The following is a 71,588-nucleotide window of genomic DNA, read 5'->3' on the forward strand; positions in this document are numbered from 1 at the left end:
AACTTGCATGGCAAAACCTAATCAATTCAAGTTTATTCTCAGTCATGCTCTCCTGAAATGACAATTTCTCTGTTCTTACCCTAAGTTGGTGGTTCTCGACCAGAGGTGATTATGCCCTATTTCCCTGGACATTGGCAATGTCTGGAGATATTTTTGGTTGTCATGACTGCGGGTGCTAGTGGATCTAGTGAGTAGAGATCAGGATTGCTACCAAATATCTTATAATGCACAGGATGGTCCCACCAGAAATAATTGTCTGGTCCCAAATTTCAACAGTGCCAAGTCTGAGACTGACATCCAACAACTCTTCTCTGACCTGGAGCAGAGTCTCTGGGAGGTCTCCTGAGTCCATTGTCTTGCTCCTCTGATGGGGATGAGTTCCATGTCATATGAATGCCTAGAGATTAGTCTGTGAAATTGAATTTCCAGAAATTCAAAGGGAATTTTAAAGGGAATATTAATAAGCCTAGTCTCAACTTAAATCACTGGATAATTGCATTATTTCCATGACTCTGTATGGAGAAGGGTTTGTTCTTTAATCATTATCTCTTGGGGCAAACTCATAGCTAATAGTCCCTCTGGACCCTGTCAAAGGATTTTCAAGTGGATATTGTACTTAATTCTTCTCTTTTCACCTATATCTGCCCTCAACCTCCTCACCAAAGGGCAGAAAAGGGAGCTAATTCTTATTGAGCATTTACTGTGTACTGGACACTGTGGTAAGGTCAGAGAAAGGCTGATGGATTTCAGTTAATGGTGTCTCAATGTTTGCACTATTGACATTTTGGGCTGGATAACTTTAAGTATGTTACAGGCATTTTTTCTTTATCTTAAGGTGTTATCATTTGCCTTATATAGGTGAAGGAGCATAGGTTCAAAGAAGTATAGTAAGTCAGCTATATTGGGTTGAATAGCTTTCCCCAAAATCAGGTCCTTCTAGAACCTCAGAATGTGTCCCTATTTGGAAAGAGAGTCTTTGCAGATATAATTATTAAGGATCTTGAGATGAAATCATCCTGGATTTTAGGTGTTCTCTAGATCCAGTGACTAGCGTCTTGTAAGACAAGGAAAGAACTGGACCCTGCTCGTGGCCAATCCCTGGCGCTGCGAAACCAAAAAGTTTGGTGGTCCTGGTGCCCGTGCTCACTACCAGAAATCCTACTGATAAGCCTGTCATGAGGATGAGGATTCATCTTTATAATAAACCATTGTCATGGGACTTAAGGTCTCAAAAAAAAAAAAAAAAGACAAGGAGAGGACACAGAGAGACACAGAGAAGGTGGCTATGTGAAGACAGAGGCAGAGATTGGACTAATCCAGCTATAAGCCAAGGAGCATGAAGGATTGTCAGAGCTGCTAGAATCTAGGAGGGAGCTGTGGGCCAGAGTCTCCCTCAGAACCTCCAGGAGGCTTCAATGCTGACAACACCTTGATTTTGAACATCTTGTCTCCAAAACCGTGAGAGAAGAGATGTCTGTTTTTTAGACCACCCAGTGTGTGGTACTATGTTACAGTAGACCCAGGACACTCATACACCGACCCAAGATTACTCAGCAAACAAGTGGTAGAATTAATTTTTAAGCAACAGCTGGCATGATTTTAGGGTTCCCGTGTTTTTTCCTCACATCTTACTTTCCAACAAGAAATAATGGGCCATTCATATCCTGCTTTCCTGGTAAACCTTAGCATTCCTGCTCCAGTCATGAAATGTTTATCTCTTCTGTTTGACAATTATCCTACTGCTTGGCCTGGGGAAGGAGCCACCTCCCCAGCTATGGCTCCATGGTCTTGAATACCCTTGCCCTGGCACTTCCCCACTCATTCACCTGGCTTTGGCACCATGGTCCTTTCAGTGGCTTAGTCAAAGCCCAGCAGGTTCCACCTTAAGAAGCCATTCAGGTTCACTCTGGTTCACCTCCAAGAAGTGTCACTTGGTCTAGAGTGTGATGTGAACTCAGTACTACTTGCCCTGGGACCTGGGATCCCCTCCCTCTGAAGACTCTATGATATCTTCCCAATGTCTTATGCATGAAAGGCCCCCTTTCTTCCCTCACACTCAACACTGTTTCCTTGACCTCACTTTCCCTTCCACAATTGCCAGATGGTCCTTTGCTAATGATGCATCCACAGAGCAGCACATTACCCCCATTGCTGGCTTTTGGAATCTCCTGTGAGCAGCATCTCCAATAGGGCTGTGATCCACTCTGATGATTTTCCTGGGGCTTTGCACACATCCTTCCTTTAGGACAGGATGTTTCCCCCCCAGTAAACCTATCCTCCCCAATCAGGCAGCAGGAAGCACTGGACAGAGCCTAGCCTTGGCTTTGGGTGTGTTGTCTCCTTGTTTAAGTCAGCTATCTCACACCTTAGGATGAAGGGTCCCTCCAACTCCAACCATTTTTTTTCTAAAGTATGCTCTATCCCCAACATGGGGCTTGAACTCATGACCCTGAGATTAAGAGTCACATTCTCTACCAACTGAGCCAGCCAGGTGCCCCTCCAACCAGTTTTTTAAGACTTTTAAACCCCTTTCTTTCTACATTTCCCTCATTACTGTTTGCTTTTCAGATCTGATGTCCTTACTGAAATGAAAGAGAGAAGAGGCACTGGAATTAGCAGATCTGTTGCCAATAAAATCTTGACAGCATCTCCCACCTATGAGGAAGCATGGCTGAATCCTTCCTCTGTCAGACAGGAGGTCCAGGGTACATTAATATGTTTTTATTTCTTTTAAAATCAGAAGCAAAAAGAAGACTGCATCCAATTAGAACTATAAATGTCTTTATACCCCAAAACAAGCTTTAAAATGTAATTTTTAATGTTGTTATTTATGGAGGAAGGGGTCTACAGAAGTGAAAGTGCCTCTGTCTCATTCAAATTACACTGCATTGCTGCCTTTCCCTCTCTTTGCTAGTTTGGAAATCAAACAACGAGTATTTGAGAGCCTAGTTCATGAAGTGTTTCCTGTTTGACCCTCACTCCTACACACACAGTACAAAGAGCATAGCAACATGAATTCCACATTTGCTGAATGAACAAAATCTGCTAGGAGATACTTAGTGTGATGACATGTCTAAGGTGGCACAGGGATTGACTGGCACAGGGATTGACTGGGAGCTAAACATATTCTGATGAGTTCCAGTCATGTGCTCTTTCTACTCTGCCAGTTGAGCAGAGGTTTGGCTCTTTCTGTCCTGGCTCTCCAAGCTGATCTGATCTGATCTGATCTCTGAAAACTGCTTCGGGATGTCAGTGTTTTATACTTTCTGGAAGGAGAGCTGAAGGTGTCTCTGGGCTATGCCAGGGAGTATGTCCTAACTCTGATCTCTCAGCAATGATCAAGACCTCTAGGTCTTTCCTGCTCAGCAGCTTCTAGGGAAGTTCATGTGTGGACGTTAAAAACAACCCCCACCCCTGCCTGTCACCAGAGGCTCAAGGCAATACTGATGGGCTGAGGTAAAACAAATAGTAAGATGCTCACCTGTGGGGACTCCTAGGTGGCTCAGTGTTGCACTGTCTGCCTTTGGCCCAGAGCGTGATCCTGGAGTCCCCGGATTGAGTCTCACATCAGTCTCCCTGCATGGAGCCTGCTTCTCCCTCTGCCTATGTCTCTACCTTTCTCTCTGTGTCTCTCATGAATAAATAAATAAAATACTTAAAAAATATTTTTTTAAATTTTTATTTATTTATGATAGTCACAGAGAGAGACAGAGGCGCAGAGACACAGGCAGAGGGAGAAGCAGGCTCCATGCACCGGGAGCCCGACGTGGGACTCGATCCCGGGTCTCCAGGATCGCGCCCTGGGCCAAAGGCAGGCGCCAAAACGCTGCGCCACCCAGGGATCCCTAAAAAATATTTTTAAGAAGATGCTCACCTGTGAGTCAGGGAAGATTAAGAGGCATATACAATCTCTTTGTCCCTCCAAATGCCTGCATATACTCAAACTTGGCAGGATCACAAAGATGAATATAAAACTATCAACTTCTGGGGCTCTTTCTTAACATCAATATCTCCTCTCTAACCATCCCTACTCTCTGGAAATCTCCACAAGCAGTGAGGCTTCAGATTCTCACCTCTACTTTCTAGGGTTTGAGACCCCCTCTTGGCTCCCATGCATACTTCAACTCTCCTTATCCTGGATGCCTTCTTGATAAAACCTCCCTGGAATCCAACACCTTTGGTTAATGAGTCTTGCCTTGGTCTATGGGGTGACTGACAAAATTGTCTGAGGATAGAGGCTCTGGGGGACCATGTTGCATCAGAAAGCTTCTTTTTTAATCTCCCTTTTTTAGTCAGTGGGAGAAAATTAATAGCCATGGGAGCTAGAGCCCTTGAGACTGAAATTATGCCAGGAGATACATTCTCCAACCCTCCATTCCATTAAGGTGGGAAGCACTGTGGTGGATTACTCAACTTAAAAAAAAATCTAAATTCAAACAATAGTATCAGATAATTCAGAAGTCTTTATGTGTCCTCTTGCGGAAGAAGGGGATGTGAGGATCTTTTATTTATTTGTTTTTAGCATGAACACAAATGAACATGAACACACACACACACACAAACATTTCTAATTTTAGAGAATCTCTTTTGAGCAAAATAATGAAGCTGTGATGTTGGAAGAATAACCAGGAAATAGCCCCACTCATTTTATCTATTCTAACTTACTTGACCTATTCTAGAGTAATTTCCTTCTCTAACCCATATTCTCGAAGGGTGCTTACAGAACTCGCAGACACAAGAGAACTCAGTGAAGATCAAAGGTATTGGTACCCATAAGCACCTTGAAAAGGTAACTGAAAAAATCAGAAAAGTCTCAGTGTGTATGTAATAATACCCTGATCAAAATCAGGTGATTAACCAGAGTGTGCACAAGAGTAATGAACCAAGATGCAGAACTGGCTGGGTCCAGAGCTCTAAGCCTGTGGCCCATAAAGGCAGGCAAGACTACAGGCAGCAATGGCTACAAACAAATCATGGTCAAGGACACAATTGTTGATCGCAGCTAAAACCATCCAGGCGAGGCGGTCTGCCAAAGTGATTGCTTTGTTCCTTTCTGGATGTCATCCGGTATCTCGGGGACCATGATGGAGATGAAAAGATGTCAAGTAAAGGAAGAGTTGGAGAAGATGAAGCCCAAGAGGGGTGTGGAGGTGGGTGACACTAAGCAAAGACTCAACAATGAAGGTCAAGTTCAGCCCAAAGAGAAGGTACTGATCCTTTGGCTTCTCCAAGAATCCCAGAAGTGATTCCTTAGTGATGATTTGAGTTTTTGTTTCCATGAAACTACCTGTGCCTCAAGAGAAAGACCACCAGGTCAAGGAAAGATACAAAGGGGGTCATATATCCAGCAAAGCTAACTTTCAAAAATGGAAGTGAAAGGCATTCTAAGATAAAAAACTAGGAGAATTACAAGACTAGGGAAGGTGGGTTTAGTGGATGGAAGCATCCTGTCCTAAAGGAAGAATGTGTGCAAAGCCCAAGGCAAATCATGATAGAGGGGATCAAAGTCCTATTGGAGATGTTGCCTACAGGAGATTCCAAAATCTAGCAATGGGGAAATGTGCTGCTCTGTGGATGCATCATTAGCAAAGGGACCACAGTTCTGGAATAAGCAAACATGTCTTCATTTGCTGTATGCTCCCAGGACCATTTCCAGAGATTTTAAATGGATGTCCATGTATGATTTCCCTAGGCTCACCAGCGAAAAGATACATGAGAGGTCTATCACGTGTGCAAGTTCTCCCTCTATGTTTGGTGTTTTTCAAAACCAGTTTTCTTTATTGCTAATTAAAATAAATATGAAATCTAAAAATATGGAAAGTGAAAAGAAGTTAATTAAAATATAAGCTATAAAAAACAAATAACCAGAAAGTATGTAGATCTAAGTTATTTCCTAATGAAACAAAATTTAAGATTTGCAATAGTAATAGGATTCCTGACATCTCTATGCATCTGGTGGATGGGGCAGAGCAGAGGCCTCCAGATTATAAAAGCTGCTGGGGTCATCTCAAAATGGCCATCTGATAGGGATCTTGAGCTCACTATGTCCAAATTAACTCTTAACTTTCACCCCAGACCTGCCTTTCTGCTGGTTCAAAAATGATTTCATCAATCCAATTCTACTTGTGTGCATTTTTAAATTTTGCTATTATTTTTTATCTTTTAATTTTTATTTAATTTTAATTTAATTAACATATACTCTATTGTTAATTTCAGAGGTAGAATTTGGTGATTCATCAGTTGCATATACCACCCAGGGCTCGGGATCCCTGGGTGGCACAGCGGTTTAGCGCCTGCCTTTGGCCCAGGGCGCGATCCTGGAGACCCAGGATGGAATCCCACCTCAGGCTCCCGGTGCATGGAGCCTGCTTCTCCCTCTGCCTATGTCTCTGCCTCTCTCTCTCTCTCTCTCTGTGTGACTATCATAAGTAAATAAAAATTAAAACAACAACAACAACAATAAAAACACCCAGGGCTCATCACATCACTCTCTCTCCTTAATGTCCATTATCAGGTTACCCCATCCTACAACCCACCTCCCCTCCCCCAACTCTCAGTTTGTTTTCTAGAGTTAAGAGGCTCTTACGATTTGCCTTCCTCTCTGTCTTCATCTTATTTTAGTTTGCTGTTACTTTTAAATGTTGCTGCTTTGCCCTCAAAGGATATAGGCGCTGTTACTGAATGATCAATCACAGCCTGGAACTCAGAAAAGGAACCGTGGGCCCTGGCACTGCCCCAGCCAATGGCCAGGTCCTGGAAATCCCCTGGGGGGGTGGACAAATTGAGAGTGCAGCCCCTGGTTGGGCTCATCAACAGTGTTGCCTGAACAAACTCAGATAAACTCTTCGCAAGAGAAGCCAGTAACTCAAGAAAGGAGGATTTGGGAGAGAGAGATTTATTTCAAGTACAGACAGCCTGGCAAGTGGCAGGCTCAAGCCCTAAATACCGACCTCTCCACCCGCTAGAGGAACACCCAGAGTTTTATAAGGAGAGGTTGGGGGTGGGGTGAGGGTGCTGCAAGAGAGTAGGCGGAAAGCACGTGATCAGGGATGGGTCACTAGGTATTCACCTGAGATCTAGCTAGGGCTGGGAATGGGGCGTGTGGGGTGTGGTCCTCTAGGCAGTCCTTTGCTAGCAGGGTTTTTCTGGTCTAGTTGGAATGTTCCCATCATTGCAAAATGCCTTCATCAATGCCTGTAGAAAATGCATAAGAATTAAGCACAATGGGTTTTAGCGTAAGAGTTAAGGGGTCTTGTCTGTTTCTGGTTTTAACTGTTGGGGTCTATGGTTGAGCCAGAGGGCTCGCTAACAGTAGGAAGGTATGGGTGGTTTGGAATCTGTTGAGTGTTCCTTGGGCCACATCTATGATGACTTTTTATAAATATTTGATTAATATTAAATATAAATAAATGAATATGAATTTTAAAATATGCTTATAAATATAAAATGAATATATGAATATTTATAAATATTTATATAAAATTTATATGAATGATATGATTTGTATATAGAGAAAGGAGGTATTTGGGGGTATGGGCTTCAGATGGGTTGATATGCATATGAATGACATTCTCCTGGGTGAGTTGTTTGCTAATTCTAGAACTGGGCTAGTCTCTCCAGGACCAACATATCAGAAAATTAAAAGGCATGACTAATACAAAATACCAATGTGAATTCAGTAACTGCCAACTGTTTACTAAAAGGTGATGTATATCAACTATAGTTTTAATTCCATATATGAAGAGCTGAAAATTTGTCTTTATAGCCAATTACAGGCTACATGCAGGTATTCTAGACCTTTTCTTTCTTTTTTTTTTTTTTTTTTTTAAGATTTTATTTATTTACTCATAGAGGCGCACAAAGAGAGAGAGGCAGAGACACAGGCAGAGGGACAAGCGGGCTCCATGCAGGGATCCCGATGTGGGACTCGATCCCAGGTTTCCAGGATCACACCCTGGGCTGCAGGCGGTGCTAAACCGCTGCACCACTGGGGCTACCCAACCTTTTATTATTATTATTTTTTTTTTAAAGTTTCTTTCTTTTAATTTTTATTTATTTATGATAGTCACAGAGAGAGAGAGAGAGAGGCAGAGACCCAGGCAGAGGAGAAGCAGGCTCCATGCACCGGGAGCCCGATGTGGGATTCGATCCCGGGTCTCCAGGATCGCTCCTGGGCCAAACAAAGGCAGGCGCTAAACCGCTGCGCCACCCAGGGATCCCTACCCAACCTTTTCTTTGTTCAGTAATAAAGTTAACTCATTCTGTATGAACTGGCATGTTCTTTGGGTTTTGATTTTTATTTCTCCAACACTTCTGAGTTGCCCAACAGCGAGTCCAGGTCTATGAAGATTCTGTCCTTACCTTTGACCTCCCTTGAGTAATTTCTTTCCAGGACAGTGGAAACAAAATTTATAGGAATCATCTATAAGGCAGTACCACCCAATATCAGAATAAAAAGGATTCTGAGTTGGTGGTTACATAGGAGCCAACTGTGTTGTGTAAAAGTAAGATGACATTATTGTTATGCTGGCCTCTAAAATAGGTCTGCAGAAAATGCCAACTGAGAGATTGATAGGCCATCCAAATTGGAAAATTCATCTTTTTTTCTACATTTGATCATGAAAAGCAAGAGAACTGTATAAATGTCCTTTATTCCATTAGCAGTTATATAGCAGATTAACTGTGCAAAGGATATTTGTATCCCTTTTCACATTTTTTACCTTTATTGTGAAATACAATGCATATACACAAAATGTATAAACAAATATATACAGTCAATGCTTGGTTATGTAATCTATGTTCACACATTTACAACCCAAGTACAGTAAAAGATCCTTGCCCAACTGCCAGACCCAGAAGCCCCACATACCCATTTTCCATCACATTGGTTAATTCTCCAGACTTATCCAGTATTCCAAATTTCTGATTATCATTTACTGATTTTCTTTATATATCTGTATAAATATTTACAGATCTATATATCTATAGTTATAGATATAGATATAGATAGATATATCCAGCCCCAGCCAACTATATTCTGCTGTCACGATAATTAGCTCTGTATAGATGAGATCCTATAGTTAGCTAGTCCTTTTGGTCTGGCTTCATTCATTTAACATGCCTTTGAGAACCGTTCACGTTGCTGCATGAGTCAGGAATGCATTCCTTTTACATTGCTCAGTCGTATTCCATTGCATAGCTATTAAGATATATTTATCCATTTACCAGTTGATGGACATTTTAGTTATTTCAGCTTGGAGGCTATTAAAAATAAAACTGCTATGAATATTAGTTTTTCACATTTTTAAACTTTTCTCCACAACTTTTTTTTATTTTTGTGGGTTTTTTTAAAAAGATTTTATTTATTTATTCATTAGAGACACACAGAGAGAGAGAGAGGCAGAGACACAGGCAGAGGGAGAAGCCATGGATGAAGCCAGGCACTCCCCAAACCCCAGTGAATTCCCTGTGGGGAGCCTGATGGGAACTCGATCCCAGGACCCCTGTGATTTGTATTTGACCTGAGCTAAAGGTAGATGCTCAACCATTGGGCCACCCAGGTGCCCTCTCCACAACTTATAAATTGAAAAAATTTAGACCTACAGGAAAGTTGCAGGATAGTCCAAGGAACTTGTGTGCCCTTCATCTGGATTCACCATTTATTAACTCTGTGCTGGATTTGCTTTATTGAACTATTATCTATCATCTACCTACCTACCTTACACATACTCTTAATTGTTTATCCATTTGACAGTGTATTGCACAAATTGTTTCTGAATAATTGCTTTTGCTTACGAAGAGTTTTTGTAGTCTGTTGTTTGCATGTGTGTTTTCTCACCAGAATAAAATAAGAAAGACTCATCCAAGCTGTTGTATACAGCTCTGGTTGGCTCATTTTCATTGATGTATGTTTTCTGTTTTTCTATTGTATGGATATACTGCAATTGTGCTCTTCTATTCTACTCAGATGGACAGTTTGATTATTCTCAATTATGGCAATTACAAAAGATTGAGATGATGAACATTCTTGTGCATGCCTCCCTGTGCAAGTAAGCACACAACTTTGTTGTATATACACTTACAAATGCAATTCCAAGGGTATATGTGTCCTCAACTTTGTCATTTGTGTTGAACTTTTTCCCAGAATTATTGCACCAATTTACACTCACATCAACAGCGTATGAACGTTCCAGTCACTCCATATCTTCACCAACACTCGGTAATCTGATATGCATGTAATAATATCTCCTTGTTCATTTAGATTGCATCTTCCGGATTACCAATAAGCGTGAGCACATTAAAAAACTTAAAAAACTATCAGGATTTCCTAGAAGCATGAGGAAACTCTATGATATATGCTACTATGGTCATAATAGTGTAAAATAGGTATGCATGTGGCTAAAGATTGCAATGCAATATGCAAATAGGTGGCATATTAGTTTCCTTGGGCTTTTTTTTTTTTTTAAAGATTTTATTTATTTATTCCTGAGAGACACACAGAGAGAGAGGCAGAGACACAGGCAGAGGGAGAAGCAGGCCCCATGCAGGGAGCCCAACACAGGACTCAATCCTAAGTCTCCAGGATCAGGCCCCGGGGTGAAGATGGCACTAAACCGCTGAGCCACCCGGGCTGCCAATTCCTGGGGCTTTTATAAAAGGAAGGCACAATGAATGGCTTAGAACACAGAAATTTGTTGTCTCACCGTTTGGGAGGATAGAGTCCCAGATCAAGGGGTCAGCAGTTTGGTTCTTTCTGGTGGGTGAGGAAAATATCTGTTGCCTGCCTCTCTCCTGGCTTCTGTGGCATGCCAGCAATCTTTGATGTTCCTTGACTTGTAGAAGCATCACTTCAACCTCTGTCTTTATCTTCACATGATATTCTCCTTGTATGCAAGCTCCTTCTTTTAAAAAAAAATAAGGACACTAGTTATGTTAGATGAGGGGTCTACCCTACTCCAGTATGACCTTATTTAAACTGATTATATCTGCAATGACCCTTTTACCAAATACTGAAGTCACATTCTGAGGTCCTGGGGCTTATAGGGCTTTCACATATAAATTTTGGGTGGAGGAGGGTTACAACTCAACTCGTAACTTTTCTTTCTTCTCTTTCAAATACATAGTATTAATGTTGGCAACACAGCAGAGAATAATGGGGAAGACTGCTGGTGTCAGAAAGGATTGATTTACATCCTAGCTGTGCTTTTTATTAGCCTTGTGTTTTCACCTCACCAAGCTTTTCATCTATTCTGTGTTGAACAGCCGCTATTTTGGACAGTTTTTTGTGAAGATTAAATGAGATAGTGTAAAGGGCATTTCATTATGTTTGACAAAAGAGGGTGGGCAATAAATGCTAGCTCCTTCTTCCTTTGTCACTATTTTAAAACTTTGAAATAATAAATAGGTAATTAGCTAGAGTAATGCATCCATGAATGAACGCATGCATGTACTAATGAATGAGTGAATGAATGAACAGTTCTGGGAAGTGGTACTGGCCACAGTAGCCAAGAAAAGAATCACACATGTGATTTCCTAAGGCCAAATATCCATAACTGGGCAAACTTGAGATAATTGTTCACAGAAAGCTGTTAGAAGCAGAGAGTGGTGATGGTGTGAGTACAAGGATTTAGATTCGGTTCTATATTGTTTTGTGTTTTAACCACCTCCGGCAGAGATGAAGTTTGCAGGGGAAACTCGGTGCCCACTGCCTTTGCCCCAGGTACCCACTTCCTTTCCCCTATCAGATTACTTGATCATAGGCCATCTACAGAGATCTTGGGGGCCCCACGTTGAGCCAGGAAGGAAGATAAGTGTAGGAGGGCTGGGGAGGAGGGTGTTTCCTTCCAAGAGCTGGGTTGATCACCCAGTAAACCCTGCAGGGCAGGGGCATCTCAGAGCTGAGTGAACTGCAGCCATGGATGAAGCCAGGCACTCCCCAAACCCCAGTGAGATTACTGCACTGAGAGCCAAACTCCCCCCACAGCAGGGGAACACTGGTGAGTCAAGGAGCTGGGACCAGGGGCCCTTTCCATGTCAGCAAAAGCTGGGTGTTAGGTTTCCCTAATTCCCTCACAGGTTAGGGGAAGGGAGTATCTGAGGTTTGAGTCTTCCTGAAGCCCTTCCTCATCCCATCGGCCTTCACTGTCATGACTTCTTATCCTAGAAGGATGGGCTTCTTTTTCCAGCCTTTTCTGAGTCCTCCCTATCAGGTGGGTCCAGTAGTGAATCCAGAATATCCTGAGGGATACAGCAATTTCCTGCAGACTGTCCGAGGCATTGCAGGGGGCAAGAGAGTGTATATCCTTGGGGAGAGGGAGGCTGACCTCCTTTCCTCCAGGGCAATGGGGACAGACATCCCAGGACAAGACCTGGAAGTATCTCTGCTTCTTCGTGTCCCTGATCCTGCTTCTTACGGTCATTATCCTCAGTGTGATTCTGTCTGAAGGTAAGGCATCTGGGTCAGGGTGAACCACAGGGAAGCAAGCACACTGGCTCCCATCCTGTAAAGGCAGGTCTGCAGGGCTGGTGCAGGGGAGGCTGGTCTGTGTCTCTAGAGGGATCATAATGATAACAGAACAGAGCTCACCTTCCCATCAGTCCCAGAGGGATTTGGGGGGCCTGCATGGGCTAAAGCCAGTCGAAGTCATTGATGAGTGTCTCCCCAAAGCTCATCCCTGACCTAGACCAGAACTCCAGGCTCCCTGCTAACTACTAGAGAGAAGTGGCTCAACAGACACTCCTGAATAAAAGTCCTGCCTCATGGCTCTCTAGCTGGCTGCCTTAGACAAGGGCCTTTACCTCTCTGGGCCTCAATTTCTTCATCTGAAAAATGGGTGGGGCATTTCAGAGCCCCAGAATGCCTTGCCCTGGGAAGGGAAGAAAGCTTTGTCCACTTGGGTTTTGAGGAACTGGGAGACACTCCAGGGAGGTTCTGGGGTCCAGAACACCTTTTTATACTTCTCCCCAGTCTTAAAGAGGACACAACAGGTACAGGAGAAAGTATTTCAACTGAATGAAAAAGGTGAGTGGGATTTGACATGGTTGGCCTCCTGCCCCTCAACCACATCTCCTGTCTCTGCCAAGACCTTCACCAGCCCTTTCTCTTTGGGTCTCCCAGTGACACAGGGACTGGGGGATGCCGGGCACGACCGGGACTTCATTCGGAGTGAAGTGTTCCGGCAAATGAAGGCTGTACTGGCAGGCAATGGTAAGGAGAGGAGGTGGAGAGGGGAGAGGCTGTATTCCCTTCATTATCTATAACAGTGGGGTTCCCACAGCAGTGGTTCTCAGAGGGGCACCCCAATGCCAATGTCTTCTCAGATCTTTTTAGGAAGTTCAGGTGGTATGATCAGATTATATTTGTAATGGAGGGCTCCCAGAAAAGCAATATCTTTGAGACAGCCAGATCTGGTCTGGGCTTGTGGCTGTCTATGACCTTGGGCAGCCCATTTAAACCATTCTAAGCCTCCGTTGCTTCGGCTGTACAATGGAGATATAATTAACAGTGTTTTCTTTAAGATAGACCATCAGGATCCAAAGCCTCCACTTTTACTAGCCACATCAGTGTGCTACAAAATGTAGTCAGTCCTTAGCGGAATGTTAGAAGTACCTGGAGAATTAGCAACAGTGTAGATTCCTGGGTCCCAAAAAACCCTTTGGATCAGATGCTCCTGGAGGGGGTGCTCTTGGTGCTACATGTTTTTCATATAACTTTAGCGTGAGTGGATGACATTCACTATATATACCACCAATTCTCATTCTTCATGTACCTATGTCTTGTAAAGTCCCTGCAAATGATGAATTGATGAATCCTGAATCATTGCTCCTACGGGAAATAACAGTGTTAGGTTTATTTGAGCCTCCGGTTATAACATTTTGTCAACCGAATCAATACCTAACCCTGTTTTTGTGTGCTTCTGTTTAAATATATTTAATAGATATTGTTTCATTAACATTGAACTCATGGCCACCAGCACTATGATTCATGCCTGAATGTAGCTTATCTAATGCACATGCATTTTCTCTGTAAAGCTCATTGCAGTCTTCCAGCTCATTCAGGAACACTGACAGCACTTCTGCATTGCACTTGAGGGCCTTTTGATTTTTTATTTTATTTTAAAAAATATTTTATATTTTATTTGAGAGAGAGAGAGAAAGAATGAGTGAAAGGGGGAGCAGAAGGACAAGCAGACTCCCCAGTGAGCTTGGAGCTGACGCAGGGCTTCATTCCAGGACCCCGAGATCATGACCTGAGCTGAAGACAGACTTTTAAATGACTGAGCCACCCAAGAATCCTGAGGGCCTTTTTAAACAGCAAAATTTTCAACAGAAAGCACAAAAATGTGAAAGGCATGGCACAAAATGTCCCATGGGGAGGACACTTGTTTATGGTAGATGAGAGGTGAAACAAGAAGACAGAGCCTTGCCTTTTTCTATCTCAGATTCAAGTTTTTTTGCTACTTCTCTGCATGTCTGTTAGTGACAAGGAAAACTTCACAAGTATTGATCTGGGAGTTATTAATAGATTTTTATCAAGTAGGTGAATTTGCAAATATGGAATCTGCAAATAGCAAGGAGTAATTGTATGTGTGTGTGTGTGTGTGCGTGTGCATGCATGTGTGCGTGTATTCACTAAGTGGATATAGATGAATGCAGCAAGAATTCTCTCTCTCACTCCTGAGCCCTCACTGCCAAGTTCTCAGCTAACCCTCAGGAACCACTGTAATTATATTATATAGTTATATATGTTTTCCTTTAGAGCACAGTTTCTTAAACTGAGCACTGTTGACATTTGGAGCTGTATCATTCTTTGCAGTGGGGGACTGTCCTGTGTATTGTAGGGTGTTTGGCATCATCCCTGACCTTGACCCACCAGACATGAAAACCCTCCCTGAGTTGGGACAACAAAAAAGTTCTGCAGATGTTGCCCATTGTCCCCTCCAGAATTGCCCCTGGTTGAGAACTACTGCTTTAGAGTTTCTTCAAGCAAATAAGGATGTCAAATATAAGCCCCTCTATGGTACAAAAGTAGGATATATTTATACAAACATAGGATATTATTCACATTGTTCTTTGGGTCTCCTTTCCCCACTTCATAGGATATCTATAGCATTTTATTATTTCCTTCTGATATGTTTCAATAATGGGAAACACCAACTTAACCAGGTAGTGAGTTACTGTTGGCTATATTCAAATAGAGGCCATTGGGAATGTGACCAAGGGGTGATGGGTGACACACCTCTTCACTGGATGGAGAACTGGACATGAATATTTTGCTAATGGCTCCATTCTCACAGAATCCTCTTGCGAGCCTTGCCCCCTGGGCTGGAAGTTCTTTCAGGGCTCCTGCTACTTCTTTTCCCTGGACAACCTCACCTGGACCCAGGCTAATGATTCTTGTGTCCAGAAGCAAGCTCACTTGGTTATCATCAACAGCCGAACAGAACAGGTGGGACACGTAGAATCTTAGCAGGGTGGGGAAGGGATTATAAAATAATTTGGGGGTTCATTTTTCTGTCCCCTCTGGGATCTAGCACAATATTTCTAGTATGGTCTTCAAGACCTGCCTCATCTTGCCTCAAGCCAACGTCCACTGCTATGATATACAGGGAATGGACTCTCTGCACTATGCTCCTGCCTCCAAGCTCTGATTCATGTAGGTCCCTCTGCCAGGAGTGCCCTTATTCTTACTCCACACAGATATGTGTGGAGAATTCTTACTCACCTGTCAAAACCCCAATACAAACATCCTTTCTCCATATTCTCTCATGACATCATCAGAGGCTTTCATCATGGAATTTCACACTGCATCAGGGTTCCCTGCTTATAAGTATGGGGCTGGATCTAAGTAATCTCAGGGACAAGACTTGGCTCAAAGTAGGGCTTCAAGAATGTCCTTTGAGTTGGGTTTCCAGCCAGAGACATTCTTTTTTTTTTTTTTTTTAAAGATTCTATTTATTTATTCATGAGGGAGAGAGAGCGAGAGAGAGAGAGAAATACAGGCAGAGGGAGAAGCAGGCTCCATGCAGAGAGCCCGACGTGGACTTGATCCTGAGACTCCAGGATCATGCCCTGGGCGGAAAGCAGCACTAAACCATTGAGTCACCCGGGCTGTTCCAGCCAGAGACATTCTTACAGCCTACAGATCGAACCCCTAGCTCCAACATCCATTGACCTTAAAAAACATTCACAGCCAGTATTTGTCCAGTACTTCTTTCTAGGCGCACAGACCTCACACATCTGATTCTTCCAATCTTGAGAATATGCTAGGAGGGGGAGACTCTATTTTTTCCTTTGTACAGTTGGGGAGACCAAGGGGTGGGTAACTTGTCTGAGGCCATATGATACGCACATAGTGGGTCTGGAGTTTGTATCAGGATACAAAGTGCTCTACAGGACTGCCTCTGTCTGTCTGCCCACATGAGAGCTCATCTGTACCTTAGACCTCTTCTGACCCCCAGACACTTCAACCTCTGTCCTTTCATCTTTGATGGAATTTTACCCAGCAGTATGCCTTCTCCCATCTAGGACTTCCTGACATCCACTGGGCAGGTGACATCCTGGATAGGCCTCTTCAAAGAGGGCCAGAAAGGCAACCACAGGTGGATGGATGGCTCAACCCCCACCTACATGTGAGTCTCCCTGTCTGCAATGCAGATGCCCCTAACCACCCATGACAGTCCCCCCACCCCACCCTAAGAGATCAGCAACACTTTGGAAGAGTAAGTTTATGACCACTTTGGATGTTTCCCTGTCATTCACTCACTATTTACCCCAAAACAACATGACACATTTCTACCATACTAGCTATTGTTATTTTGTTACTTGGGAAGAGTGTTCCCATTTAAATGCTTGAGAAACAATGGGTTCAATGCCAGGTTGGTTCTTTGTTGCAGGACTTCTTAGAGCCTTGAATGTGCTTGTATGCAGATTGGGCCTATTCAGGAGTATAATAATGTAGCACTTGCCAATTGTATGAGATTTTTTTTTGTGTGTGTGTGTGTGTGGCCTCTGTTTTTAAGAGCCACAAACTGTGTATCTTAAAACAACAGAATCTTATTCTTTCACAGTTCTGGCAGCCAGAAGTCCCAAACCAACATGTTAGTGGGGCTACACTCCCTCCAAAGGCTGTAGGGGAGGATTTTTTCTTGCCTCTTCCAGCTTCTGGTGGCTCCAGGTGTTCCCTGGACTCATCACTCCAATCTCTGGCACACACCCTACCCTTCTCCCCTGTGTCTTCTCTCTTCTATCCCTTATAAGGATACTTGTCATTGGATTTAGGGCTCACTCAGTCAATCCAGGATGATCTCATCTGAATATCTTTCACTTAATTTCATTTGCAAAGACCCTTTTCCCAAATAAGGTCACATTCACAGGTACCTGGGGTTAGGACATGGGCATATATTTTTGGTGGAGACAACACTGAATCCACTATACCTTCCTGGCAGTTACCTGCCTCCTCATACTCTTTGTCTTTGTTCGGGTGTTTCCATCTGCCAGTATCACCTTTCTCTGTTTGGTAAACTGCTCTGGATGGTCTTGGGTTAGGGAAGAATTCATCTCCTTGGTAAACTCATCTACTGTCTGATCATCTACTGTATACCTTACATGCACTGACCAACACATCCTCAGAATGTGCTCCCATTTTACAAAAGAGGAAAACAGAGGCTGAAACATTTAGACTGTTGCCCAGGTCACATAGATAGCAGGTGGCAGAGCTAGAATTTGGACAAAAAGAGAGGCTCAGGGTGAATGGATCTCAGGGAAGGGGAGAGGGTCAGTGGGATGAGGCAGATAGAGATAGTGGCCCCCAGAGCTTGGAGACTGTCCACTTCTCTGAAGACTGTTGCCTGTTGCCATTCCCATTTGAGCTCTTTTCTCCACTCAGAAAAAAAAAAATCAGAAGGGGTTGACCAGATAACTACTCTAAGATGGGTTCAATAAATGACTCCCACTGGAGGCCTCAGGAATTTCAGGGCCAGACCCTCAGGAATTTTGTGGGCATCTCTTTACAGCAACTGGGACTCCAAGGAACTACCTGATAATGTAACTGCCCCGGCCTGCATGATGATGTACAACTATGGACACTGGAGGGACTTCTCTTGTGAATCAGGGCAATTTGCTTTCATTTGTGAAAGGAGGCAGAACTGCTGACCCAACCCTTTATACTTCACTCCCTGGGATGAAACAGAACCCTTGCTATACAGCCTCAGACCCCATCCTTACCTTCTCTTGGTTCTGAGTTCATGAGAGGCAACAATAAAAGACCATTCTCCAAACTCTAGGATCCTTTTCTTGACATTGGGCTTGCCCACCCTTTATTTCCTTTCCTGATTTCTGCTGAGTGAAAGAAATGCCCCAGAAACAGTCCTGGGCCCATTCCTGCAGGAGGATTATAATTTGTAACTCCCGGGACACCTGGGTGTCTCAGTGGTTGAGTGTCTGCCTTTGGCTTAGTGTGTGATCCCGGAGTCCCAGAATCGAGTCCCACATTGGGCTCCCTGCAGGTAGACTGTTTCTCCCTCTACCTGTGTCTCTGCCTCTCTCTCTGTGTCTCTCATAAATAAATAAATAAACTTTTTAAAAATAATAATAATAATAATAATTCTTAACTCCCATTAAAGCCAGGCTCAGCCATGATCTTGAGTGGGCCAATGAAATGTGATGGGAGCTGACATATGCCCTTGTGAAGCAGGAATCTTAAGAGTCTTGTGTGGTTCTGCTATCTTTATTTTGCTCTTGCTACAAGACCAGTTCTTTCCAGAGAGGGAAGCTCCTTCAAACTTGGTTCTGCAACAAAGAAGACCTCCTCAAACAGAGCTTCTGCTAACCCACAATCACCATAACCATGACCAGGAAATAAAGCTCTATGGTTGTCGGCCATTAAGATTTTGATGTCACCAGTTACCACTGCAGCATACTCAACCTAAGCTGAATAATACAGGGGACCAAGGTCCATTTCACAAAATCCACATATCTAGGGCTTTCTTCTGACCTAAAAAGCATAAAGCTTGCGGATACAGGGTGATTGGGCCTCTCACATTCATTCAGCATCACCATTAACTCAGCCAGCCTCTCCAATTTCCTCTATAGCATCTCCTGCTGGTCCAGTTTCTTCTCTGGTTCTGAGACATCTCTAAAGCCCCTTCACAGTCTGCCACTTCCCTTTATCCATGCCCCTTACACCTCCATGCATTTGCTTTTGCAGTTTTCTTTGCCTGGGATGATCCCTTCCCCTGGCTTCCCTTGGGACATCTCTCCCTCCAATGGACTCAAATCAACTGGTACCATCTGCATGGTCTACTCAGATTCTGACTCTTGCTTTCCTCTTAGAGACCTTTATTAACTTTTAAGATCTATATTGTACAGATGCAGTGGAACTCTATCCCATTTTTAAAAATCCTTCAATTCCTTACTTGTGTATGACCTCCTTCTGTTAATCCCAAAACCTATGTGAGTTTCTTCCACATCCTTGGATTCTTGAGACCAAGACCTATGATAAGGTGCAGGCATCAGACATCAGGATTAGGCATGGCCATTCCCTGGACCTGGCCTAGGCTCACTTACTTATACATGTGTCACTCATGGTTAGATAGCCATGGCACAACAACGTTAAGGTCTGGATAGAAAAATTGTTCTCCAACAAATGCCATTTTGAATTAGATAAAATAGCAATTTGGTTGGGTCCCTGCTATCTCTCTTTAGAATCTGAAACTGTATGGGGATGAGATGCATGCCTATATCCCTGCTGCAAGGAAGAGAAATATAAAATGCGATTCTCTTCCACGGCCATGGAGATGAGTTGTCAGAATTAAGAGTGGGCTCTTGTTCTTTGTTCAGAAAGTTTAGCTGAAGTTCAGCTATTGGAAAAATGCAGGTTTACCAGATGTCTCATGATGATTTAGCGAAGTGGATCAAACCATGTGCTTTCTCAGGATGTGTTTTGCAATGCATTTATTCAGTAAAAACTTATGAGTACTTATAACATGGCAGACACAGTGATTAAGAACCAGGATAGACAAGCTTGTCACAAGGGTAGCTTCCTGGGACTTTGTAGCTTATGGCAGAGGGGTAGCTGATAGAACAGGTGTAGAAAGCAAGATGGAGTCACTCATGCCAAGCAGTAACTTATGTCAAGCACTGACATAAGCAGCCAAGGGCGTTGTTGCTTACATAGTATACTGCCAAAAGAAGCACAAGATAATGGTTTCAAAAACTGGTAACTGGGGTGACTGGGTGGCTCAGTTGGTTAAGCATCTGCCTTCAGCTCATGTCATGATCCCAGAGTCCTGTGATCAAAGCCTCGCATCAGGCTCCCTGCTTGGTGGAGAGCCCACTTATTCCTCTCCCTCTGCGTGCTACTCCCCCGCTTGTGCTTGCTCTCTCTCTCGCTCTCTCTCTCTCCCTCTGTATGTCAAATAAATAAGTAAAATTTTAAAAAAAGAAAAAAAGAACTAGTAACCAGCAGAACCAAAGGAAGTCTACAAAGGCCCAAGACTGATTAAACTCCTTTAAAAAGGAAGATTTTTACAGCAAACTGTCAGACTTTCCAGAAACTTCCCCTTTCACATCTGACCACATCAAAAAGGCAATTTGCTCACAAAATATCTGCCCAAATGATCTCTGAACACAACAGAGATCCTCCACTGCTTGAACATAATAAGCAGCACGTGCAGAGAGCTGACTCAGACCAGGCCAAGGCCTCTTCCCAACTGCATGTTCATGAACTGACTTTGCATTTGGTCTGTTAACTTCTTACCCCTTGTATTTTCTTGTGTAACTTTGTTTTGTGTGACTTGTATAAAGTCAAGTTAAACATGTAGTAAAATGTCACTGAGTTTGGAATCCTTAAACTGCTTTTCAATTATGTTAACCTTGCTTTATGATTGAATAAAGCTGATGTTATAGAAAGACACATGTGTTTGCACCTTCATAGCATGCTCATAACAGTAGGTTTGAACTAACAACAATGGGACCTGATTCTCACTGGGGAAGAGTCCAAATCCAGGAAAATAATTTTGTCACAGCCCATCTTGACTCTGATATAATATCCATTTATTTGTGGACTTGGATGCTACTACTGGCCCAAGAACTGCAACCACAAATCCATTTACTTGAAATTAGCACTTCTTTTGTGTGACTCATTAGCTCATATTTTCATAAACTAGTTTCTCCCCAGGAGAAAGTAAAAACCAGAAGGAATCATCTTGGTTGCTCTGTGTTTGAGTTTCCAGAGCCTGGAACACAGAGATTACTCAATAATGTTTGATGGATGAATGGATGGATGAGTTCCAAAGGCATGGGGTAAGATAGGTGAATAGTGAGCTGGCTCCATTCACTATACCCAGACTCCTACAGGGCTCTCCTAAGTGATGAACTAACAGTATCAAGCACTTACTGAACATTTGCTAAGTACCAGACAGTTTATACATTAGGCAGGTACTATTACCGATTTCCACCTGAGTCTGTCTGATGTGAGTCAGTGGCCTGAGGCAGAGAGCCACCCAAGCTACTACAAACAACTCTCCCCTTGCCTATTAATCTGTGTTTAAAAGCCTGAAGAGAGCTGAACAGTTCACAATGGTGGCTACAGAGTCTTTGTTTAAAGAAGTAAACAACAAGCCCCAGAGAATTCAGTGGAAGTGATGTCTTGGGGTAGCAGGATTAGTAGGATTTTCTGAATGTACCACCTCCAGTCCTGCCCTCATGTGCTCAGAGCCCATCAGCTAAAGCCCGTGGGCACACTTCCTGGAAGACACAGAGAGGTGAACAGAGTTCTGCTCATTAGGAGTCAGTCAATGGCATTAAAGAGCGCGCAATGGGACTCTTTCCCTGTAGAACCTGCCAAGCCCGGCTGGCATAGCAAGCTCTAGAAACCAAGACTGGTTCATTACTGAACAAATCATGGGATTTTAAGTGATAGCTGGGGGCTCATTAAAAGTTGACACACAATTTCCCATCTCCACTTTATTTGTGGAAATTAAGGAGTCCCCAAGGATCGGCCACAGAGCAGTAGGCAAATGAGTTTCAATGCAAAGCTCAGAACTAAGGTAGAGACAGAGCCACAGATTCAGCTCACTCCAGAGGAATAGTCCCTGGATAGTTTTCAAGCTTAGTCTCAAGCTCAAACTTGGTGTTTGATTAGTACCAAGAGACATAGGTGGGAAATGGAGGTGACCATTTCTTGGTCCATGCACCAATTTCCTGGAGTTCAAAGTGGCCAAGTTCTACAACATGTGCCATGAGAGAACCATAGCCCACAAACCACCTGGGGCCAAGTGGCTATTGTGAGTGCTCCATGCTTCATGCTGCTGGGCACAGACAGAGGTGAAAGTCTCCAGAGCTCTGAGGGTGGCTGAAGCTTCTACTTCCACAGTATGCTCTGTGCTGTTTTGTATAAATTACTTGATCAATACCTCCCTTCCTTCCCCACTAGACTGGCAGCCCTGAGAGGTTAGAACTAATCTGAACTTGCTTACTATGGTGTTCCCACAGTTGGGCACCTAATAGATGTTCAATAAAACTGCCTGAGAAAATAAACTCATCCTTCATTACAACACTACAGAAAGTATGTGAGCTGCAAAATCCTTCTGAAATATGAATGGCTCATCCCTAAATTCACTTTTCAGGTGTGACTATGTGACTGACGTCACAGGAATCCACCTACCCTTGTGTGTGTATCATAGCCAGTATGTCATGTAGATGAGTACTATCCTTTGGCAGTTAGGGTAATGGGATAGGGTCCTTTTGTTTGGATCCCTGATCACCTTTAAGCCATCTTGAACTATTCACTGCCTCCTTTCCTATCCAAGCCCCCTGTCACATTGGCTTTCTTCTGTTCCTTAAATGGATAATCATCTTCCCACCTCAGGTCTCTGGCACATGCCATTCCCTCTGCCTCACACTCTACCACTAGAGGGGAAAGTCTCAGCTAAAATGTCCCCTTCTCCACAAAACCCCCTCAATCTGCCCTACTTCCTTAGCCTACCACCTTCTCTTCTTCACACATCTCATATTCTTGCCTAAATTCAGTTATTTGTCATTCACCTTCTCCCCTCTAACTGTCATGTCCACAGGAGCAGGCATGTCAGTCCTGGTCACTGGGGGCTCCCCAGAGAAGGGCTCAGACGTTGCATATACAGCTGTTGGATACATGCTAGCTGGGGCTGGACTTCCTTTCATCTGGAGATAAGAGTTATCTGGCACACAGTACCGAGGCTGGTCATGCTTATCAAACTAACCAACTCATGTGGCCTGTTCCGACTTTACCCAGTTATCAAAGAGACCAGATCAAGCATGAGGCTTCCTCCCTCCATGCACCATCACACAGCTGCCTAGCAAAATGAGGGGGCACTTCTTAAACAAGACAATGACCAGCGGGTTGAAGAGTTTTTCAACTTGACTTAACTGTCCAATCCATAGTGGGAATTTTGTCCTACAAATATTCATGGTGTTCCTAGTTGGTGCGAGAGATGGAAAGTGACTGGACCTGAGTGCCACCTCTAAGAGCAACCAGGCAAGGAGTGGGGAGATGGGCGAGTGCTGAAGTCACTCAGATCCTGGGAGCTAAATGCCATGGAGGTGCAGCAGATTTCTGGGACGCTACAGTCCTGTTGACTTCCCTGAAACCCATCAAGGTAAAAAGATCCAAAAAGGAAATCCACTGACAATTAATTTGCCACTAACACTGGAGAGTACTGCCACGTTCCTGTGTCTGGGATCAGATGGGAGACTCGGGGGAACCTGGGCCAGGGGTGCGGTGCCAGTGAGGAAAGCAGGTGCAGAACATTACTCTTGGGGACGGCCTGGGTCTGACCCATCTCTCCGCCCACAGCTGTGAACACAGATTCTGGCTCCCAGTGGGGGCTGATGGATGTCGGGAAGGAAACGACTTGGAAAATATCTCTTGGTCACTCCTGGGTCAGACCCAGTGCAGAGACCCAGAAATGCATGGGTCCTGCTTGGTAGAACAGCTGAGCAAAGCTACAAGGCTGTGGTTCGAGGGACCTTGGTTATTGGTCATTTTGTCTCTGGGGGCCACACACAATTTGGCACATAGTAGGTCTACAAGAAATACCTGCGAGACAAAGGAAAGCATGGTGCCCATAGTTCAAGAAAAACTGAGGCTCAGGGAGGCCAAGCCACTTGTCCAGAGTTACAGCAGCCCCTCCAGGCAGGGCTGCAAGATGCAGCTGAGCTGAGACCTTGGGCTCCTCTCCATCTCCTGGCTTAGTATTGACCCCCTTCTGTGACCTTAGCCTAAAACCCTGACCTCTCTAGGCACCCAGAAGCAGCAACAAATGATCCTTCTCCTTGTCCTGAATTCATTCCTTGGTTGGACGTCCATTTCTCTGATGTCGTTTCCTGATTTGAGTGGTGCCAGGAAACCCCCAGATTGCCCCCACATTCTGGGTCTTCTGCTGGCCCTGTCTGACTTTCCAGCCTCCTCGGACCCCATTCTGGGCACTTCTCCATGCGTTTGCTCATGCCGGTTCCACTGCCTGCCAGTCCCTCCCTGATGCCTGATGCCGTGTGCAGATCCTGTTCATCCTTCAGAGTTCAGCTCAGATGCCACTTCCCTCCTTTCCTGCCTGCACTGTAGGGTCTCGCAGCACAATGCATGTCCTTCCTCCACTTTTTTCTTTAATGTATTGTTATTGAATATTTACTTTTCCATTTAATATTTACCATTCCAGGTGCTGGGAACATGGCATGCAACCAGTGAGATGCCATCTCTGCCCTCAGGAGGTCTGTAGAAGTCCAGTGGGAAACACAAACCCACAACCTGGTGATGGCAGCACCATGTGATGGGGGACTTCAGGGCAAGCTAGGAGTTAGAGAGGCACCTGGCCAAGTCAAGGGTGGAGGATGCAGAATAGGTTCCTGGAGGTGATGGCATATGACCTGAGACTGGTTGGTTGGAGCAGATGGGAGTGGGGCATGAGGGATGCAGTGGAACCTGGGGATGAGAGGTCTGGTACACTCACAAAATTGAAAATGTTCACATCTCATTTTACCCTAGAGAAACAAAGTGAGGGTACTGTGTTGGAATAGGGAGAGGGAGCCAAGAAAGAAAACTGGAGAAGCTAATAAGGACCAGACTTTTGGCTGCAGCGAGGCATCTGGGACTAGGGAACTGGTTCTAAGCATGTGGGGAGGAAGTAATTTGGTTTGTTTAGCAGGATCCCTCTGATGTTGTGTAGGAAGCAGGTGGAGAGCTCAGAACAGAAGCAGAGAACGAAATCAGAAGAGATGTTGTAGTGGATTAAAATAGTGTCACTCAGAAATGCATGTCCACTTGGAACCTCAGAACATAACCTTGTTTGGAAATAGGGTCTTTATAGGTGTAATCAGATAAGGATGTCAAGATGAAATCACCCTGGGTGTTGCGCTCCTAAATGCTCGTGTCTAATGACTGGTGTCCTTATAAGGAGAGGAGAACACATACAGACACAAGGAGAAGTTAGTGTGAAGACACAAGAAGAGATTTGAATGATGCAGTCAAGGGGATTGGCAGCCACTAGAAGCTGGGACAGTGGGCACTGAGCTGCATTGTGGCCCTAGAACAAGACAAGCCTGGCTGCCGATGGCTGTGATGGGTCGGCACTGCCTCCTCCATCCCTCCTCAGTCCTCAGCCTGGTGCAGCCTGGGCCCAGAGCAGGGCCATGTTTTTGACATCCCATCTCTGGCCGGGCATCTCTGTTTCTGCAGAGGCGGGACATCAGCCCCTCTTCTGGACCCACTCCCAGGGGCTGGGACCCAGGGTTTCCCCCACCAAAACTCTGGGAACCTTTGCTGTCCTCTCTGGGATGGCCCAGGGGAGTTGTTTGTGGGGTGTGGATGGAGCTTGAGCTTTGGGAACGGAGTGTCCATAATCCACCCTGGGTAAGAGCAAAGAAGTATGCTCAGAGAGTAGGGGGAGGGGCACCAGCCTCCTTTTGTATCCCTTCCCCTGCCCAGTTAGAGGCAGTCCTGTCACCTCTGTCTTCTGACTTAACCATCCTCTACAGCCCAGCTGGGAGGCCTCAGGGAAGATTTGGAGGCTGCATGTATTGCTGTGGGCTAATCTCAGAGAAGTTTCTGGAAGTCTCCCTAAGGCCGCTGCCTGACTCGGCCCCTGAGGATGGCCCCGCCTGCAACCTCCGCCCGCCCGCCTCCTCTGGGAAGCCTTTGGAATGCCACTGGAGTAGAGCTAGATAAAGTGCAGGTGCACCTCCCGCCCTGCCCACCCCACTTCTGAGCTCCCGGTGTTGAGTGTGAGTGAGGGGACCCAGGGCTTCCTCTGCGACGCCCCAAGAGCGCTCCTCGCAGCCGCCAACAGAGGCGAGTGTGAGCCCCTGGCTGCCTTCCTGGAGGAGGTGATGCGCGCGCGCGCGCGGGATGTGGGGAAGGACTGTAGGTAATAGTATTGGGGTGGATCTTGGGACCCAGAACCCGGCCCGAAGGAAGTGTGAAGCAAACAATGCCTGAGCAGAGGCCTCTAATTCCGGAATCGGGAATCGTGCCCTCGGGCTCCTGGTCCACGCGCCTCCCGTGCGCTTCCTGGCTGTCGCCGCAGATCTTAGGGTGAAGGTTGTCTGTCTGGGACACAGGCGTTATTCGTGGTCTTCCCGCTTCTGCTGCGTCCTGCTGTGAGAGCTACGTCTGCGTGCGCCTGCAGATGTGGCTGTGGTCGAGTGAGTCCGTCCCCGCGGCGGGGTCTCTGCATCTGTGTGAGCGCGCGGGCCCTAAGGCGGCCGCAGGTGCACGCCGGCCTCTGTGTGCATCGCTGGTGTGGGAGCTCTAGGCCGCTGCGCGCGTGGGGGCGGGGGGGGGAGCGGAATGCAGGGATGTAGAAGTGTGGAAACACATCCATATGCAGGTGTTTGTGAGACAAAGGGGCCCCCAGGTCCCAGTCTGCAAGAACTGGAGGCCGCCCACCCCAGAATGGAGCAGTGCTGAGGTGCCTCCTCTTCTGCTCTCACACACGCCTGGGCGGAGGCTCGGCGGCTGCCCTGGAAGCAGCGGGAAGGGTTAAGAGCAGGTGTCGGGGTTGCTCTTCCTCCCGGACCTCCCCTCTGGCACTGGGCACTCACTCTCTCCCTTTCTGGGGACAGGCTGGGCTGCATGCGAACCAGGGGAAGAGACATCGCAGAGGGAGAGAGGCCCGAGGACAGGCTCATTTCGCTTTCTAAAAAAAGGGAGGAGGCAATATTCACATAGCATAGAATTAACCATTTTGAAGTGTACAAATCAATGGCGTTTAGTGCTTTCACAATACTGTGCAACCATCACCCTTTCTAGTTGGAAAATATGTTCATCACCCTAAAAGGAAACACTGCCTTCATTAGTAGTCACTTCCCCATCACCACCAACACCCCCATCCATACCCAACCCCTCCCCCACCCCTACTCTGCTTGTAGTGCCTATGAATTTGCATATTTTAGGTATTTCATGTTGATGGAGTCAGACCCTTTGGTTCAGATGACCTTTCGACCTTCCGTGCCTGGCTTCCCCCCCCTGCCCCCACATAGCATAATATTTTCAAGGTTCACTCATGTTGTAGCACATCTTCATACTTTGTTGTGCAAAAAACACATGACATAAAATTTATTATCTTCACCATTTTTAAGTATGCAGTTCAGTGGTTTCAAGTATACTCACAGTGTTGTGTAATAGATTTCAAGAACTCTTTCAGTCTTGCAAAACAGAAACTCTATACCCATTAAACGAAACTCCCCATTTCTCACTCCCTGTAGTCCTTGGCAGCCTTCATTCTACTTTCTGTTTCTATGAACTTGACTACTTTAGATACCTCACATAAGTGGGATCATACAAGATTCCTCCTCTTTGGGGACTGGCTGGTTCCACATAGCATAATGTTCTCAAGGTTCATGTGTTGTAGCATGTGACAGGATTGCCTTCCTTTTAAGGCTGAATGATATTCCATTGTATGGATATATCACATCTTGTTTATCCATTCATCCATCAGTGGCTATTTGGGTTGTTTCTATCTCTTGGGCTATTGTGACTCTTGATGTTGTGACCAGTGTGCAAATATGTCTTTGAGGCCCTGCTTTCGCCACTTTTGCATATAGATCCAGAAGTAGGATGGCTGAGTCATAGGTTGTTCTATTTTTAATTTTGGGGGGACCATTCATACTATTTTCCGTAACTGTTGCACCACTGTACAATCACTAGAGTTGTAATTGCACTAGAGTTCCAATTTCTCTACATCCTTGCCATTTTAAATGGCACAATGCAGTGTCATTTAAACATTCATAATGTTGTGCCACCAACACCTCTGTTTAGTTCCAAGATATTTCACCACCCTAGAAGGAAATCTGCTAACCCATTAATAGTTACTCTCCATTCTACCCTACTCCTATTCCCTGGCAACTGCTGATCTGCTTCCTGTTTTTTTAAAAAGACTTATTAAAATGAAGATTTTATTTATTTATTCATGAGAGACACATAGAGAGAGGCAGAGAGCCTCTGCATCAAGCCTGATGCAGGACTTGACCCCAGGACCCTGGGAACACACCCTGAGCTAAAGGCAGATGCTCAAACACTGAGCCACCGCAGTGTCCCCTGCTTTCTGCTTTGATCCATTTATCTATTCTGGATATTTCAAATAAATGAAATCATACATTATGTGGTCTTTGTGGCTAGCTTCTTTCACTCAGCTTAATCTCTTTAAGGTTTATCTGTGTCGTAGCGTGTGTCAGTACTTCATGATCTTGTATACCTAAATGATATTCTATTATATGATTATACCACTTTTTGTTTATCCATTCATCTGTTGACCCATTCCGCATTTTAAAAGAAGATGTTGCATTTTAAAAAATATTTTATTTATTTATTTGAGAGAGAGAGAGAGAACATGAGTAGAGAGAGGAAGAGGGAGACGGGGAAGCCAACTCCTTGCTGAGCAAGAAACCTGGACACAGGGCTCAATCCCCAGGATCCTGAGATCATGACAGATGCAGGGCTTAATCCCAGGATCCTGGGCCTGAAGGCAGATGCTTAACGACGAAGCCACCCAGGTGCCCCAAGATGTTGCTTTTTTGCAAGTCTGTTGGTGGCAGAGAGAGGAAGACAGAGAGACAGAGAAGCAGCACCTGATGAAGCAGATGCTTAGGAGAGCTGTCCTCACAGGGAGCCAGGGCAGATGTGAATCTGTTGCCCCTTAGGGAAGAACATGAGAGAACCCACAGCTGCGAGCCTTGGTTGCTCCATGAAGGAGGAGTTTGGGGATAGGAGAGTAGGTAGGGCTCAGGGAGAGGGAAGGAGATTCAGAGAATGGCACTGGTAAATACCAGAGATAGAGTGCCCAGCTGGGGTCAGACTCTGGTGATGCCCGTCACTGCCACATCCTTGTGAGCGACTCACTCATGTTAGACCACACAACAGCAAGAGTAGCTAAGAGCTGAATGTGCGTCACCTCACCTAGTGCCACGACAGCCCTGTGGAATAAGCATTATTATCCCATGTTCCCAGTGAGCTAGTAAGGGGTAATGCTGAAAATTAACCAGAGCCTGTATCCTCTCTACGTCACGCAAGAGAGGTGACCAACAGCTGAAGATAGCAATTAGGGAGTAGCTCGGACTTAAAATTCAGGAAGGATTTGGAATCACAGAGATGGAGAGAAACATAGAGTGATTAACATGCTCAAAGGCAGGAAAGTCAGGTGGTTGTATATGGAATCAATAATAGTAATAACAGTAGTTGTAATTCTTATCACCAGTATTATTTTTTACCGCATTCTTGCTAATCGCCAGGGCTACACTGTGCCCTTGAAGCGCATAATCTTCCCTGAACCTCAAGCAGCTCTGAGGAGCGCTGACAGTCATCATGAGCAGCGAGTGGCAGAGGAACTGGCCCAGAGTGGGGACCCCCCACCCCAGGAAGTCCTCCAGGGCTGGGCTCAGCGCAGACCCGGAGCTCCTGCCCACCGGGCCACCTTCACTCTCTCCCCACTCAGGGATGGCTGCCACCTTGGGCCTAAACCACAGCTCTGTGTCTGAATTCATCCTCGTGGGCTTCTCCACCTTCCCGCCCCATCTCCTGCCTGCCTTCTTCCTGCTGTTCCTGCTCATGTACCTGTTCACGCTGCTGGGGAACCTGCTCATCATGGCCACTGTCTGGAGCGAGCGCGGCCTGCACACGCCCATGTACCTCTTCCTGTGCGCCCTGTCCATCTCCGAGATCCTCTACACCTTGGCCATCACCCCGCGCCTGCTGGCTGACCTGCTTTCCACCCGCCGCACCATCGCCTTTGCAGCCTGTACCAGCCAGATGTTCTTCTCTTTCACGTTCGGCTTCACCCACTCCTTCCTGCTCACGGTCATGGGCTACGACCGCTATGTGGCCATCTGCCACCCTCTGCGCTACAATGTGCTCATGAGCCCCCGTGGCTGCACCTACCTGGTGGCCTGGTCCTGGGCTGGTGGCTCGATCATAGGGCTGGTGGTGGCCACAGCTGTTTTCCACCTCACTTTCTGTGGACCCAATGAGATCCACCATTTTTTATGTCATGTGCCCCCTCTCTTGAAGCTGGCCTGTGGAACTGATGTACCAATAGTGGCCCTGGGCGTGGGGCTGGTGTGCATCACCGCCCTGCTGGGCTGCTTTCTCCTCATCCTCCTCTCCTATGCCTTTATCGTGGCTGCCATCTTGAGGATCCCCTCTGCTGAGGGAAGGCACAAAGCCTTCTCCACCTGTGCGTCCCACCTTATAGTGGTCATTGTGCACTATGGCTTTGCCTCTGTTATCTACCTCAAGCCCAAGGGTCTGCACTCCCAGGAAGGCAACACCTTGATGGCCATCACCTATACGGTCCTCACGCCCTTCCTCAGCCCCATCATCTTCAGTCTCAGGAATAAGGAGCTGAAGATCGCCATGAAGAAGACCTTCCTCAGTAAACTCTATCCCTCCAGCATCTAAGTGGCCAGTGTGGGGGTGGTCTTAGAATAAGGTAGAAGGATGACCATACCCTCATCTGTACAATGGGGTGAACAATGACTACCTAGTAAGATTGGTAAAAAGTGAACGAACAAGGGATGGTGGAAAGGGAGGTGTGCGGGGAGTGGGGGTGACTGGGTGACAAGCACTGAGGGGGCACTTGATGGGATGAGCACTGGGTGTTATGCTATATGTTGGCAAATTGAACACCAATAAAAAAAAAAGTTTTTGAAACAACACCCATGACATAGCAGGTGCTCAATAAATGTGAACTTTACTTCTTTTTTCTCCCTTGGTTTGTGTCTTGGATATTAGTTTTATTTATAATCAAACAGTTTTATCAAGATATAATCCACATGCCATATAATTTCATATAATTTGCCTGTTTAAAGTACACAATTCAGGTGGTCTTTAGTATATTCAGAGTTATGTGATCATCATCACAATCAATTTGAAACATTTTTGTCACCCAAAAAAGTAACCTCTACCCATTCAGTCCCCATTTCTTCCCCAACTCCCATAACCCCCAGCCCTAGGAAACCACTTTTTTTCTCAGAAAATATTGTTTAAAAATTTTTTAATTGAAGTATTGTTGCCACACGATGTTAGATTAGTTTCAATTATACAATATAGTGATTTGACCCCACACAATACTATTACAAATACCATTGACTACATTCCCTATGCTGTACGTTTCATCATTCCTGTGACTTACTCATTTCACTTTGCTTGTTCTGGATATTTCACATAAATGTAATTATACATCAGGTTGTCTTTTAGACTGAGTTCTTTCACTTAGAACAATGTGTTCAAGGTTCCATCATGTTGTAGATGTGTGAGGCCCATTCATTTTTATTGTCAAATACTATTCCATTGTATGGACATATTGTATTTCTTTTTTTTAAATTTAAATTCTAGTTAGTTAAGATTCAGTGTAATATTGGTTTCTGGAATAGAATTCAGAGGTTCATTGCTTAAATACGACACCCAGTGCCCATCACAAGTACGCTCCTTAATATTCATCACCTATCTAGCCCACTTCTCACTCACTTCCCTCCATCAACCTTCAGTTTGTTCTCCATCATTAAGAGTCTCTTATGGCAGTTTCCCTCTCTCCTTTATCCCCCCCTTCCATATGTTCATCTGTTTTGTTTCTTAAATTCCATATATGAGTGAAATCATATGGCATCAGTCTTTCTCTGAGTGATTTATTTTGCTTAGCACAATACCCTCTGGCTCCATCTACACAGTTACAAATAACAAGATTTCATTTTTTTTAAAGATTTATTTATTTATTCATTCATTCATGGTAGACATAGAGAGAGAGAGAGAGAGAGAGAGAGAGAGAGAGGCAGAGACACAGGCAGAGAGAGAAGCAGGCTCCACGAAGGGAGCCTGATGCGGGACCCGATCCTGGGATCATGCCCCGGGCCAAAGGCAGGCGCCGAACTGCTGAGCCACCCAGGGATTCCCCAAGATTTCATTTTTTTGATGGCTGAGTAATGATGTGATATATATATATATATATCCATTCATCACTCGATGGACATTGGGGCTCTCTCCATAGTTTGGCTATTGATAATGGGACATACTGTATTTCATCTGTCTATTACTGAACTTCTCAGTGTTTCTACTTTTTGCTATGTTGAATAATGCCACTAGAAACATTTTGAGTACACATTTGAGTACACATTTTTCTTGAATATATGGTTCCATACTGTTGCATGTATACTAAGGAGTGGATTTTTTGGATTCAAGGGTAACTTTATGTTTAATTTTTTTTTTTTTTTTTTTTTTTTGCAAACACACAAGGGTTTATTACAAGCTCGAGCTTGGGTCCAAGTATACCCAACACAGCGGAGCAGGGACTTGGACCCCGAGACTAAGAGGCGTAGCAGCTTTATAGGGACCAGTGGCCAATGGGATACGCAGAAAGTTGCACAGTCATGATGGTCCACACGCAGGTGGCCGATTGAATTACTTTTTACCCTAAAGTATCCATTTGAACTGGCCTATCATTTAAAGAAAGTTCCATACTCTTTTCCAAAGTGGCTGCACCCTTATATATCCCCACTAGCAGTGTAGTAGGGTTCAAATTTCTCCACATCTTTGCCAACATTTGTTATTACCTGTCCTGTATCTTAGTGGTAAGAAGTGGCATCTCATGGTAGTTTTGATTTGAATTTCTCTAATAAGTAATGATATTGTGCATCTCATCACATGCTTGTTGGCCATTTCTATGTGTTCTTGGAGAAGTGCTGTTGAAACATTTCACCAATTTTTTTAATAAATTTATTTTTTATTGGGGTTCAATTTACCAACATACAGAATAACACCCAGTGCTCATCCCGTCAAGTGCCCCCTCAGTGCCCTTCACCCATTCACCCCCACCACCCACCCTCCTCCCCTTCCACCACCCCTAGTTCGTTTCCCAGAGTTAGGAGTCTTCCATGTTCTGTCTCCCTTTCTGATATTTTCCACACATTTCTTCTGCCTTCCCTTATATTCCCTTTCACTATTATTTATATTCCCCAAATGAATGAGAACATACACTGTTTGTCCTTCTCCGATTGACTTACTTCACTCAGCATAATACCCTCCAGTTCCATCCATGTTGAAGCAAATGGTGGGTATTTGTCGTTTCTAATGGCTGAGTAATATTCCATTGTATACATAAACCACATCTTCTTTATCCATTCATCTTTCGATGGACACCGAGGCTCCTTCCATAGTTTGGCTATTGTGGACATTGCTGCTAGAAACATCGGGGTGCAGGTGTCCCGGCGTTTCATTGCATCTGTATCTTTGGGGTAAAACCCCAACAGTGCAATTGCTGGGTCATAGGGCAGGTCTATTTTTAACTCTTTGAGGAACCTCCACACAGTTTTCCAGAGTGGCTGCACCAGTTCACATTCCCACGAACAGTGTAAGAGGGTTCCCTTTTCTCCGCATCCTCTCCAACATTTGTGGTTTCCTGCCTTGTTAATTTTCCCCATTCTCACTGGTGTGAGGTGGTATCTCATTGTGGTTTTGATTTGTATTTCCCTGATGGCAAATTCCATGCTCATGGATTGGTAGAATTAATATTGTGAAAATGTCAATGTTACCCAGGGAAATTTACACGTTTAGTGCAATCCCTATCAAAATACCATGGACTTTCTTCAGAGAGTTAGAACAAATTATTTTAAGATTTGTGTGGAATCAGAAAAGACCCTGAATAGCCAGGGGAATTTTGAAAAAGAAAACCATAGCTGGGGGCATCACAATGCCAGATTTCAGGTTGTACTACAAAGCTGTGGTCATCAAGACAGTGTGGTACTGGCACAAAAACAGACACATAGATCAATGGAACAGAATAGAGAACCCAGAAGTGGACCCTCAACTTTATGGTCAACTAATATTCGATAAAGGAGGAAAGACTATCCACTGGAGGAAAGACAGTCTCTTCAATAAATGGTGCTGGGAAAATTGGACATCCACCTGCAGAAGAATGAAACTAGACCACTCTCTTGCACCATACACAAAGATAAACTCAAAATGGATGAAAGATCTAAATGTGAGACAAGATTCCATCAAAATCCTAGAGGAGAATAGAGGCAACACCCTTTTTGAACTCGGCCACAGTAACTTCTTGCAAGATACATCCACGAAGGCAAAAGAAACAAAAACAAAAGCAAAAATGAACTACTGGGACTTCATCAAGATAAGAAGATTTTGTGCAGCAAAGGATACAGTCAACAAAAGTAAAAGACAACCTACAGAATGAGAGAAGATATTTGCAAATGACGTATCAGATAAAGGGCTAGTTTCCAAGATCTATAAAGAACTTATTAAACTCAACACCAAAGAAACAAACAATCCAATAATGAAATGGGCAAAAGACATGAAGAGAAATCTCAGAGGAAGACATAGACATGGCCAACATGCACATGAGAAAATGCTCTGCATTTCACCAATTTTTTGTTTGTCTTTTTGCTAAGTTGAAATAATTCTTTATAGTTTCTAGTTACAAGGCCCTTATCAGATATGTGAGTCTCAAATATTATCTCACGTTCTATGAGTTGTCTTTTCACTCTCTTGCTGTTATTCTTTGCAGTACAGAAGATTTTAGTTCTGATGACATCCAATTTATGTATTGGATTCTTTTGTTGCTAATGGTTTGGGTGTAATGTGTAAGAAATGATTACTTAATCCAAGGTGATGGAGATTCCTAGCAATGTTTTCCTCTAAGAACATGATAGTTTTAGCTCTTACATTTAGGTCTTTGATGGATTTTGAATTAATTTTGGTACATAGCATGAACTAGGGATCACGCCTTGAGCTGAAGGCAGACACTCCGTCACTGAGCCACACAGGTGTCCCTGGATGATTTCTTTATGACATTTTTGAGCTCCTTATACTGAAGGCTGAAAATGATTGGGCTGAGAAAGGGGGTGAAGACTGTAGGTGGTGGCCATCAGAGTGTTACTGTCCATAGAAATGGGTCCACGGGCTGAAACTAGATAGTGGAGGCAAAAACATATTGCACAATGACCACAGTGAGGTGGGAGACACAAGAGGAGATGGTCTTATGCCTGCCCTCAGCAGACGAGATCCTCAATACCATGGAGGCAATGAGGCATAAACAGCCCATCAGAGCTGTGACACACACCAGGACCCCTCTCAAGGTGACAGATGATGTCTCCTTCCCACAGGCCAAGCATGAGGCTGGAAAAATGGTGGATCACATTAGACCCACAGAAGGTGAGGTGAAAACCTGTCACGGTCACCATCTTCCCCATGATTGAGCCACCAGCCCAACATCAGAACACACAATGGCACAGCCATAGGGACTCATGAGCATGTTGTGGTGCTCTGGGTGGCAGATGGCCACATGCTGATCATTGCCCATGGTTATGAACAGAAAGGAGTGTTATACGTCCTCACAGCACTTTGCCTTCATTTACTCATTCATATAGTCAAGAAATGTTTTTGAAGACTTATTTTATATGGAAATATTCTAGGTGCTGGGATCCAGCAATACCAAAGGCTAGATCTCTGTCCTCTCCTATCTATGCTATGGTCCACTGAGGGAAGCTGTCATATAACCAAGATGATAGCAGAGTGGTCACAGGTGTTTGGGGACAGCCTAGGGATCTGGAAAAGCTAAGTGTGGGTCACAGACACAACCTGGGATTAGGAGACTTTGAAACTGGTGGTGTCTGCAGGAAAATCTGGAGGGTGAGTAGGTATGCTTCAGGTGAGACAGGCAGGTGGAAGAGACATTTGCAGACAGGCGGGAGAGTAGAACAAAGGCTCAGGGTGACAGAGATATGGTGCATTTGGCACAATGGTATGTTCAGTGTGCCCCAGAGAGTGTAGGTGGTTGGGGGAGGTCTGTAATGTGAAGGCAGACAAGTAGGAAGGGCAAGAGCATGCAAGACCATTGTGTCCACTTGAGGAGTTTGTTCTAAGGGCCATGGGGACCCCCAAATTTTTTTTAAGATTTTATTTATTTATTCATGATAGAGAGAGAGAGAAGGAGAGGCAGAGACACAGGCAGAGGGAGAAGCAGGCTCCATGCAGGGAGCCCGACGCAGGACTCGATCCCAGGACTCCAGGATCACGCCCTGGGCCAAAGGCAGGCGCTAAACTGCTGAGCCACCAAGGGATCCCCCCTAAATGTTTTTTAAATGCATAGAAGAAAGATCTGTATTCCATTATATGAACATAGTCAAGAATGTTTCCTGGTGGGGCTTCCTGTGAATAGTGTTCTAATGACATATAGTACATGTCTTTTAGTAGATTAATACTTATGTGTTATGTTGGGACTGTAGTTAGCTGTGTAAATACCAACTCATAGGGCATACCTATGTTCAGCTTGAATAAATACCTCCACACGGTTTTCCAAAGTGTTTGTACCAAGAGGTACATTTTAGTCATAATCAGCATGGTCAGACTCCTGTTTGTAGAGACACCCCCTCCCCCGGTCTGGTGAGGGATGCAGGCTGCTGAGAGCAGATAAGGTGGGCAGATGCAGGAAGAGATGGGGAGAGGTGTTGGGGCACCCTGGATGGCATCCTGAGGTTGACTTCAGAGGTAGAATGAACAGTGTTGTTGACTGGACAGAGGGAGACAGGAAGTGAGCTGTGTCTACTTCTAACTCTCAAAACACCAAATGGGTGAGTTCTTTCCAAAGCAATGACCAAATCTCCAGCTACCCAGACACCACCTTGGTGTCCTATAATTCTGTTCAATACTGACACTTACTACCTCGAGATGCCAGTCGCAAGTATTGGGTGCCCAGGGTACTTGCACTTCTGTCTGAAATGGATACAAATGTGAGGATTTCCAAATTCCCCCTTTAAGTTTGGATACTTGACTAGAATGAGTTATAGAAATCAGGAAAATGCCACACTCACTCTCTCAGGTTTATTATGAAAGACACAACTCAGGAGCAGCCAAAAAGAGATGTATCCTGCAAGGTATAGAGGAAGGAGTGAGGACTCTCCATGCCCTCTCTGGACTTGCCACCCTCCTAGTACCTTCATGGGTTCATCAACTGCTAAGATCTCTGAATTCCATCATTCCGGAAGTTTTTATGGAGGTTAATACATGGACATGATTGATTAAATAATTGATTATCACTACTAGAGTATCAGTCTGTAACCCCTCTCTCGCCCCTGATGGTTCCAAGTCTCTAAACACTGCTTGGTAGCTCTGGTGAGCAGCCTCCTTCCTAAAATTATCCTGTGCTACCAGCCACCACCCAATTCACTAGCAATCAAAAGCCACTCTATAAAACATACTGAAAGGGATTTTAGGGGAAAGGAGAGAAAATGGGTGGGAAAAATTAGAGTAAAAAATTAGAGACAAAACATGAGAGACTCCTAATTCTGGGAAATGAACAAGGGGTGGTGGAAGGGGAGGTGGGCGGAGAGATGGGGTGACAGCGTGACAGGCACTGAGGGGGGCACTTACGAGATGAGCACTGGGTGTTAAACTATATGTTGGCAAATCAAATATATATATATATAACTGACCACAAGGAGGGGTGGGGCTGGCTAATTGGCCAGAAGACACTGAACACTTCCATTGACCAAAAGACACCACTCTCTGAGACCCAGCTCTAAACTGCCCTTATTGAATATAAACAATAGTGAAAGGGAATATAAGGGAAGGGAGAAGAAATGTGTGGGAAATATCAGAAAGGGAGACAGAACATAAAGACTCCTAACTCTGGAAAACGAACTAGGCGTGGTGGAAGGGGAGGAGGGCGGGGGGTGGGGGTGAATGGGTGACGGGCACTGAGGGGGGCACTTGACGGGATGAACACTGGGTGTTATTCTGTATGTTGGTAAATTGAACACCAATAAAAAATAAATTTATTAAAAAAATAAAATAAAAATAAACTGCCCTTATTGTGAGAAGCCTCCACCTGCTTTGACCCCAAGACAAGGCCCTGGATTCTCACTCTGGGATGCTCAGCTCCTGTGTTCCCTCTGACCCTGTCTTGACCCAAGGGGGACTAATCCAGCATCTAATCAATTCAGTCCTGTCTCCACAAGACTGGGAGTCCCTAGTCCCTAGTCCTCTGGGCAGAGAAAGATAGCAGGGAGCCTTGGTTGTGTTGGAGTGTTGGAGGAAGGTGTACAGGCAGCAGGCCCTGGAGGGCTTGTGATGATCCTTCTTGCCTCTCCAGACCCTGAGGGCAGCCCTTGCAGGTTGGTGTCCCAGGGAGCCCCTGGGGAGCAGCCTGCTGGGAAGCTACAGCCAGGTTAAAGCACACAGCATCAGTTCTAGGAGCCCTGAGGTCTGGCCCCACACCTGCCCCTGTGTGCTGCTGACAGCATCAGGCAGGAGAGCTTTTCTATTCTTCCCTGCTGGCTACTTCCTGGAGGAGGCAGCCCAGGCTGAGGGGGACCAGGAGGAACAGGGTAGGTTGTAATATTTGACAGTTGTGGGGAGCAAGGCCAAGAAAGGATGGGGACAGGACTGGGAGAAGACTCATAGGACAGGCTCTCAGCCTCGGACAATTTTTGGGAGTCTTTTAGGTTGTTCTTGGATTCTTCACCCAGCCTAGTGTCCTTACTGCTTCTAAATCAGCATTGGGTATTATGCTGAGTGAAGTCAATCGGAGAAGGACAAACATTATACGTTCTCATTCATTTGGAGAATATAAATAATAGTGAAAGGGAATATAAGGGAAGGGAGAAGAAGTGTGTAGGAAATATCAGAAAAGGAGACAGAACATAAAGACTCCTAACTCTGGGAAACGAACTAGGGGTGGTGGAAGGGGAGGAGGGCGGGGGGTGGGGGTGAATGGTTGACGGGCACTGAGGGGGGCACTTGACGGGATGAGCACTGGGTGTTATTCTGTATGTTGGTAAATTGAACACCAATAAAAAATAAATTTATTAAAAAATAAAATAAAATAAAATAAAATAAAATAAAATAAAATAAAATAAATAAAATAAAATAATAAATGACCAAAAAATAAATCAGCATTCTTGTTTGGGGCTGAATTGCCCTCTCCCTCCTGAAATGTTTCTATATGCCTGGAGGAACTTTTGGTTGTGACAGCTTATGGAGAGGGAAGAAATGCTCCTGGCATCTAGTGGGTTGAGCCCTGGGTGGCTGCTAAAAGTTGTCCAATCTGGTATTCTTGTGGTGCATTTGTCCTAATTGGTGAACAAATATTGATTCGTTATTATTAACTTGGCTCACAGGTTACATTAGGGTTCACTCTCTTTGTTGCACATTCTATGAGTTTTGTCAGATGTAGAATGACATGTATGCACGATTACAATATCATCCAGAATAGTTTCAGGTGCTGTATTTTTCATGTGCCTAAGTAGAATTATGCTACAGTGTTCATGTGCTTTTGCTTCATTCACTCAAGACCGTTTTACAGGTTTATTTATGCTGCTGTGGGTGCATTGAACTGCTGCCAGGGCTCCAGGGTTTGCTCCAGCCCATGTGACCTGCCATCTTCCCAGTTATGGTGCCCAAGCAGGCTTGTCCATTTCTCCACTACAGGCAAATTTACAGAACCATCCTCTGATAGGTCCCTTGTGACAGATGTGAGCAATGGAGATAGATGCTGGAGCCCTGGGCTGGTGCACTTAGCAGATGAACTGTTAATTTTCCCCACCTGGCTCTCACAGGCAGTGCACAAATATTGCTTTCTCCCCAGATCCTGATCAGCACTGGGCACTTTCTAATTTGGGGCACTGAATAGGTTACACTGAATTCCCACTGCATTTCCCTTTCTTTCTCTCATTCCTTTCCTCCCGCTCTTTTTTTTCTATTTCTTTTTCTTTTTAATAAATTTATTTTTTATTGCTGTTCAATTTGTCAACATACAGAATAACACCCGGTGCTCATCCTGTCAAGTGCCCCCCTCAGTGCCCGCCACCCAGTCACCCCTACCACCCACCCACTTCCCCTTCCACCCCTCCCCCCAGTTCGTTTCCCAGAGTTAGGAGTCTTTCATGTTCTGTCTCCCTTTCTGATATTTACCACTTATTTTTTCTCCTTTCCCCTTTATTCCCTTTCACTATTTTTTTTATTGGTGTTCAATCTGCCAACATACAGAATAACACCCAGTGCTCATCCCGTCAAATGCCCCCCTCAGTGCCCGCCACCCAGTCACCCCCACCCCCCGCCCTTCTCCCCTTCCACCACCCCAAGTTCATTTCCCAGAGTTAGGAGTCTTCCGTGTTCTGTCTCCCTTTCTGATATTTCCTATCCATTTCTTCTCCCTTCCCCTCTATTTCCTTTCACTATTATTTATATTCCCCAAATGAATGAGACCATATAATGTTTGTCCTTCTCCGATTGACTTATTTCACTCAGCATAATACCTTCCAGTTCCATCCACGTCAAAGCAAATGGTGGGTATTTGTCATTTCTAATGGCTGAGTAATGTTCCATTGCATACATAAACCACATGTTCTTTATCCATTCATCTTTCGATGGACACCAAGGCTCTTTGTCAATGTTACCCAGGGCAATTTATACGTTTAATGCAATCCCTATCAAAATACCATGGACTTTCTTCAGAGAGTTGGAACAAATTATTTTAAGATTTGTGTGGAATCAGAAAAGACCCTGAATAGCCAGGGGAATTTTAACAAAGAAAACCATAGCTGAGGGCATCACAATGCCAGATTTCAGGTTGTACTACAAAGCTGTGGTCATCAAGACAGTGTGGTACTGGCACAAAAACAGACACATAGATCAATGGAACAGAATAGAGAACCCAGAAATGGGCTGTCAACTCTATGGTCAACTAATATTCGACAAAGGAGGAAAGACTATCCACTGGAAAAAAGACAGTCTCTTCAATAAATGGTGTGGGGACAATTGGACAGCCACATGCAGAAGAATGAAACTAGACCACTCTCTTGCACCATACACAAAGATAAACTCAAAATGGATGAAAGATCTCAATGTGAGACAAGATTCCATCAAAATCCTAGAGGAGAACACAGGCAACACTCTTTTTGAACTCGGCCACAGCAACTTCTTGCAAGATACATCCATGAAGGCAAAAGAAACAAAAGCAAAAATGAGCTGTTGGGACTTCATCAAGATAAGAAGCTTTTGCATAGCAAAGGATACAGTCAACAAAACTAAAAGACAACCTACAGAATGAGAGAAGATATTTGCAAATGACGTATCAGATAAAGGGCTAGTTTCCAAGATCTATAAGGAACTTATTAAACTCAACAGCAAAGAAACAAATAATCCAATCATGAAATGGGCAAAAGAAATGAGCAGAAATCTCACAGAGGAAGACATAGACATGGCCAACATGCACATGAGAAAATGCTCTGCATCACTTGCCATCAGGGAAATACAAATCAAAATCACCATGAGACACTCCCTCATACCAGTGAGAATGGGGAAAATTAACAAGGCAGGAAACCACAAATGTTGGAGAGGATGCGGAGAAAAGGGAACCCTCTTACACTGTTGGTGGGAATGTGAACTGGTGCAGCCACTCTGGAAAACTGTGTGGAGGTTCCTCAAAGAGTTAAAAATAGATCTGCCCTACGACCCAGCAATTGCACTTTTTTTTTCTTTTTAGTGTGTTTTCTTTTGCCTGTGCTACACCCTCTGTGAGTTCTCTGCTCACACCTTTGCTCATTTCTGTATTGAGCTTCCTACTTGTAGAGGTAACTGGCTTCTTCTACATCACATTCCCTGGTCAATTGTGGACCATTAAAATGATCTTTCCCCACCTTTCCATCTCCTGTTAACTGGATCCAGGATATCTTTTGTTGAACAAAACTCTTTGTGTTGGTGTTTTTGTTCCTTCACAATCAACCAGTGTTTGTGCTTCTTAAATTTAAGATGTCGTCTCCACTCCTAGGTCATCAAAATGATTCTCCTACACCTTCTTCTCCTATTAACTTTTCAATCCTATTTCAAATTCATTCTTGAATCCTGGAATCCCTGTTTGTGTGTGGTCTTAGACAGAAGTTCAGATTGACTTTGCTTCATGAAAGGACCAGTTTTCCCACCACAAACTCCTAGACAGTCCACCTTTTCCCTTTGATCTGTGCTCCCACCTTTATCACATGTTAAGCTGTGAATCATGCAGGGATATTTTCTGAGGTATCCAATCAATTTGATCAGTGTCTTTGTTCCAGGGTCACACTTAAAGATGACTATGATGTGTATTATACACATTATGTGTATAATAGGTCTGCATGCATACCATATCATTTCTTTCCTATTGATTCCATTTTTAGAAGAGTAGTATAGTTTTGCACTGACCTTATTTTTCTGAAGGACAAGCATAAGGAGGGCACGCGATGACACTCGGTGTTATACTATATGCGGCATATTGAAATTTAATTTAAAAATAAATAAACAAGAAAAAAGGAATTTAAGGAAACTTTTATGAAATGTACAGTTGATTCCCTGAAACTATAAATGTAGTTGACTGATGATATAATTTGAGGAAGAAGTGTCATCATTACCATATTTACTGATGCCAGCTGAGAGTATAGATTTTTCTCCATGTATTCAAATCTACTTATATTTTTAATAATGGTAAAAATTTCTGAATTTGTAGGTATTGCATGTGATTGAATCCTATATATTTTACAACAGAGGCTTCCTAAGTGTGATGGACAACTCTAGGGCCACAGAGACCCTTTCTGGGGACCATCAACTCCTCAGTTTTCCAATGAAGGTGAGGATATATTCCTCAAATGCTTAGAGTAAAACCACAAATTGCCACAGGGTGAATGAAGGAATAGATAAACTCTGTCTCGTGTCCCATCCAGTCAGCTTGACTGTATCCAAAACTGAATATTTTTACAGAATCTCAGTGTTAATTTCAAAGATGATAAACATGGGGAGTGAATAATGCACCCATACAAAAGTCCATTAGAGGCTCAAATTTTCTTGAGTACAAAGAAATCGCCGGACCAAGCGCTTGAGAATTGTTTCTTTCTACTTGGTGTCACTGTTGGGAATGGTATCTTACTTTATACTTAAAATTCATATTCTGAATGATTACTACTGTTGTAATTCTATGAGAAATAACTGGTTTTTGGAAGTGGATCTAATATTTGCAGCTCTGTGCTCTCTCTTGCTGTGATGTCTTATGTCTTTATTCTTTTCCTTTTCTGGATGGATGAGAGGGTCTCTTCCCTTCCAATGGTTACATACCTTCTTTCTTTTTTCTTTCCATATAGCACTGCTCACAGCTTTCAGTTCCATGCTAAAGAACAGTAGAAACAGTGAGTACCCTTGTCATTCACCCAGCCCAGTCCTAACACAATGCATCTAATATTTACCCATTTCACATATTTCCTATTGTTCAAACACAATATTGTTATATAGATTCATGATCTTTCTGCCGGTCCCCTCATTCCCTCTGTGATCTCAGCAGATGCAGCATCCGTGGCTGGCCAGAACTATAGCATCGTGTCTGAATTCATCCTCGTGGGCTTCTCCACCTTCCCACAGCATCTCCTGCCTGCCTTCTTTCTGTTCTACTTGCTGATGTACCTGTTCACGCTGTTGGGGAACCTGCTCATCATGGCTACTATCTGGAGTGAGCACAGCCTGCACACACCCATGTACCTCTTCCTGTGTGCCCTGTCCACCTCTGAGATTCTGTTCACTGTTGCCGTCACCCCCCGCATGCTGGTTGACATGCTTTCCAGCCACCGTTCCATCACCTTTGTGGCCTGTGCCACCCAGATGTTCTTTTCCTTCACATTTGGCTTCACCCATTCCTTCTTGCTTATGATCATGGGTTATGACCGCTATGTGGCCATCTGCCACCCCCTGCGATACTACATGCTCATGAGCATCCGCACCTGTGCCCGTTTGGTGTCCTGGACCTGGGCTGGTGGCTCAGTCATGGGGATGATGGTGACTCTGATAGTTTTTCACCTCACCTTCTGTGGATCTAATGTGATCCACCATTTTGTCTGCCATGTGTTTTCCCTCTTAAAGTTGGCTTGCGGGAATGAGAATTCGTCTGTCACCTTGGGTGTGATCCTCATGTGTGTCTCAGCTCTGATGGGCTGTTTATTCCTCATCATCCTCTCCTACATCTTCATTGTGGCCGCCATATTGAGGATCCCCTCTGTTGAGGGAAGGCACAAGACCTTTTCAACCTGTGTGTCTCACCTCACTATTGTTATTGTGCACTACAGTTTTGCCTCCATTATCTACCTCAAGCCCAAGGGCTCTCATTCTATGGACAGTAACACTCTGATGGCCACCACCTATACAGTCTTCACCCCGTTTCTCAGCCCAATCATTTTTAGCCTCAGGAATAAGGAGCTCAAAAATGCCATAAAGAAAAGCTTCCAGAGAAAATTCAGTCCCCTAAACTCCTGATAGCCAGTTTGGTGGTGAGGAATATGATAGAATGGCTGGTGATAATAAAGTCTACTCCCATGGACTTTGAAAATATAGGTATTGTTGGATGCATGCAGGTGTTGGGGATATGCTAGGTATTTGTTTTTCTCCAATTTGTTTTCCTCTTTCTTGCGTAAGATCTAGTGATCATAATCTCTTAAGATCCCATGTGATGATCTGCATCCCATACCTGTGTCTAAGACTGTGCTATCTACCTATGGGCCAGAAAGGAGCATCACATGAATGTGTATGGCCACTGATCCCAATCATTCTACCTGATTGGAGAAGCAAGAGAAGACTTTGCCTCCTTCACCATAAGATAAACAGAAATAAGCATAATAAATGCCACCTGCATTGGGGCTTTTCTTTCAGGCATTTCCAGTGTTTCATAATTACCCTTTAATATGAAAATGTACAACAAGTAAATAAATTATTTGTCTCCAGGAAGGTAGTTGACTCTGTCTAGTTCCTTCTGTCTTTGGATGTGATAGACCCTAAGAGAATGTTTCTGTTGATCTGAGTTGAGTGAAGGATGTCAGAATATGAAGCGAAGAGAAAGAGAGAGAAAGGGATTGGAGGGGGCAAGTATAGGGCAGGAGAGGGTTCAATGTTAGGATACGAAAACAGAGAATGTTAAAAGTGTGTTGCTATCTGACATCTTCTGGAAATGCTTTTCCTTTTTTCCTCTTTCTTCCCATTACTTTCAGTAAACATTAATTTCTCATTCCTGTGTTTTACTTGAATCTATATGGGGGATGTGTTGGAGGGCACAGTGCTATCTCAAGATAGCATAAAAAGTAGTCAGGGTATGCGTACCCTGTTTAATAGATGAGAAATGTTGGTGGATGTTACACATGAATGAAGGAGTCACATGCAACTTTAGATCTGTCTGAGTCCCATGCTGGAGTTCAGCAACCCACATGTCTGAACATCCAAGAAGAGGGCCTTCCATTGGTGTAGGGTCATACTCTAAGGTGTGGCCAGATATTTGGGCTGCAGGCAGAAAATATTTTATTGTAATAAATGTAAGAATGGCTATCACATATGAGTGCTTGCTGTTTACCAAATGCTGTGGGAAAGATATCCTGTGTATTCATTCACTCTTCTAAGATTCAAAATAAACTATTATTTTTGCACATTTAGATATGACCCACATCTATTACTATCCACATTTTTGAAATGCAGAAAATGCAAACCTGAGAGATTATTTGTCCGCAGCCACACAGCCCTGAAGTGCTGAAGCAGGAATCTATTACAATCTGCATTTGTGTGCAGTTGGTGATCAGGAATGCACCTCTCTCAAGCGCCTGCAGAGAGAAATATGGTTGTTACTGAGAGGAGAGGGTTGTCATTAGAAGGAATAGACAACTTTCGGGGAAGAGGGCAGGTACAGCCTGTGCACACAGCGGTTTCACACAGCCAGGGAGAAACATTGACTCCAGAGGAGTTACAGAGACACTTTGTCACATCAACACTGACATTGAGACCCTGGGGTTCCATTTCATTATTTTACAATTATTTGTGTTAATGACTCATGCCAATCCGTCCTACCTGAGATGCCCTTATCCAGAACCTGTGACCATGTTCCCTTCCCTGGCCAAAGGGACTGCAAGCAGATGAGATGCAGTTCAGGATCTGAGACGGGAGGTTACCCTGGATCACCCAGATGGGCTTGCTATGATTGCAAGTGTCCTTATAAAAGGAGGCAGGAAGGATCAGACACAGAGAAATAGAGGTTGTGAACACTGAAAGGAGGGATTGCAGTAGCTGAGGTGGGAACCTTGAGCCAAGGAATGCCTGCTGACTCTCCCAGCTGGGAAAGCAGGAGACAAATTCTCCCCTGGATCCTCCAAAGGATGCAGCCCTGCTCACACATTGACTCACACCTGGTGACCCTGACTTTGGCTTCTGGCCAAAGTGGTTTATGTGCTTTGTTACAGCAGCCCTAGAAAACTGACTCCTGAAATGGCATCCTGTCATTATATGTATGTGGTTTCATGATGAAATTCATTTCAAGCCAGATTCTTAGGCCATTCTTCTTTATGGAGAAGACTTAGGGCATTGAGATTGCTCAAGAGAAGGGCTGAGTATCTTTGGAAATCTGTTAGCAGAGGTGAAGGAGTCCCAACAGCCCAGCTGCAGGATTTGCTCATTGGTAGCAAGGTCCTCCAGTGTATAGCTGCAGGGTACCCAGCCCAGGGCCTGGAGAGCCCATCCTTTTCATGTACTTATGACTCATATATGCTGAGACCTTCACTTCTATGGAATATGTGGCAAGTTGCTAAGTTTGACAGGAGGGAAAAAATGTAAAATCACAGCTCTTGACACTCTTAAAGCATTTTGCAGCCTTCACATGGTACTCTAGTCCCCCGTAAATCTCCCCATTAGATTGTAAGCTCCTCAGGGGCAAGGACTCTGTCTTGCTTACCATTGTAGCCTACTATGCTACTATGCTTGTTCTAATGCTATTACAATATATTACATATTATACTATGCTATAATTGTATTGTTCCACTATATAAAATGTGATATATATTAAGTTATATATAGTATGTATTATATACTATAATACTATATATAGTATATGTAACATATAATATACCATATTAATATGGTACATATGTTAAAAAGGCATATAATATATAATATACTGCATATATTTTATATATGCTATGATATAAATTATATATCAATATACAAATATAATTAATATCATTCTATAGCACAATTATATTATAATAGTGATAAATATATAATAATATATTGTTATATATGAAAATATTATGTGTATAACCCCCAGTGCCCGTCACCCATTCACTAACAGGCCAACATCTATACAAATTTTAAAGGCATATAACCTTCAGAAGATCAGTTCTAGCAACTTATCTTGTATACAGTTACATTGTACATGAAGAAGTATGTAGAATATGTTAAAAAATGCAGGTCACTGGCTCACTAGCGGGTCTATGAAATAAATTTAGTGGATTCGGACCATAAGTTTTTAGAAAAATGAAACAGAACAGAATAGAATAGGAAGTATTAGAGTGCATTACATATAGCGAGGGTAAGAAGGGCTTTATTATTACATACATGTATATTATTACATATTATATTTGATAATCATTTATTATATTGAATTTTTATAAAACATAGAGTTTTATTTATTTATTTATTATTAATATTATTTTGAATCCTTGCAGGGAGCCTGTTTCTTCCTCTGCCTGTGTCTCTGCCTCTCTCTGTGTGTCTCTCATGAATAAATAAATAAAATCTTAAAAAGAAAAAGAAATCATCCGGAGAAAATTCAATCCCCTAATCTCCTGACAGCTGGAGGTAATACAATGGTGAGGAAATATGACAAAACTGCTGTGTCCCTAGAACTGTTCTATGGGTTTCAAGTATATGAAAACAGACACATCCACAGGAGATGGATGCATGCCTGATATTTGTTTTTCTCCAATTAGTTTGCCCTCCTTGCATGGGATCTAGTGGTTCTGATCTCTTGTTCTTGACCCCGTGTGATGAAGTCCATCCTATTAGCTGCATCACAGAACATATTATCTACCTGGGGACTGGAGGGCACCATCATGTGGGTGTGTCTTGTTAATGATGCACAGGGTTCCTCTTGAATGGGCAAACAATGGAAGACTTTCCTCTCTTCCACCATAAGGATAAACAAAAATAGCATAATATTAAATGCCACATTGGCCCTTTTCTTATCAACCACTGTATCCAGGATTTCATAGTATTGTGTTTTAAATTATAATAAAGTATTTGTCTCATAGACCATGGTTTATTCTTTATAATTCCTCCCTGCTTTGAGAGATAGACCCTAAGGGAGGTTTTCTATGTTAAGAGTTTAGAAGGTGAAGGAGAGAGAGAGAAAGAGAACTAGTGGGATGGAGTCCTTTTAATTGATACGACAGAAACTGCATACATTTGGATATGGGGCAAAACCTGGGAAAGGAATGAAGAAGGACAAGGAGGTTGGTAACAGGGCAATTTTCACAAAGGAAAGGGAAGAGTCAATGAGAGAGGAAGGGATGAGAGATAGAAGGATAGAGACAGAAATGACAGCTGGAAGGGAGAAGGGGTTCACACCCTGGGTGGCGCAGCGGTTTGGCGCCTGCCTTTGGCCCAGGGCGCGATCCTGGAGACCCGGGATCGAATCCCATGTCGGGCTCCCGGTGCATGGAGCCTGCTTCTCCCTCTGCCTATGTCTCTGCCTCTCTCTCTCTCTGTGACTATCATAAATAAATAAAAATAAAAAAAAAAGATTTAAAAAAAAAGAAAGAACTTAAAGGATGGTAAAGAGGTGTTGCTGTCTGACATCTTATGGATATCCTTTACTCTTCCCCCCATATTACTTTCAGGAAAGTTTTAATTCTCATTCCTGTGTTTTACTTGAACTTATCTGGGGCATGTATTGTGGGCACAATGATATCTCAAGATGGCACAAGAGAGGTCAAGGTTGTAGGTACCCCTATCATGCAGATGAGATCTGTTGGTGGAGTTTACACAACACATGAGGGTAGGGGTCCCATGGAAATTTAGTTCTGGGTGACTCCGAGGCTGGGGTTTGCAAAAGCATCTGTCTGAGGATCAGGAAGGGGGCCTTGTGTGGATCCAAACTATTACTCAAAGGTGAGACCAGATATTGGAGTTGGAGGCAGATGTGTTGTTTCGTTAAGGCCACAGGCACTAGTCATCTCAGGAGCATACAAAGACTCTCTGATCAGATGGTCATTAAACAGAGACAACACATAGACCAAAATGTGTTTAATTACATCCCAGAGAGGCATATGTTAATGTGGACTCTCCGGCTTGGACCACCAGGCCAACAGGGATAGGGAAGAACTGACCACAAGGAGAGGTGGGGCTGGACTGTTTGGCTACTTCCATTGAGCAAGAGACACCACTCTCTGAGACCCAGCTCTAAACTGCCCTTATTGTGGGAAGCCTTCTAGGGACCTTGACCTCAGGGCAGAGCCCTGGTTTCTCACTCTGGGATGCTCAGCTCCTGCCTTCCCTTGACCCTACCTTGACCCAAGGGGTACTAATCCAGCATCTAATCCACCCCTATCTCCCCCAAGACAGGGAGTCCCTAGTCTCTAGTCCTCTGGGCAGAGAGAGAGACAGCAGGGAACCTTGGTTGTGTTGGAGTGTTGGAGGAAGGTGTACAGGCAGTAGGTCCCTGGAGACCCTCTGATGATCTTTCTGGCCTCTCCAGACCCTGAGGGCAGCCCTTGCAGGTTGGTGTCCCAGGGAGCCCCTTGGGAGCAGCCAGCTGGGAAGCCACAGCCAGGTTAAAGCACACAGCATCAGTTCTAGGAGCCCTGAGGTCTGACCCCACACCTGCCCCTGTGTGCTGCTGACAGCATCAGGCAGGAGAGCTTTTTCTATTCTTCCCTGCTGGCTGCTTCCTGGAAGAGGCAGCCCAGGCTGAGGGGGGACCAGGAGGAACAGGGTAGGTTATAATATTTGACAGTTGTGGGTAGCAAGGCCAAGACAGGATGGGGACAAGTCCTGGGAGAATGATCATAGGACAAGCTCTCAGATTGGGAGTCTCTTCAGGTAGTGCATTCTGGGTCTTGGGTTCTTCACTCAACCTAGTGTTTTGCACCTTCTAAGTCTTCTTATTGGAGGCTGATTCTGTCCCCTATATAATGTTTGTACATGTGTGGAAGCCCTTTTGGTTTTCACAGCTCTTAGGGAGAGATCGGATGCTACTGGCATCTAGGGGGTGGAGGCTTGAGTTGCTGCTAAAGACTGTCCAATCTGGTATTCATGTGGTTCATTTGTCCCAGTTGGTGAACTAATATAAATTCATTATTATTAACTCAGCTCACAGGTTACATTAGGATTCACTTTCTGTATTGCACTTTCTATGAGTTTTGACAGATATAGAGTGACTTATATACACCGTTACACCATCATCTACAATAGTTTCCAGTGCTCTGTGTTTCATGTACCCAAATGAGTTATGCTAGAGTGTTCATCTGCTTTTGCTTCATTCACTCAAGATCCTTTTACAGGTTTATTTATGCTACTGTGTGTGCATGGAACTGGTGTCTGGCACTCCAGTGTTTGCATCCAGCCCCTGTGACCTGCTCTCTTCCCTGTTATAGTCCCCAACTAAGCTTGTTCATAACCCCACTACAATGCTACTGAAACATCCTGTGACAGCTCCCTCAGACAGCTGTGAGCATTCAAAATAGATGGTCAGGAGCTCTGTGCTGGTACATATAGCTTGTAAAGTCTATCCTTCTCCATTCTCTCTTCTTTCCAACAGGCCCAAGGCTTAAGTGCTTTCTTCTATATTTTGACCTGCATTGGGCACTCTCTAGTCTAGGGAAATGAATGGGTGTACAGTGAAAGTGCAGGGTCATTTCCTCCACCCTCTCCTTGCCTTAAAACCATCCTTTCATGTGTCTGTGCACCTCCTCCTGTGACTTCTCTGCTCATATCCTTGTCTCATTTCTGTATTGAAGTCTCTCCTCCTTAATATAACTGGTTTCTTATTTATTCTAGATAATATTTCTTGGTCAATTTTCTGCAGTGCAAAGCTCAATAACTAAATATTTCAAAGAATCTCAGTTTTATTTTTTATAATAAATTTATTTTTTATTCGTGTTCAATTTACCAACATACAGAATAACACCCAGTGCTCATCCTGTCAAGTGCCCCCTCAGTGCCCATCACCCATTCACCCCCACCCCCGCCCTCCTCCCCTTCCACCACCCCTAGTTCGTTTCCCAGAGTTAGGAGTCTTTATGTTCTGTCTCCCTTTCTAATATTTCCCACACATTTCTTCTCCCTTCCCTTATATTCCCTTTCACTATTATTTATATTCCCCAAATGAATGAGAACATATAATGTTTGTCCTTCTCTGATTGACTTATTTCACTCAGCATAATACCCTCCAGTTCCATCCACATTGAAGCAAACGGTGGGTATTTGTCATTTCTAATGGCTGAGTAATATTCCATTGTATACATAAACCACATCAAGAATCTCAGTTTTAATAACTGACTGGAGAGTTACAACTTACTCAAACAAAAGCACTGTAAGGGGCTCAATAGTTTTTTAGCATAAAGAAATCCCGGGTCAAAATGTGTAAGAGCTGTCTTGTTATAGTTGGTATCACTAATGGTCATGTTATCTTACTTTTTCCTTAAATTGTATGTTTTGCATGATTACTATGGGTGTAATTCTACAGGACATATTATGAGTTTGGGATGTTGATCTAATCTTCTGCAGCTTGAGTTCTATGTTTGCTCAAATATATTCCACCTTTATCCTTTTACCTTTCTAGGTAGATGATCACATCTCTTCCCTTCTGATCCTGATCATCCTTCTTTTCTTACCATCCTCAAGTAGCACTCCAGGCTATCAGTTCCCAGCTAATGACCAGCAGAGACAGTGAGTAAGCTTGGCTTGTTCCTGATTCTAATATAATGCATTGTTAGTTTCCCACTTCATGTACTATTTGCCAGTTTTGTGGTATATATTCTTAGCTAGCCAAAAAAGCTTCAGTTAGTTTCGGGTTGAGAAGAAGCTTTTTAAAAATCTTCAAGGAGGGGATCCCTGGGTGGCTCAGTGGTTTAGTGCCTGCCTTTGGCCCAGGGTCCGATCCTGGAGTCCCCAGATCGAGTACCCAGATTGAGTCCCGTGTCGAGGTCCCGGCACTCCTGTGTCTCTGCCTCTCTCTCTCTCTCTCTCTCTCTCACTCTCTGTCTATCATGAATAAATAAATTTTTTAAAAAATCTTCAAAGGATTCCTGGATGGCTCAGTGGGTTAGCATCTGTCTTTGGCCCAGGTCATGATCCCAGGGTCCTGGGATCAAGCCCCACATCAGGCTCTCTGTTCAGGGGGGAACTTGTTTCTCCCTCTCCCTCTGCCTGCCTGCCTCTCCCTGTGTTTGTGTGATCTCTTTCTCCTCTCTTTGTCAAACAAACAAATAAATAAATAAATATTTAAGAAAATCTTCAAGACATGTACATATGTCAATTAGTATGTTACATATATAAAGCAATACGATGTTTTGTGTTAATTATATATAAATTTGTAAAATCATAAATAGACGTTGACTTTAGCAATCCGGATTGCTGCCTGAATGATATAATTACATAGAATTTCCTTTTTGGTTTATTCATGTGACTAATCACATGTAGGTTTTCTGATACTGTCTCATCCTTGTCCTTCATGGAATTAACCATGTATCTTCATATTCTTTCTGGCCTCAGCAGATGCAGCATCCGTGGCTGGTCAGAACTATAGCATGGTGTCTGAATTCATCCTCGTGGGCTTCTCCACCTTCCCACAGCATCTCTTGCCTGCCTTTTTTCTGTTCTACTTGCTGATGTACCTGTTCACGCTGCTGGGGAACCTGCTCATCATGGCTACTGTCTGGAGTGAGCGCAGCCTGCACACACCCATGTACCTCTTCCTGTGTGCCCTGTCCACCTCTGAGATTCTCTTCACTGTTGCCATCACCCCCCGCATGCTGGTTGACATGCTCTCCAGCCACCGTTCCATCACTTTTATGGACTGTGCCACCCAGATGTTCTTCTCCTTCACGTTTGGCTTCACCCATTCCTTCTTGCTCATGATCATGGGCTATGACCGCTATGTAGCCATCTGCCACCCCCTGCGCTACAACATGCTCATGAGCACCCGCACCTGTGCCCGTTTGGTGTCCTGGACCTGGGCTGGTGGCTCAGTCATGGGGATGATGGTGACCCTGATAGTTTTTCATCTCACCTTCTGTAAGTCTAATGTGATTCATCATTTTTTCTGCCATGTGCTTTCCCTCCTAAAGTTGTCTTGTGGGAATGAGAATTCCTCTGTCACCTTGAGTGTGATTCTGGTGTGTGTCTCAGCTCTGATGGGCTGCTTATTCCTCATCGTCCTCTCCTACATCTTCATTGTGGCCGCCATATTGAGGATCCCCTCTGCTGAGGGCAGACACAAGACATTCTCTACCTGTGTGTCCCACCTCACTATTGTTATTGTGCACTATGGTTTTGCCTCCATTATCTACCTCAAGCCCAAGGGCCCCCATTCTATGGACAGTAACACCCTGATGGCCACCACATATACAGTCTTCACCCCGTTTCTCAGCCCAATCATTTTCAGCCTCAGGAATAAGGAGCTCAAGAATGCCATAAAGAAAAGCTTCCAGAGAAAATTCAGTCCCCTAAGTTCCTGATGGCCAGTTTGGTGATGAAGAATATGATACATGACTGGGGGTATGATCATCTCCAGGGGACTGTTGTAGGTATTCAATATATGAAATACTAAATAGGTATTGTTGGATGCATCCATAGGTGTTGGAGCAGGCTACATATTAGTTTTTCCATATGTTTGTCCCCTCTCTCTTGCATAGGCTCTAGCAATCATCATCTCTTATTTTTGACCCTTTGTGATTAACACCATCCCATTACCTCTTTCCAACAATGTGTTATTTCTCTATGGGCTGGTAGAAAGAGTCACATGCATGTGCAGGCATTGATGAAGAGAGTTCTTCCTCAATAGACAAGCAAGGGAGGACTCTCACCTGCCTTTACCATAACATACATAAAGGTAACATAATAATAAATGCCACCAGCACTGGGGCTTTTCTCACCAGGCACTGTGTCCAGTGTTTTTATAAATGTTCTCTGAATTACAACAAATGCAGAAAGAAAATTAACTATTTTTCTCCAAGGAGATGGTTGAATGTAATAGCTCCTTCTGCCCTTGGGACAGATAGACCTGAAGGATGTTTCTATGTTGAACTTAGTTGAGTGATGGATGTCAGAATGTGACATGGAGAAAAGGAGAGAGATAGGGTGGCAAGGAGGGTTTAGTGCTGAGGTAAGAACATACAGAATGTTAAATGTGTGTTGCTTTCTGACATCTTATGGAAATCCTTTTCCCTTTTTCCCTACGTTGCTTTCAATAAAGTATCAATTCTCATTCCTGTGTTTTATGTAATCTATTTGGAGCACGTCTTGGAGGACACAATGCTATCTCAAGATGGCAAAAAGAGAGGTCAAGGGTGTGGGTACCCCCTTTAATAGATGAGAAATGTTGGTGGAGGTCATACAACATGTAAATGAAGGGGTCACATACAACTTTAGGTCTGTTTGACTACCATGCTGGGGTTCAGAAAACCATATGTCTCAGGATCCAGGAAGGGGGACTTTTGTTGGGTAAGTTAATATTCAAAGTTGTGGCCAGATAATTGAGTTGCCAGAAAAAGACGTTTTTATAACAAAAATGTAAGAATTACTATCATATGTGAGTGCCTGCTGCTTGCCAAATGTAGGAAAGGTTTCCTATGCATTCATTCTTCTAAGACCCAAAATAAAGTATTACTTTTCCACATTTATTACCCACATCTATTACTTCTCACATTTTTTTGAGAGAGTGAGAGAGAGAGAAAGAGAGTGAGCAGGATGGGGAGAGGAAGAAGGAGAGAGAGAATCTCAAGCAGACCCTATGTGGTGCTCGATTCCAGGACCCTAAGATCGTGACCTGAGCCTAAATGAAGAGTGGGATGCTTAACCAAAAGAGCCACCCAAGCACCCAAATTGTTCACATTTTTGAAATGCATCTGCCTGCAGATGAGATGCAGTTCAGGATCTGAGACAGGAGGTTACCCAGGATCACCCAGATGGGCCTGCTATGATTGCAAGTGTCCTTATAAAAGGGAGCAAGAGAGTTAAGACTCAGAGAGAAGTCTAGGGGTTGTGACACAGGAAGGAGGGATTGGAGTAACTGAGGCGGGAACTTGAGCCAAGGAATGCCTGCTGACTCTCACTGCTGGGAAAGCAGGAGACAGATTCTCCCCTGATTCCCCCAAAGGACACAGCCCTGCTCACACATTGACTCACACCTGGTGACCCTGACTTTGGCTTCTGGCCTCCAACATGGAGGAGGAGAGATGTGTATGGTTTTAAATCACTGGTTTATGTGCTTACAGCAGCCCTAGAAAACTGACTCCTGAAATGGCATCCTGTCATTATATGTTATGTGATTTCATGACAAAATTCATTTCAAGCCAGATTCTTAGGCCATTCTTCTTTATGGAGAAGACTTAGGGCATTGAGATTCCTTAAGGGAAGGGCTGAGTATCTTTGGAAATCCATTAGCAGAGGTGAAGGAGTCCCAACAGCCCGGCTGCAGGATTTGCTCATTGGCTGCAAAGCCCTCAGGTGTGATGTGAGGACACACATGACTGTATAGCTGTAGGGCACCCAGCCCAGGGCCTATGGTCTCCACCCAACAAACTCGGTAGACTAGAAACTGGAGGGCAACAGGAACATTCTCCGTGCTCCGTGTGGACTGCATGAGTCAGAGGAGATGCTAAAACTCCTGAGTGATGAGGCCTCTGCATTACAAGGATACATGGACACGCACATCGTCAGAGAGAACGCTGAATTGCAGGGGCCTGACCTGGTGGAGAAACTTACATGAAGCAAAACCCACCAGGGATCCGGAGATCTGGAACTCATCTCTTTAGCTGGAAAGGGGACATTTCTACAAGGCGTTTTACCTTTTGAGTTTTTTTGTATTTGAGTTCCTCAGAGAGAAAGAAAAACCTACGTTTAATTGGGGTTCCCGAGGGCGCCGAAAGGGACAGAGGGCCAGAATATGTATTTGAACAAATTCTAGCTGAAAACTTTCCTAATCTGGGAAGGGAAACAGGCATTCAGATCCAGGAAATAGAGAGATCCCCCCCTAAAATCAATAAAAACCTTTCAACACCTCGACATTTAATTGTGAAGCTTGCAAATTCCAAAGATAAAGAGAAGATCCTTAAAGCAGCAAGAGACAAGAAATCCCTGATTTTATGGGGAGGAGTATTAGGGTAACAGCAGACCTCTCCACAGAGACCTGGCAGGCCAGAAAGGGCTGGCAGGATATATTCAGGGTCCTAAATGAGAAGAACATGCAACCTAGAATACTTTATCCAGCAAGGCTCTCATTCAAAATGGAAGGAGAGATAAAGAGCTTCCAAGACAGGCAGCAACTAAAAGAATATGTGACCTCCAAACCAGCTCTGCAAGAAATTTTAAGGGGGACTCTTAAAATTCCCCTTTAAGAAGAAGTTCAGTGGAACAGTCCACAAAAACAAGGACTGAATAGATATCATGATGACACTAAACTCATATCTCTCAATAGTAACTCTGAATGTGAACGGGCTTAATGACCCCATCAAAAGGCGCAGGGTTTCAGACTGGATAAAAAAGCAGGACCCATCTATTTGCTGTCTACAAGAGACTTATTTTAGACAGAAGGACACCTACAGCCTGAAAATAAAAGGTTGGAGAACCATTTACCATTCGAATGGTCCTCAAAAGAAAGCAGGGGTAGCCATCCTTATATCCGATAAACTAAAATTTACCCCAAAGACTGTAATGAGAGATGAAGAGGGACACTATATCATACTTAAAGGATCTATTCAACAAGAGGACTTAGCAATCCTCAATATATATGCCCCGAATGTGGGAGCTGCCAAATATATAAATCAATTATTAACCAAAGTGAAGAAATACTTAGATAATAATACACTTATACTTGGTGACTTCAATCTAGCTCTTTCTATACTCGATAGGTCTTCTAAGCACAACATCTCCAAAGAAACGAGAGCTTTAAATGATACACTGGACCAGATGGATTTCACAGATATCTACAGAACTTTACATCCAAACTCAACTGAATACACATTCTTCTCAAGCTCACATGGAACTTTCTCCAGAATAGACCACATATTGGGTCACAAATCGGGTCTGAACTGATACCAAAAGATTGGGATTGTCCCCTGCATATTCTCAGACCATAATGCCTTGAAATTAGAACTCAATCACAACAAGAAGTTTGGAAGGACCTCAAACACGTGGAGGTTAAGGACCATCCTGCTCAAAGATAAAAGGGTCAACCAGGAAATTAAGGAAGAATTAAAAAGATTCATGGAAACTAATGAGAATGAAGATACAACCGTTCAAAATCTTTGGGATGCAGCAAAAGCAGTCCTAAGGGGGAAATGAGTTCCTCAGAGAAAGAGAACTATCAGGATGGATGTGTAAACATATACTTGTGTATATATATATATACACGGGTGTGTATATGTCATATAACATATTTAATGTTAAAAAAAACATATTTAATGTTACAATATGTTTTGAATTCATCTGTTTATTGCTTGTGGCTGTCTCAGACCCTTAAGTACATCTCATCTGCATGCAGTCCCTTTGACCAGGAAAGGGAACATAGTCACAGGCTCTGGATAAGGGCATCTCAGGTAGAACAGATTGGCATGAGTCATTAACACCAATAATTGTAAACTAATAAAATGGAACCCCAGGGTCTCATTGTCAGTGTTGATGTGTACAAAGTGTCTCTGTAACTCCTCTGGAGTCAGTGTTTCTCTCTGGCTGTGTGAAAGAGCTGTGTGCCCAGGCTGTACCTGCCCTCTTCCCTGAAAGGTGTCTATTCCTTGTAATGACAGCCCTCTCCTCCTGGTCACAACCACACTTCTCTCTGCAGGCACGGGAGAGAGAGGTGCATTCCTGATCACCAACTGCACACACATGCAGATTGTAATAGATTCCTGCTTCAGCACTTCAGGACACTGTGGCTGGGGACAAATAATCTCTTGCATTTTCTACTTTTCAAAAATGTGAATAGTAATAGATGTGGGTCATATCTAAATGTGCAGAAATAATAATTTGAGGGTAGAAAAGTGAGTGCACAGGAAACCCTTCCCACAACATTTGGCAAACAGCAGGCCCTCATATGTGATAGCCATTCTTAGGTTTATTATTATAGAACATACGCTGCTTGCAACTCAAATATCTGGCCACAACTTTTAGTAAGAATTTATACTTACATATACATATATATATACATATATATATATATATACACACATATACAGATGTATACAATGTAGATGAGAAATGTTGGAATGAAGGAGTCGCATGGAGATCTGTCTGACTCAAATCCTAAGGTTCTGGAAACCATATATTTATTTATACACACACACACACATACGTATATATACACATAAACATATATACACATATGTATACATATATATGTGTATATTTGTATGTGTGTATGTATGCACATGTGTATATGCATACATTTGTATATGTGTGTGTGTGTGTGTGTGTGTATAGTTTCCAGAACCTCAGGATTGGAGTCAGACAGATCTCCATGCGACTCCTTCATACCAACATTTCTCATCTGCATTAAGGGTGTGATCTTCACATAGCCATCTCTCTCTGTGCCATCTTCACATAGCACTGTACCCTCCAACACATCCCCCATATAGAGTCAAGTAAAACACAGGAACGAGAAATTGATGTTTTACTGAAAGTAATGTGAGGCAATAGGAAAAAGAATTTCCATAAGTTATCAGAATGCGATACCCTTTTAACATTCTGTATGTTCTTAGGTAAACACTGAACCTTCTCCCCTACCCCATCTCTGTCTCTGTTCCTCTGTCTCTCTCTTTCTCCACTTTGCATTTTAGACATCTGTCACTCAACTCATATCAACATTGAAAACTGCCTAGGGTCTATCTCCTTCAAAGACAGTGCGAAACTATAAACAGTCAACCATCTCCTTGGAGACAAATAGTTTATGTTCTTTTGTGCATTTGTTATAATTAAAAGATAATACTTATAAAACACTGGACACATGATGGGATTAGCACTGGGTGTTATGCTATACGTTGGCAAATTGAACTCCAATAAAAAAATGAAATAAAATAAAAATAAAACATTGGACACAGTGCCTGATAAGAAAAGCCTCAATGCGGGTGGTATTTATTATTTTTTAAAAAGATTTTTATTTATTTAATCATGAAAGACACAGAGAGAGAGGCAGAGACACAGGCAGAGGGAGAAGTAGGTCCCCTGTGGGGAGCCTGATGAGCAATGCAATCCCAGGACCCCTGGGACTTGTATTGACCTGAGCCAAACACAGAGGCTCAACCACTGAGTCACCCAGGTGCCCTATGGTGCTATTTATTATTATGCTTATTTTTGTTTATTCTTTTCATGGCAGAGAGGAAGGTCCTTCTTTGCTTCTCCACTCAAGAAGAACCATTGACATTAGTGCCCAGACACATCCATGTGATGCCCCTACCAGTCCATAGGTAGATAACACATTCTTAGAAAGAAGTAATATGAGGGGGTTCATCACATGGGGTCAAGAATAAGAGATAATGATTGCTAGAACCTATGCAAGAGTGAGGAAAACCGTGGTAGAAAAACAAATACCTAGCCTGCTCCAACACCTATGGATGCATCCATCAATACCTATGCAGTATTTTCATATACTGATCCCTACAAAACTCCTATGGAATGAGTCCTTATTATTCGCAGCACTTCTGTCATATTTCCTCACCACAATATTTCCTCTAGCTGTCAGGAGCTAAGGGGACTGAATTTTCTCTGGAAGCTTTTCTTTATGGCATTCTTGAGCTCCTTATTCCTGAGGCTGAAAATGATTGGGCTGAGAAACGGGGTGAAGACTATATAGGTGGTGGCCATTAGAGTGTTACTGTCCGTAGAATGGGGGCCCTTGGGCTTGAGGTAGATAATGGAGGCAAAACCATAGTGCACAATGACCACAGTGAGGTGGGAAACACACGTGGAGAAGGTCTTGTGTCTGCCCTCAGCAGACGGGATCCTCAAGATGGCAGCCACGATGAAGACATAAGAGAGGACAATGAGGGATAAGCAGCCCATCAGAGCTGAGACACACACCAGAATCACTCCCAAGGTGACAGAGAATGTCTCCTTCCCACAGGCCAACTGTAGGAGGGAAAGCACATGGCAGGCAAAATGGTGGATCACGTTAGACCCACAGAAGGTGAGATGAAAAACTATCAGGGTCACCATCATCCCCATGACTGAGCCACCAGCCCAGGTCCAGGACACGAGGCGGGCACATCCACGGGGGCTCATGAGCACGTTGTAGCGCAGGGGGTGGCAGATGGCCACGTAGCGGTCATAGCCCATGATCATGAGCAAGAAGGAATGGGTGAAGCCAAACGTGAAGGAGAAGAACATCTGGGTGGCACAGGCCACAAAGGTGATGGAGCGGTGGCTGGAGAGCATGTCAACCAGCATGCGGGGGGTGAGGGTAACAGTGAACAGAATCTCAGAGATGGACAGGGCACACAGGAAGAGGTACATGGGCGTGTGCAGGCTGCGCTCACTCCAGACAGTAGCCATGATGAGCAGGTTCCCCAACAGCGTGAACAGGTACATCAGCAAGTAGAACAGAAAGAAGGCAGGCAGGAGATGCTGTGGGAAGGTGGAGAAGCCCACGAGGATGAATTCAGACACCATGCTATAGTTCTGACCAGCCACGGAAGCTGCATCTGCTGAGGCCAGAAAGGATATGAAGATACATGGTTTATTCCATGAAGGACAAGGATGAGACAGTGTCAGAAAACCTACGTGTGATTAGTCACATGAATAAACCAAAAAGGAAATGCCATGAATTATATCAATCCAGGCAGCAATCCTGGATTACCAAATTTCAGTTCCTATTTATGATTTGAAAGTTGATAGATAATTGACATGTAACATTGTATTATTTTAGATAAATAGCATGATGATTAATATATGTATATATCTTAAAGATTTTTTTAAAGGATTTTATTTATTTATTCATGAGAGACACAGAGAGGCAGAGACACAGGCAGAGGGAGAAGCAGGCTCCATGCAGGGAGCCCAATGTGGGACTCGATCCCGGGACTCCGGGATCACACCCTGAGCCAAAGGCAGACGCTCAACCGCTGAGCCACCCAGGGAACCCTTAAAGATTTTTAAAAAGCTTTTTCTAAACCTGAAACCGACTGAGACTTTCTTAACTAAGAATATATACTACAAAACTATCAAATAGTATATGATGTGGGAATTTATCAATGCATTATTTCAGAATCAGGAATAAGCAAGGCCACTCACTGTCTCTGCTGCTCATTAGGTGGGCACTGATAGCCTGGAACAGTACTTGAGGAAAGATATAAAAAGAAGGAGTATCTGGATTGGAAGGGAAGAGGCGTGATCACCTATCTAGAAAAGTAAAAGAATGAAGGCACAATATATTAAAACAAAGAAAGAACACAAGCTGAAGAAGACTAGATCATCTTCCCAAACTCATAGTATTTCTCATAGAATTATACCAACAATAATCATGCAAAACATAGAATTTAAGGAAAAAGTAAGATAACATTACCATTAGTGACACAAACTATAAGGAGACAGCTCTCAAATATTTTGGCCTGAGGATTTTTCTTTTCTTTTCCTTTTTAACAAAGACTTTTGTTTATTTATTTATTTGAGTGAGAGAATGAGAGACAGCCTGATTTGGGGAAGGGCAGAGGGAGAGGGAGAAACAGACTCCCCACTGAACTGGGAGTCCAACGTGGGGTTCAATCCCAGGGATCATGATCTGAGCCAAAGGCAGACACTTAACCAACTGAGCTATCCAGGAGCCCCTGGCTTCAGGATTTCTTTATGCTAGAAAATTATTGAGTCCACTAGAAAGCTTTTGTTTGAATAAGTTATAACACTCCATTCTTACCATATTAGAATTAAAACAGATTTTTTGAAAATATTTAGTTATTAACACATTTTACAGAACAATAACCAACATTTGATTCAACCTAAAGGAACAGTGTAATGTCAATATAATTAACATTTTAGGAAAGTAATTCCATCTTTTAAAAGATTTTATTTGTTTGTTTGACACAGAGAGAGAGAGTACAAGCAGAGGGAGTGACAGGTGGAGGGAGAAGGAGAAGCAAGCTCTGCACTGAGCAGGGGGCTCAATCCTAGGACACCCAGAACTAGACCTGAGCTGAAGGTAGACACTTAACCGACTGAGCCACCCAGGCACCCCAGAAAGTAACTGCATTTAAAAAACTCATTTAGTGAGAGTGTGGCTTTGTTTTATATTTTAACAAGTTTGTCCAATGCTGGCTGGGTGGGACACAAGACAATGTCTGTATCTATTCCTTCATTCAGCCTGTGGCTATATGCAGTTTTTAGTTGAACATATGACAAAAACACAGCCTCACCTTCATTGGAAAAGTGAGGACCTAATGGCCCCTAGAAAGAGTCTCTGGGACCCCAGGGTCCTCATATCACACTTTGAAAACCTCTGTTATAAAATATCTAGGAATTAGCCAAACACATGCAATATCTCCAAGGATAGAAGTTTTACCACTGATAGATATGTAGAAGACGGTCTGGATACATGAAAAACATGAAAGCCAATGTGCTCTCTTGGATGGGATGAGTTAATGTAACAATTATGTCAGTTCTTCCTCCAAATTATACCCAGTGCAACTGCATTTACAATTTAAGAAGTTAGGGACGTCTGGGTGGCTCAGCAGTTGAGCCACTGCCTTGGGCTCAGGGCGTGTCCTGGGGTCCTGGGATCGAGTCCCACATCGGGCTCCTTGCAGGGAGCCTGCTTCTCCCTCTGTTATGTCTTCACCTCTCTCTGTCTTTCATGAATAAATAAATAAAATCTTAAAAAAAAACAATTTGGGGATCCCTGGGTGGCGCAGCGGTTTGGCGCCTGCCTTTGGCCCAGGGCGTGATCCTGGAGTCCCGGGATCGAATCCCACGTCGGGCTCCCGGTGCATGGGGCCTGCTTCTCCCTCTGCCTTTGTCTCTGCCTCTCTCTCTCTGTGTGTGACTATCATAAATAAATAAATAAATAAATAAATAAATAAATAAATAAATAAACAATTTAAGAAGTTAAATTTAAGGGGTATCTGGGTTGTGCTTGTCTCCTTCCCTCTGCACCTCGCCCACTCGTTCACACACACACTCTCTCTCTCTCTCAAATAAATAAATTTGATAAATAAATAAATAAATAAATAAATAAATAATAAATAAAAATGGAATACACAAGAGAGATACAAAGATATCTATCCTCATATTGAGACTCACTTATAGACTCAGAATAATTTTAAAAATTGTGAGCCTAGGGATGTCTGGGTGGCGCAGTTGGTTAAGTGTGTCTGCCTTACGCTGGGGTCATGATACCACGGTGCTGGGGTCCAGCTCGCTGCTCAGTGACTCCTGCTTCTCCCCTGCTTGTGCTCTCTTACTCTCTCTCTGTCAAATAAATAAAATCTTCAAAAAAAAAAACAATTATGAGCCTAGAACAAACATGTATCATATGTATGATACTGGATAACGCTGGTTGGATACCTCAGAGATATCCCTGCCTAATTCAAAACCCAATAAGTGGTAAAGGTGGCAGCACAATCAAACAGAAAAAATGGATTGTTTACTGGTTTGTGGTGGGAAAATGGTGATTTTGTGAAACGGTGTAAACCTGAGTTTGTGATTGTACACAAAGGTAGAATCCAGATGGATTTCACCCATAGAAGGGAATATGAGGTATGTAGGAGAAGGTGCAGGAGAACAACTTTGTGAACTAAGAGTGATGAAGTACTTTTAAGCAAACCTCAAAAACACAGATGGGAAGGTGATTTTAAAAAGACAAGAAAAAAAATTTTAAATAAATAAATAAATAAAAAGACAAGAAATGGGTATATGAAGGTTTTATATATATGTCATTCATATATATATGAAGGTTTGTATATAAAGAAAGCATTTGAATTTTATAAGCATATCTTCTGTAAGAGCTGATGCCATTCTCACTAGTAAATGTTACTGATTGGAAAATGAAACAGAAATGAACTTCCCCAAAGAATTTGATCAAAAAAGGATGTCCCAGATCCATGAACAGGTATGTGGAAATTAGGAAAAGAGCATTTGTGTTGCTGAAAAGTGTCCTGGGAATACTATCTAAAATAAATACGAAACCAGTAACACTAAGGAGACCTCAATACAGAAATGAGCCAAGGACATGAGCAGAAAACTCACAGAAGGAGGCACACAGACACGTGAAAGGATGGTTTTCAGGTAAGGAAAGAGCTGAGGAAACGACCCTTGACTTTCACTATATACCTCTTCATTTCCCTGGATTAGAAAATGCCCAATGCAGGTGGAAATATGTGGAGAAAGCACTTCTCAGGGATGCTGGTGAGAACCGAGAATGGAGAAGCATAGACCACATGGGCTGTGTGCACCAGACATGTGCTCGGGACCATCTATCTCCATTGTCCCACCTGTCTGAAGGGAGCAAGTCGGAGGATGGTTCTGTAGCATTGCCTGTAGTGGGGAAATGGACAAGCCTGTCTGGGAATCGAAATTGGGAAGAGGGCAAGTCGCATGGGCTGAATGCAAACAGCAGAGCCCCAGGCAGCAGTTCAATGCACACATGGCAGCATAAATGAACCTGTAAAATGATCTTCAGTGAATGAAGCAAAAGCAGATGAACACTCCAGGGTAATTCCATTTGGGCACATGACAACTAGAGCACCTGAAATTATTCTGGATGATGCTGTAACAGTATCTACATGTCACTATACATTTGTCCAAACCCACAGATTATGCAACACAGACAGTGAACTCCTAATGTAACCTGTGGGCTGAGTTAATAATAATTAACTGGTTTACCAACTGGGACAAATGCACCACACCGATACCAGATTGGACAACCTTTAGCAGGCCTCAACCCACCAGATGCCAGTAGCATCCCTTCCCTCTCCATGAGATGTGACATCCAAAAGTTCCTCCACACATATAGAAACACTTCAGGAGAGCGGGGACAGATTCAGGCCCAAACAAGAATGCTGACTTAGAAGATGCAAAGAGCAGTAGGCTGGGTGAAGAATCCAAGCCCCAGAATGCACAACCTGAGAAGACCCCACTCCCACCTCCCCCACACACAGCAGCTGCCCAAGGCTGAGAGCTTGTCTAGTGACCCTTCTCCTAAACCCTGTTCCCATCCTGAGATGGGCCTTGCTCCCCACAACTCCGAGTATTGCCACCTACCCTGTAGCCTCCTGGTCCCCTCAGCCTGGGCTGCCTGTTCCAGGAAGCAGCCAGTGGGGGAGAACAGAAGAAGCTCTCCTGCCTGATGCTGTCAGCAGCACACAGGGGCAGGTGTGGGGCCAGACCTCAGGGCTCCTGGAACTGATGCTGTGTGCTTTAACCTGGCTGTAGCTTCCCAGCAGGCTGCTCCCCAGGGGCTCCCTGGGACACCAACCTGCAAGGGCTGCCCTCAGGGTCTGGAGGGGCCAGGAGGATCATCAGAGGGCCTCCAGGGACCTGCTGCCTCTACTCCTTCCTCCAACACTCCAACACAACCAAGGTTCCCTGCTGTCTCGCTCTGCCCAGAGAGCCCCAGCCCCCACTGAGGACTGGGACTCCCAGTCTTGGGGAAGATAGGGGTGAATTAGATGCTGGATTAATCCCCTTTGGGTCAAAGTAGGGTCAAAGGGAAGGCAGGAGCTGAGCATCCCAGAGTGAGAAACCAGGACTCTGCCCAGGGGTCAAAGCCGCTAGAAGGCTTCCCACAATAAGGGCAGTTTAGAGCTGGGTCTCAGAGAGTGGTGTCTCTTGCTCAATGGAAGTGACCAAACAGTCCAGCCCTACCTCTCCTTGTGGTCAGTTCTTCCCTATCCCTGTTGGCCTGGTGGTCCAAGCCGGAGAGTCCACATTAACATATGCCTCTCTGGGATGTAATTAAACACATTTTGGTCTATGTGTTGTCTCTGTTTAATGACCATCTGATCAGAGAGTCTTTGTATGCTCCTGAGATGACTAGTGCCTGTGGCCTTAACGAAACAACACATCTGCCTCCAACTCCAATATCTGGTCTCACCTTTGAGTAATAGTTTGGATCCACAGAGGGCCCCCTTTCCTGATCCTCAGACAGATGCCTTCCCAAACCCCAGCCTGGGAGTCACTCAGAACTAAATTTCCATGGGACCCCTACCTTCATGTGTTGTGCAACCTCCACCAACAGATCTCATCTGCACGATAGGGGTACCTACAACCTTGACCTCTCTTGTGCCATCTTGAGATATCATTGTGCCCACAATACATGCCCCAGATAAGTTCAAGTAAAACACAGGAATGAGAATTGATGCTTTCCTGAAAGTAATATGGGGGGAAGAGTAAAGGATATCCATAAGATGTCAGACAGCAACACCTCTTTACCATCCTTTAAGTTCTAAAACAAGCGTGAACCCCTTCTCCCTTCCAGCTGTCATTTCTGTCTCTATCCTTCTATCTCTCATCCCTTCTTCTCTCATTGTCTCTTCCCTATTCTTTTGTGAAAATTGCCCTGTTACCAACCTCCTTGTCCTTCTTCATTCCTTTCCCAGATTTTGCCCCATATCCAATTTTAGGCAGTTTCTGTTCATATCAATTAAAAGGACTCCATCCCACTAGTTCTCTTCCTCTCTCTCTCCTTCAACTTCTAAACTCTTAACATAGAAAACCTCCCTTAGGGTCTATCCCTCCCAAAGCAGGAAGGAATTATGAACAGTAAACCATCTTCTGAGGCAAATACTTTATTTTCTTTTGTGCTTTGCTATAATTTAGAAGACAATATTATGAAATACTGGATACAGTGTTTGATTTAAAAAGGGCCAATGCATGTGGCATTTGATATTATGCTATTTTTGTTTATCCTTATGGTGGAAGAGAGGAAAGTTTTCCATTGTTTGCCCATTCAAGAGGAACCCTGTGCATCATTAACAAGACATACCCACATGATGCTGCCCTCCAGTCCCCAGGTAGATAGGATGGACTTCATCACACGGGGTCAAGAACAAGAGATCAGAACCACTAGATCCCATGCAAGGAGGGCAAACTAATTGGAGAAAAACAAATACCAAGCATGCATCCATCTCCTGTGGATGTGTCTGTTTTCATATACTTGAAACCCTAGAACAGTTCTAGGGACACAGCAGTTTTGTCACATTTCCTCACCATTGTATCACCTCCAGTTGTCAGAAGATTAGGGGATTGAATTTTCTCTGGATGATTTCTTTTTCTTTTTAAGATTTTATTTATTTAGTCATGAGAGACACACAGAGAGAGAGGCAGAGACACAGGCAGAAGAAGAAACAGGCTCCCTGCAAGGATTCAAAATAATATTAATAATTATTATAACTACTATTTTAAAATCCCAGTGGAAGGAGCTCAGGGTCTGTGTTCACCCACACCCAGGTTGAATCTTGCTTCAGAGCTTGTCAGTGCCTCCAGCCACTTTTCTAAGAAGAATGGAAAATTCACAAAAAACAAACCTAGTCTTTCCTTAAAAAATTTTTATTGCGATCTCTAATCAAAAATTTGAATTGGAACGATCTGGTGCTGGTTGACATCTCATCTTTGAAAGGATAATGCAAATCTCACATCACTATGTCCAGTAGGCTTGCATCAACTCTGAGCTGTGTGCAAGCCTTAGTAAGTATTACGTGGTGGTTTTCTTCCTTTTTGTACAAAACTCTACCATGTTATCTGCATGAGTTAAATAAATAGGAGAAATGGTTTTAAAGCACTGCTCAAAAAAGCCACAAATAATATTGTTTTGGTTCCTGATTCTTCCTATAAGTCTCTATATCTACTGATATTATAATGTAATATTATATGCAATGTATTATATTTCATAATATTAGTATTATATTACATATTATAATCACATTAATATTTAATTATACTCATTATGAAAATATATACTGTGTCACTATTGTATGTTATATTAATAATTATATATTATCATTGCATTTATAATAATTAAATTATATTATATATAACAACTATGTTTTATAAAAATTCAATGTAATAAATTATTATCAAATATAATATGTAATAATATACATGTATGTAATAATATACACATAATATATTCATATATATCAATTTATTATTTATTTATCACTATTATAATACAATTGTACTAGAGAATGATATTAATTATATTTATATATTGGTATATAACTTATATCAATATATATAAAATATATGCGGTATATTATATATTATATGCCTTATTAACATATCTACCATATTAATATGGTATATTATATATTACATATACTATATATATAGTATCATAGTATATAATACATGCTATATATAACTTAATATATATTACATTTTATATAGTGGAACAATACAATTCTAGCATACTATATACAATATGTAATATATTATAATAGCATTAGAACAAGCATAGTAGCATAGTAGGCTACAAAGGTAAGCAAGACACAGTCCTTGCCTCTGAGGAGCTTACAACTTAATGGGGAGATTTACGGGGGACTGGAGTACCAATGTGTACTGTACAGTAATCATGCTATTCAAAAATGATTCATATAAACCGCAATGAAGTGCAGATAGCAAGATCTCCGCACCATGTGAAGGCTGCAAAATGCTCTAAGAGTGTCAAGAGCTGTAATTTTACATTTTTTTCCTCCTGGCAAACTTAGCAACTTGCTACATATTTCATAGAAGTGAAGGACTCAGCATATATGAGTCATAAGTACATGTGAAGGATGGGCTCCCCAGGCCCTGGGCTGGGTACCCTGCAGCTATACACCCGAGGACCTTGCTGCCAACAAGCATCCTGCAGCCAGGCTGTTGGGACTCCTTCACCTCTGCTAACGGATTACCAAAGATACTCAACCCTTCTCTTGAGCAATCTCAATGCCCTACGTCTTCTCCATAAAAAAGAATGGCCTAAGAATCTGGCTTAAAATGAATTTCATCATGAAACCACATAACATATAATGACAGGATGCCATTTCAGGAGTCAGTTTTCTAGGGCTGCTGTAACAAACCACATAAACCAGTGACTTAAAACCACACACGTCTTTCCTCTTCCATGTTGAAGGCCAGAAGCCAAAGTCAGGGTCACCAAGTGTGAGTGTACATGTGAGCGGGGCTGCGTCATTTTGGGGATTCAGGGAAGAATCTGTCTCCTGGTTTCCCAGCTGTAAGTCAGCAGGCATTCCTTGGCCCAGGGTTCCTGCTTCAGCTACTCCAATCCCTCCTTCCAGTGTCACAACCCCTATTCTCTCTGTGGGTGACCTCTCTTGCCCCCTTTTATAAGGACACTTGCAATCATAGCAGGCCCATCTGGGTGATCCAGGGTAACCTCTTGTCTCAGATCCTGAACTGCATATCATCTGCATGCAGTCCCTTTGGCCAGGGAAGGGAACATAGTCACAGGTTCTGGATAAGGGCATCTCAGGTAGGACGGATTGGCATGAGTCATTAACACAAATAATTGTAAAATAATGAAATGGAACCCCAGGGTCTCATTGTAGTGTTGATGTGACAAAGTGTCTCTGTAACTCCTCTGGAGTCAGTGTTTCTCCCTGGCTGTGTGAAACGGCTGTGTGCACAGGCTGTACCTGCCCTCTTCCCCGAAAGTTGTCTATTCCTTCTAATGACAACCCTCCTCTCAGTAACAACCATATTTCTCTCTGCAGGCGCTTGAGAGAGGTGCATTCCTGATCACCAACTGCACACAAATGCAGATTGTAATAGATTCCTGCTTCAGCACTTCAGGGCTGTGTGGCTGCGGACAAATAATCTCTCAGGTTTGCATTTTCTGCATTTCAAAAATGTGGATAGTAATAGATGTGGGTCATATCTAAATGTGCAAAAATAATAGTTTATTTTGAATCTTAGAAGAGTGAACAAATACACAGGATATCTTTCCCACAGCATTTGGTAAACAGCAAGCACTCATATGTGATAGCCATTCTTACATTTATTATGATAAAATATTTTCTGCCTGCGGCCCAAATATCTGGCCACACCTTAGAGTATGACCCTACACCAATGGAAGGCCCTCTTCTTGGATGTTCAGACATGTGGTTTTGCTGACCTCCAGCATGGGACTCAGACAGATCTAAAGTTGCATGTGACTCCTTCATTCATGTGTAACATCCACCAACATTTCTCATCTATTAAACAGGGTACGCATACCCTGACTACTTTTTATGCTATCTTGAGATAGCACTGTGCCCTCCAACACATCCCCCATATAGATTCAAGTAAAACACAGGAATGAGAAATTAATGTTTTACCGAAAGTAATGGGAGGAAAGAGGAAAAAGGGAAAGCATTTCTCGAAGATGTCAGATAGCAACACATTTTTAACATTCTCTGTTTTTGTATCCTAACATTGAACCCTCTCCTGCCTTATACTTGCCCCCTCCAATCCTTTTCTCTCTCTTTCTCTTCGCTTCATATTCTGACATCCTTCACTCAACTCAGATCAACAGAAACATTCTCTCAAGGTCTATCACATCCAAAGACAGAAGGAACTAGACAGAGTCAACTACCTTCTTGGAGACAAATAATTTATTTACTTGTACATTTTCATATTAAAGGGTAATTATAAAACACTGGAAAAGCCTGAAAGAAAAGCCCCAATGAGGGGGCATTTATTATGCTTATTTCTGTTTATCTTACGGTGCAGGAAGTAAGGTCAATGATTTGGATCAGTGGCCGTACACATTCCTGTGATGCTCCTTTCTGGCCCATAAGTAGATAACACAGTCTTAGACACAGGTATGGGATGGAGCTCATCACAACGGATCTTAAATAAGAGACTGTGATCACTAAATCTTATGCAAGACAGGAGAAAACAAATTAGATAAAACAAATACCTAGCATATCTCCAACACCTGGATGCATCCAACAATACCTTATTTTCTTATGTCCATAGGAGTAGACTTAATTCCCACAAGTCATTCTATCATATTCCTCACCACCAAACTGGCCATCAGGAGCGTAAGGGACTGAATTTTCTCTGGAAGCTTTTCTTTATGGCATTCTTGAGCTCCTTATTCCTGAGGCTGAAAATG

At 43.5% G+C, this 71,588-nt stretch overlaps 6 protein-coding genes and 1 pseudogene across 8 annotated transcripts in view; 4 read left to right on the forward strand and 3 right to left on the reverse strand.

The window, feature by feature from the left end:
• The first annotated feature begins 11,819 nt into the window (after positions 1-11,819).
• On the forward strand, positions 11,820-20,910 carry LOC144290387 (C-type lectin domain family 4 member G-like). 3 transcript variants are annotated; one of them, XM_077859568.1, is made up of 7 exons: positions 11,823-11,996; positions 12,338-12,445; positions 12,968-13,021; positions 13,118-13,207; positions 15,297-15,448; positions 16,528-16,631; positions 18,015-20,910. In XM_077859568.1, exons 1-7 carry the CDS (start codon positions 11,915-11,917, stop codon positions 18,151-18,153), a joined length of 729 nt encoding a protein of 242 aa, XP_077715694.1. In that variant the 5' UTR covers positions 11,823-11,914; the 3' UTR covers positions 18,154-20,910. The 3 variants fall into 3 exon arrangements, with proteins under 3 accessions (XP_077715696.1, XP_077715695.1, XP_077715694.1); XM_077859570.1 differs by lacking the exon at positions 12,338-12,445 and having other exon boundaries at positions 11,820-11,996; XM_077859569.1 differs by lacking the exon at positions 12,968-13,021 and having other exon boundaries at positions 11,822-11,996.
• A 9,055-nt stretch (positions 20,911-29,965) lies between these two features.
• LOC144289305 (olfactory receptor 10H2-like) lies at positions 29,966-31,033 on the forward strand. Its single transcript, XM_077857466.1, has one exon. The coding sequence runs from the start codon at positions 29,966-29,968 to the stop codon at positions 30,923-30,925; it is 960 nt and encodes a 319-aa protein (XP_077713592.1). The 3' UTR covers positions 30,926-31,033.
• Positions 31,034-35,282: 4,249 nt separating this feature from the next.
• Positions 35,283-35,849, reverse strand: LOC144291105 (olfactory receptor 10H3-like; annotated as a pseudogene).
• Positions 35,850-43,852: 8,003 nt separating this feature from the next.
• LOC144289306 (olfactory receptor 10H3-like) lies at positions 43,853-44,797 on the forward strand. Its single transcript, XM_077857467.1, has one exon. The coding sequence runs from the start codon at positions 43,949-43,951 to the stop codon at positions 44,795-44,797; it is 849 nt and encodes a 282-aa protein (XP_077713593.1). The 5' UTR covers positions 43,853-43,948.
• Positions 44,798-53,085: 8,288 nt separating this feature from the next.
• On the forward strand, positions 53,086-54,672 carry LOC144289308 (olfactory receptor 10H3-like). Its single transcript, XM_077857468.1, has one exon. It carries the CDS (start codon positions 53,101-53,103, stop codon positions 54,028-54,030), a length of 930 nt encoding a protein of 309 aa, XP_077713594.1. The 5' UTR covers positions 53,086-53,100; the 3' UTR covers positions 54,031-54,672.
• Positions 54,673-60,244: 5,572 nt separating this feature from the next.
• On the reverse strand, positions 60,245-61,189 carry LOC144289309 (olfactory receptor 10H3-like). The gene has a single exon (XM_077857469.1). The coding sequence runs from the start codon at positions 61,172-61,174 to the stop codon at positions 60,245-60,247; it is 930 nt and encodes a 309-aa protein (XP_077713595.1). The 5' UTR covers positions 61,175-61,189.
• Positions 61,190-71,506: 10,317 nt separating this feature from the next.
• The window catches only part of LOC144289310 (olfactory receptor 10H3-like), a 945-nt gene continuing 863 nt past the window's right edge, over positions 71,507-71,588 (reverse strand). The window contains exon 1 of the mRNA XM_077857470.1: positions 71,507-71,588. This exon is cut by the window's right edge and continues 863 nt beyond it. Within this exon, the coding sequence (XP_077713596.1) occupies positions 71,507-71,588 (82 nt within the window).

The sequence above is a fragment of the Canis aureus genome, chromosome 19, assembly GCF_053574225.1.
Source record: "Canis aureus isolate CA01 chromosome 19, VMU_Caureus_v.1.0, whole genome shotgun sequence".
Taxonomy (NCBI): Eukaryota; Metazoa; Chordata; class Mammalia; order Carnivora; family Canidae; genus Canis; species Canis aureus.

Excerpts from the sequence above, each read along its gene's own strand:
- LOC144289309 (XM_077857469.1), bottom strand. The coding sequence starts at position 61,174 with ATGGTGTCTGAATTCATCCTCGTGGGCTTCTCCACCTTCCCACAGCAT.
- LOC144289308 (XM_077857468.1), top strand. The coding sequence starts at position 53,101 with ATGGTGTCTGAATTCATCCTCGTGGGCTTCTCCACCTTCCCACAGCAT.
- LOC144289305 (XM_077857466.1), top strand. The coding sequence starts at position 29,966 with ATGGCTGCCACCTTGGGCCTAAACCACAGCTCTGTGTCTGAATTCATC.
- LOC144289306 (XM_077857467.1), top strand. The coding sequence starts at position 43,949 with ATGTACCTGTTCACGCTGTTGGGGAACCTGCTCATCATGGCTACTATC.
- LOC144290387 (XM_077859568.1), top strand. The coding sequence starts at position 11,915 with ATGGATGAAGCCAGGCACTCCCCAAACCCCAGTGAGATTACTGCACTG. Across the intron at positions 13,208-15,296 it reads GGCTGTACTGGCAGGCAATG|AATCCTCTTGCGAGCCTTGC; the intron begins GTAAGGAGAGGA and ends CCATTCTCACAG. Across the intron at positions 15,449-16,527 it reads TCAACAGCCGAACAGAACAG|GACTTCCTGACATCCACTGG; the intron begins GTGGGACACGTA and ends TCTCCCATCTAG.